This window comes from Elephas maximus, chromosome 12, assembly GCF_024166365.1.
Source record: "Elephas maximus indicus isolate mEleMax1 chromosome 12, mEleMax1 primary haplotype, whole genome shotgun sequence".
NCBI lineage: Eukaryota > Metazoa > Chordata > Mammalia > Proboscidea > Elephantidae > Elephas > Elephas maximus.
Window position 1 is genome coordinate 99,840,890 of NC_064830.1, and position 71,483 is coordinate 99,912,372.

General features: G+C 44.7%; 1 protein-coding gene across 3 annotated transcripts; it reads left to right on the plus strand.

Moving 5' to 3' along the window:
• Nucleotides 1-2,399: 2,399 nt before the first annotated feature.
• On the plus strand, nt 2,400-59,590 carry WIPI2 (WD repeat domain, phosphoinositide interacting 2). 3 transcript variants are annotated; one of them, XM_049903171.1, is made up of 12 exons: nt 2,400-2,663; nt 15,003-15,085; nt 37,501-37,670; nt 39,512-39,608; nt 40,450-40,547; nt 40,964-41,056; nt 49,286-49,356; nt 53,120-53,227; nt 55,272-55,436; nt 56,294-56,401; nt 57,257-57,414; nt 58,692-59,590. In XM_049903171.1, the coding sequence occupies exons 1-12, from the start codon at nt 2,590-2,592 to the stop codon at nt 58,802-58,804; spliced, it is 1,338 nt and encodes a 445-aa protein (XP_049759128.1). In that variant the 5' UTR covers nt 2,400-2,589; the 3' UTR covers nt 58,805-59,590. The 3 variants fall into 3 exon arrangements, with proteins under 3 accessions (XP_049759128.1, XP_049759129.1, XP_049759130.1); XM_049903172.1 differs by having other exon boundaries at nt 57,257-57,387; XM_049903173.1 differs by having other exon boundaries at nt 57,257-57,354.
• The last annotated feature ends 11,893 nt before the right edge of the window (nt 59,591-71,483 follow it).

Below are 71,483 nucleotides of genomic sequence, written 5' to 3' on the forward strand. Positions count from 1 at the left end.
AGTGGTAATAGCTTTCTATTGTTGCTAGTCCTGAGGTGCCTCAACATACCCTGTCTGTCCCTGTAACTCAAAGTGTGGTTCCCCAGGCCATCAGCGTCAGCATCACCTGGGAACTTGATAGAAATGCAATTCTCTGCTTTACCCCAGAACTACTCATTCAACCCTCCAGGTGATTCTGAGGCACAGCAATGTTTCGACACCACTGCTATAACCCTCCTCACACCTTTCCACCCCTCTGTAAATAGTCCCTTCACTAAGCTCCCTTTAACTATCCATTTGCCTGTGCCATCTGTTTTCTGCTGGGCCCTTGCTGATATAAGAAGTTATTGGAGAATGTTAACCTGATAGATTTGCATTTTATATCACTCATTCTGGCTGCAGTCACTTAAGGGGTTGAGTGCATTTGCAGAGACATGACAATCCTTGGCAAGTGGTGTTTTAGTCATCTAGTGCTGCTATAACAGAAATACTACAAGTGGATGCCTTTAACAAAGAGAAATTCATTGTCTCACAGTCTAGTAGGCTACAAGTCGAAATTCAGGGTATCAGCTCCAGGGGAAGGCTTTCTCTCTTTGTCGGCTCTGGAGGAAGGTCCTTGTCCTCAATCTTCCCCTGGTCGAGGAGTTTCTCGGGTGCAGGGACCCTGTGTCCAAAGGACATGCTCTGCTCCTGGTGCTGCTTTCTTGGTGGTAGGAGGTCCCCAACTCTCTGCTTGCTTCCCTTTGCTTTTTATCTTTTGAGAGATAAAAGGTGGTGCAGGCCACACCCCAGGGAAACTCCCTTTACCTTGGATCAGGGAGGTACTTGAGTAAGGGTGGTGTTACAATCCCATCGCAATCCTCTCAACAAAAAATTACAATCACAAAATAGAGGACAACCACACAATACCAGGAATCATGGCCTAACAAAGTTGATATACACATTTTTGGGGGGACATAATTCAATCCATGACAAGTGGGGAACTCCTTTTGGAAGCTGTCAGTCAGATGATAATTGAACATGCAAGAGGGTGAACCCAGGGACAAAGTGGAGAGTCAAAAGAGAAAAGTGCCCATCATATTCCTTTCTTGGGTGTGCAGACCAGTTCCTCTGGGTAAGTAAGAGAGTCCAGGCTTCCAGGTAGAAGTTCCATTAAGGAATAAATACAGCACACTTGACACATGTGTTTTCTGTTCTCTGGGATTCTCAGCACAGAAGCAAAGGGGACAGGGTGAGGGACTCCAAGAAGCACATCATGGGAGATGAAGAGATTGCACGTGGCACTAGGCAGGAGCACGGAAGCTGGGAGGAGACCTTAAGTGTAGACAGCCAGACTGACTGAAGCATTTTGAAGGAACTCGCCATGGCTATGCTACCTCTTTGTTAGGCCTGGTCTCAGGTCATGTCCTCAAAGAAGCCTTCTATGGCCACCACCACCATGACCCTTCGCTCCACTGGCTCTGAATCCCATCTGCCTCGAATTCCTCCTTCACAGCCTGCAACATGGTCTGCAATGATCCATCTACGTGTGGGATGGTTTGTTGAAAGCTCACCCTCCCATGGACTGAAGGCTTCCGAGTATCCACTTTGTCCACCGCTGATTCCTCAGTGCCTGACAGTTAAAAGGTAGTCAGTGAAGGCTTGCTGAAGGAACGCTGCTAGTTTCTTTCATGGTGTGCGGAATTTTCCCTCAGACACACAACTATGCCAAGTCTTCTCAAAGGCTCCCACTTCCAACTGCCCCGTCATTCTTCTGCTCATCCCAACCCTGGGGTCCATACATATTGCATGAATCCAAAACCCAAAACCAAACCCAGTGCTGTCGAGTCGATTCCGACTCATAGCGACCCTATAGGACAGAGTAGGACTGCCCTATAGAGTTTCCAAGGAGCACCTGGTGGATTCGAACTGCTGACCCTTTGGTTAGCAGCCATAGCACTTAACCACTACACCACCAGGGCTTCCTGCGTGAACCCATTTATATGAAATTCAAAACAGGCAGAATAGTGATTACCTTCAGCGGGGATATTGATGGCGAGGAGTAACACTTACTGGTTGACCTTGGGCAAACAGATCAATATTTCTAAGCCTCAGTTTTCGAATCTATAAGATGGGGTTACAGTATTCTCTACCTAGGACTGCTGTGGGGATCAAATAATACACGTAAGTATTTAGCAGAATGACTGGCACACGGCTAACTCCTCTGCAGGCCATTTAATTATTGATGAAATTATGGTGGTGCCCCGAGCACAGGCGCCCGCCTACTCCTTGCAATGCGCAAGCGCGGCGCTCCACTCCGCCCACTGGCTGCGCCCACACGCCCCCACGCCTGCGTGTTCTACCGGAACGCAGCCGCGCCAGAGGTGAAGGGGTGGGGCCTCCGCAGCACGCCTGCGCCGGGAGACGCCGTGCGCCGCGGAGGCGGTGCTGCGCAGGCGCGCTCAGTGCCCCGGCTCAGGAGCATAAACAAGAGCGGGGCCGCAATGAGGCGGCCGTTGATCCCCGAGCAGCGAGTGGCGGCGACCGTGGCGACGAGTGGGGCCCGGCGCCGACCCTGAGCGCATCTCGACCCGTCTTACCGCGCGTGAGCCCCGACCGGCCGCCGCAGCCATGAACCTGGCCAGTCAGAGCGGCGAGGCCGGCTCCGGCCAGCTGCTCTTCGCCAACTTCAACCAGGACAACACGTAAGGCCGGGCCGGGGTCGGAGGTCGGGGCCCGGGCGGGCGGGCGGCCCTGCGCCGTGCTGGGGGTCGGAGCCCGGCCTCCCCCGGCCGAGATGGGTGGAGGCGTCCCCGGGGCGTGGAGAGAGGGTCCCCCTGGGGACCCTCGGGCGCTGCCCTGCACCTGCTGATGGAGACAAGTGTCTCTCGCCCCCACACGAGGAGAGCTTCTGTTTTCAGACTTCTCGCAAAGTTGGGACAGAACTTTGTGTTTAACTTGTTGTTTTGGGTGCCTCTGGAGGGGCGGGGGTGGGTTCCTTCCTTCTGTCCCCCTCCATTTTCCTCTGCCCTCGTCCCACTCTTTCTCTCCTTTCAGGCCCTTTTTTGCTTTTTCTTAGGGCCCCTTCCCCCGTTTCTATTCCTTTTTCTTCCTTCCTTGCGGTTTTCTGTGACAGGTAACTTTGGTGTATTCTCCACGCAAGAAGCAAACGTAGTACTGATGCTGGCCCCAGGCCTAGGGAGACACACCCCAGACAAAGAAGGGCCTGAGGAGTCTTGATGCTTCAGGGGATGGGCCATCCATCCTCAGGGGAAGAGAGGATCTGGATGCCAGCTCGTGGATTTGGAATGCTGTCTGCCCTGACTGCTCTGGAGTTTGAATCGGAGTCTTCAGAGGCTGCCTCTGATGACCTGTGAGGATGGTTAATAGATGAGGTTTCTGGAGAGAGAAGGAAGAGCTGTGAGGCTGGAAGGGAGGAGAGCCATCTTGGGAAGTGAGTAACAGGAAGTGATGTAAGAGGAGGAGTGGGACATTCGGCTTCACACAAAGTTGGTGGTGGTTGGATTGACTTTGGCCTGGCTGAATGGCGTCGGCAGAGTAGAAAAAAAGCTTTCTGATTTTTTTTTTTTTTTTTTTTCATTAAAAGATAATTGTACACAGGCAAGCACTGAATAAGTGGTGCGTAGCAGGTACTGGTAACACCTTCCCAAAGTTGCAGAGCCGGCGGAAGGCAGTCCGTACAGTGTTTCTGTACTGAGAGTTGGAAGGGAGCTGATCAACCAGTCCAGTTACAGATGAAGAAACTGAAGTTTAGAAAGGTTCAGCGTGCTGCGTGGATCTTCCTGTTGGTTAACGGTGGGGGAAAGACTAGAATCTAGTCTCCTGAGTTCTCTCCCAGTGTTCTCTCCATGCCGTCTCGCTGTTCTTGCTTTGTTTTGTTTTGTTTTTCCTACCTGCAGAGTAGGATTCGGAGGACGGTGAATTTAGAAATGAGAATGATGACAGTAGTTTTTAAAGATCACACCTACCAAGTACTGTCATGTATATGACCAAAAGCTAGTACAACAAAAACAGTTCAGCAGTCTGTTGGTTTGTTCTAATTGGAATTGTTATGTCCCATCAAGTCGATTGCAACTCATAGCGACCCTGTAGCTCAGAGTAGAACTGCCCCGTAGGGTTTCCAAGGAGTGGCTGGTGGATTTGAACTGTCGACCTTTTGTTTAGCGGCCTGAGCTCTTAACCACTTCTAGGTAGAGAATCAAAAAAAAAAAAAAAAAACCCAGTGCCATCGAGTCGATTCCGACTCATAGTAACCCTATAGGATAGAGTAGAGCTGCCCCATAGAGTTTCCAAGGAGCACCTGGAAGATTCGAACTGCTGACCCTTTGGTTAGCAGTTGTAGCTCTTAACCACTATGCCACCAGGGTTTCCTAGGTAGAGGATAGGATATCTCAAACCAACTATACTTTCGTGGTTGTTAAGCCCTTAGTGAGGAATCCTGATGGTGCAACAGTTAAGCACCTGGCTGCTAACTGAAAGGTTGGTGGTTTGAACCCACCCATTTGCTCCACGGGAGAAAAGACTTAGAGATCTGGTCCCATAAAGATTACAACCTAGGAACTCAGTGGGGGCAGTTCTGCTCTGTCCTATAGGGTCGCTGTGACCCTATAGCATTTTGAGACCAGTAAGAAAATGGGAGCCCTGGTGGCACAGTGATTAAGCACTTGGCTGCTAACCAAAAGGTCAGCAGTTCAGACCCACCAACTGCTCCATGGAAGAAAGATGTGGAAGTCTGCTTCTATAAAGATTACAGCCTTGGAAACCGTATGGGGCCGTTCTCTGTTCTGTAGGATCACCGTGAGTCAGAATAGACTCAACGGCAATGGATTTTTAGTTAGTTTCAAGAAATTAGTAGTATTATGGTTTTTAAATGCCTTTTATAAATTAGAGGATTTCCTAAAACATTTTCTAGTACTCTTTGACTTTGTCACTACTTCTTACATTGTTATTTATGTTGGAAGGAAATCAGACAGTAGGCAAGCATTCTCTTTTGCTGTTATTTTAAGTAGGCTACCAAGGTGACTGTATTCAGGAGAATGCCACCAGGCTTGCCCTGGAAATCATGTGCCCCACACTCCCTGTGATTCTTGAAGTTATTAGTTCAAGGGAAGATTTCTGTGTCATAATATTGACTTGCCAAAGAGACTTTGATTTATTACGAACATATATCATAAGGAATAGTAAGTTAGGGCTATATTGTAAACTTATTGGAGTAAAATGACTGTGGAATTTGTTTGAAACTTACACTTCAAAGAAATAAAGACGTTCTTGTGGAAAGGCCTTACGGTGTATGTCACTCCCTCCCATCTCCAGAATTAATTTTAATAATAGGGACACAATTTTCAGCAAGACAAAGAATGTTGGCCTAAAATCCACCTTCACTAGACTCAGGGAGAGAATTTTGGAAGCCACTTCACTTAGAGTATATATTATACAGTAATTTCACTTTGCCTTTTAAATGCTTAACAATAGGATAATCATTGCATATTTTACTTTATCCTGCCTTTCTTCTGGTAGTGGTTATGTGATTTAAATATTACTTTGTTTTTTTCCTTCATGCTTCTTATCCTTAAAGTTTGAGGGAGTTTTATTTGCTTTTTACCATCTGTTTCATATATGTTTTTCAATTAGACCAGTGAAAGAGGCATCAAGAACAGCTGATCTGGGTCCTCTCACCGTTGACCGTTGACCGGGACATCTGGAGTTAGTTCCAATCCTAGCTTTGGAAGCCTTTATTTGAGGCATTTTTGGCTTTTTGAAATTTAAATAACAAAGAGTGTTAATTGAGTCTTCTAAATGGAAAGAGCAGGGAGTAAATTCTGGTGGTCACCGCTCAGCTTGTGGGAGGTCTTTGATTTGGCAACCCCTGTTTTAAAGTGCATTTCTAAAAGGGACTAAAGAAAGGGACTTGACTTTCAAGTCATCTGTTTGTTGAGTTGATGTTGTCCGGAAGACGTGGGTATAGAAACAGTAAAGAGAAACTTGTCTGAAATTATTGCTTTCTTCAGTCAGTTTCCTCTAGGTTATGGTCATCGTTCTGAGAGGGTCACCTCTCCTCTATTACCTCCTCTGCAGATTGAGGGCTTGGGGAGTAGATAGCTTCTACAGGTCCTTCAGCCTTAACGTTTTAGGTCATTGTGCCTGGAGGGTGGAGGATATGTTTGAGGAAGGCAGGGGGATCACTTAGGAGGATATTGTCCAACAGCAGTGACCAGTGGAAAGGAGGAGACTGGTGTGATGTCAGGACCTGGTGTGACCCATGAGATGTACGTGATAAATTCGGGGAGAAGTCATGGGGACTCCCAAGGTTCTGGGGTGGGTTCTGGGTGAGCAGTGATAACCTTTTGGGAGAAAGATTAGAGAAGGATACAGTTTAGGGAGAGGCGATTTCTGCTTTGGGTACTCTTGAGTTTGAAAGGCTTTAGGGTTATCCAGGTACAGGTCTGGGGTGGAGGTTCTGAGAGTAGGGGAGGGGGCTGTCAGGATGAGCTAGGAGCAGCTGAGAAACCAAGTGAGGTTGCAGGGGCCTCTCAGATCTTGGCAACAACAATTTAGGTTGCTTCTTTTTTGAGGAGTTGGACTGTTCCCACTTAACCCCAAAGTCAAGTCAAGTATGGCTCTTTCATGAAGAAGATAGACAAAAAGGGAAAGCTTTTATGGACTGGTAACACGGTAGAAAAAAGTGAAGGAGGTTGAGAAAAAGATCTGACTTATGTCTTTCTTTTTTACTGGAAATCAGAGTATTGAATTAAAAAAAAAAAAAGTTGCCGTCAAGTTGATTCTGACTCATGGAGACCCTGTGAGTGCATAGTAGAACTGCACGCCATAGGGTTTTCAAAGCTGTCACTTTTCTGAAGCAGATTGCCAGGCTTTCTTCCAAGGCTCCTCTGGATGGGTTCTAACTGCCAACCTTTTGGTTAGTAGTGGAGTGCTTAACCATTTGCGCCACTTATATTGAGTGTTCAGTTTAAATTCAATGCTAGAGACTTTCAGTTAAAGATGGTAGGTCAAACACAAGCGTTTATTTTGACTCCCTCCCAAAACCCCAATAAAATGTCAATAAAGTTATTATTATAAAGATAATTAAAAAGACTTAAACCAATAAGGACGGGGAGAATGAAGAAGGAGACACTAGCAACCCAGTTTTGGAAGCTAGCGAGTGGCAGGGGAAATCCTAAATCTGGTGGTGGAGATAGCAGAAAACCAACCTGGTTTACACCACAGTATCCTCAAAGGCTCAGGAATTGGCAGTCTGGGGAAGCTCACCAGTGGGTAAAGGAGTAACCAAAACCAAACCAAACCCAGTGCCAGCGGTAAAGGAGTACGTATGGTTAAAATAAAGAGGATTGGTTCAAAGTATGTTTCAGAAGTCATCACTCTCTCTCTTACTTGCAGAAAACTTAGGCCGAGTCCCTGGAAAGGGTAAACAGGGTCTCTGGATTTGGGGACCCCAGGCTCAGTTGAAGGTAGTGGCATAGTAGTGAAATGGCAGAGTAAGTAAATGTATCTTTATTTGTTATGGTTTGCTAGTTTTTTCCTTTGTCAATAACATCCTACCGCGTTGACTTAAATAAAAAAAAAAAAAAAAACGCATAAATATCTGTTAGAGAAAAGAGATTTATTAGCTTACCTGTTACCCTGCCTCTCCCATTAACATGCCTGCCATTTTATGACCAGGCTAATGATTAAAACTGGGACTGCGGGGACTGGATCATTGGGGTTTGAGATGAAAAAAAGCAAACCTATTTATATTTAATATCATCCATTTAAGATTTCTTCATTTGTTGGTATATACACATACTATTTTTTTTTTATACCATGTATACTGTGTACTCCTCTACCTGGAGGGCATGGCGGTTTAGTGGTAGAATGCAGGAGACTCGGGGTTTGATTCCCAGCCAGTGCACCTCACGCACAGCCCCCGCCCGTCTGTCAGTGGAGGCTTGTGTATTGTTAGGATGCTGAACAGATTTCACAGAGCTTCCACACTAAAACAGACTGCGAAGAAAGGCCTGGTGATCTGCTTCGTGAAATCAGCCAGTGAAAACCCCATGGATCACAACAGTCTGGTCCACAGCCAGTCATGAGGATGACACATGACCAGGCAGCAGTTCCTTCCGTTGTGCATTGGGTCACCATGAGTTAGGGAAGAGCTCAGCAACAGCTAACAGCAGTAGTCTCTATATATAACACATATCCCTGAAATGTGCCTACATTTCTTAAGATGAAACCAACCCAACCAGTTGCCATCGAGTTGATTGTGACTCATGGTGACCCCATGTGTTTCAGAGTACAGTTGCCGGCCATAGGGTTTTCGTGGCTGTGACTTTATTGGAAGCAGATCACCAGGCCTTTCTACTGAGTCACCTCTAGGTAGGTTTGAACCTTTAGTTTGTGCCACTGAGAGACTCCTTAATGACAGGGGCACACAGTCAGTTTTGGAGACTATGTAATGAAAATTCTAGTTGAGATGCTGAATATCCTAAATCAGTTTCAGAATGTCTGGAAGAACATTAAACTTGGTCAGCAAAATCCAGTTTTAACAGATCCTACCTGTTGGGAGCACAGCTGAGAACCTGAGTAATGGTAAGACTCAAGGACCAGGCACTAAAGCTCATTAATTGTGCCCACGGGAGAGGCCCTCTCTAAGCTTATTTTATACGTAATGCCACTAAGCTTGATGATGCGGTTTCCAAGTCGACAAGAAATTAGAAAGGAGAGGAGCTGTTAATGACATAATGGTTACAAGGAAAAGTGACAACCATCAGCCAAACAAAAGGTAAAAAATATATTTTTATAAACTCAGCACTACAGACTGGTCATTTGATGTTGGTACACAAATACCTTGTTAGGGTTTGTGTGTTATGACACTGTAATACCTTGTTCAGTGATGTGAGCCCAGGAATATGTTAAGAATTTGCTGTCCCCTTCTTTTAAGAAAGGAGCCCTGGTGGTGCAGTGGTTAAGTGCTCAGCTGCTAACCCAAAGGTCGGTGGTTGGAACCCACCAGCCACTCCACAGGACAAAGAGGTGGCAGTCTGCTTCTGTAAAGATTCACAGCCTCGGAAACCCTGTGGGCTGATCTACTCTGTCCTACAGGGTCTCTGTGAGTCCGAATTGACTTGACGGCAACGGCTTTTGTTTTGTTTTTGGTTTTAAGAATACAAGAGGGCATAAAATTAAAGAACAATTTTTCATCCAAAATGGTGGGGGGGCAGGGGGAAGAGTTTAGTGCTTAAATTGGTAACCCTTTCTGATCTGGAAAACAGGTCTTCCTGAACACCAGTTTCCTCAAAGTTCTAGATTGCTGAGATAGTTTATTTTTAGCCTTCCTGGATATTCTTATATTTTGGTTGGTTTTTTAAAATTATTTTTCAACATATTTCTGCATAATGATGCCTAATAACACTTCACTGTTATTAATTTAATGTAGGGAAGTATATTTGCAAAGAAAAACTGTGTGAGCTGATAGTTTTTTGTTTTTTTTTTTATACTTCTAAGATGAGCCAATGTAATTTCAAAAATTGTTGTTAGGTGCCATCGAGTCGGTTCCAACTCACAGTGACCCTATGAACAACAGAGTGAAACACCACCCGGCCCTGCGCCATCCTCCTAATTATTGTTATGCTTAAGTCCATTGTTGGAGCCACCGTGTCCATCCACCTCACTGAGGGTCTTCCTCTTTTTTGCTGACCCTCTTCTTTACCAAGCATTATGTCCTTCTCCAGGGACTGGTCCCTTCTGACAGCATGTCCAAAATACTTGAGACAAAGTCTCGCCATCCTCACTTCTAAGGCATATTCTGGCTGTACTTCTTCCAAGACAGATTCGTTCATTCTTCTGGCAGTCTGTGATATATTCAGTATTCTTCGCCAACGCCATAATTTTTTTTAATGTCTGGGAGAACATAAAAACAAGTGGAGGCAGAAGAGGAACCAGAAGACTGGGAATAACAAAGGCAAACATTTCATATGCTAAGCATTTGTACCCCAAGATAAAAATGAGGGCTATTTTAGTGGTCATTTATCTATTAAAAACTTGAGCTCTCCATCCTCTTTGTACACATATGTAGTAAAGATATACTTTAAGAAAGGAGCTGATATAAACACTACTGTTGTTGTTAGGTGCCGTCGAGTCAGTTCCTACTCAAAGCGACCCTGTGTATAACAGAACGAAACATTGCTTCGTCCTGTACTATCCTCATAATCATTGTTAAGCATGAGTCCACTGTTGAAGCCACTGTTGTCAATCCATCTCGTCGAGAGTCTTCCTCTTTTTCACTGACCCTCTACTTTACCAAGCATTATGTCCTTTTCCAGTGACTGGTCCCTCTTGACAACATGTCCAAAGTATGTGTGTGAGACAGAGTCTGACCATCCTTGCTTTTAAGGAGCATTCTGGCTGTACTTCTTCAAGAGATTTGTTCATTCTTATGGCAGTCCATGGCATATTCAGTATTCTTCGCCAGCGTCCTAATTCAGAGTGGTCAATTTTTCTTCAGTCTTCCTTATTCATTGTCTAGCTTTCACATGCTTATGAGGTGATTGGAAACAGCATGGTTTGGGTCAGGTGCACTTTAGTTCTTAAAATGACATCGTTGCTTTTTAACACTTTAAAGAGGCTTTTAGCAGCAGATTTGCCCAAAGCAATGTGTTTGATTTCTTGACTGCTGCTTCCATGGGCATTGATTGTGGATCCATGTAAAATTAAATCCTTGACAACTTCAGTCTTTTCTCCGTTTATCATGATGTTGCTTACTGGTCCAGTTGTGAGAATTTTTGTTTACTTTATGTTGAGATGTAATCTGTACTGAAGGCTGTAGTGTTTGATCTTTATCAGAAAGTAAGTTCTCTTCACTTTCAGCAAGCAAGGTTGTATCATCTGCATATCGAAGGCTGTTAATGAGCCTTCCTCCAATCCTGATGCCCTTTTCTTCTTCATATAGTCCAGCTTCTCAGTTTATTTGCTCAGCACACAGATTTAGTAAGTATGGTGAAAGGACACAGCCCCAATGCACACATTTCCTGACTTTAAACCATGCAGTGTCCCCTTGTTTTGTTTGAACGACTGTCTCTCGATCTATGTACAGGTTCCTCGTGAGCACAATTAAGTGCTCTGGAATTCCCATTCTTCGCAATGTTATCCATCACTTATTATGATCCGCACAATTGAATGCTTTTGCGTAGTCATTAAAACACAGGTAAAAATCTTTCTGGCAGTAACCTGTCGATGTACTGTTTCAACCGCTCCTGAATGATCTTCAGCAAAATTTTACTTGTGTGTAAAATTAATGATATTGTTCAATAATTCCTGCATTCTGTTGGATCATCTTTCTTTGGACTAGGCATAAATATGGATGTCTTCCAGTCGGTTGGCCAGATTTCTTGGTATAGACGAGTGAACACTTCCAGAGCTGCATCCATCTGTTGAAACATCTGAGCTGATACTGCGTCAATTCCTGGAGACTTGTTTTTCGCCATTCCCTTCAGTGCAGCTTGGACTTCTTCCATTGGTTCTTGAGCATATGCAACTTCCTGAAATGACTGAATGTTGACCAGTTCTTTTTGGTGCAGTGACTCTGTGTATTCCTTCCATCTTGTTTTGATGCTTCCTGTATCGTTCAGTATTTTGCCCATAGAATCCTTCAACATTGCAACCTGAGGCTTGAATTTTTTTTCAGTCCTTTCAGCTTGAGAAATGCTGAGCATGTTCTTCCCTTTTGGTTTTCTTACTCCAGGTCTTTGCACATGTCACTGTAATACTTTGTCTTCTCAAGCCAGCCTTTGAAATCTGTTCATCTCCTTTGTTTCATCATTTCTTCTATTTGCTTTAGCTACTGGGCATTCAAGAGCAGGTTTCAGAGTCTTATCTGACATGTATTTTTTTTTTTTTTTTTTCTTTTTTTTTAATGACATCTTGCCTTCTTCATGTATGATGTCCCTGATCATTCCACAGCTTGCCTGGTGTTCAGTCATTAGTGTTCAGTGTGTCAAATCTATTCTTTTGATGGTCTCTAGATTCAGGTGGGATATATTCAAGGTCAAACTTTGGCTCTTGAGGACTTATTCTAATTTTCTTTGCTTCAGCTTGAACTTGCATGTGAGCAATTGATGATCTGTTCTGCAGTCTGCCCCGGCCTTGTTCTGGCTGATGATATTGAGCTTTTCCATCATCTCTTTCCACAGTTGTAGTTGATTTGATTCCTGTGTATTCCATCCAGCGAGGTCCACATGCATAGTCGCCATTTATGTTGTTGAAAAAAGGTTTTTGCATTGAGGAGTCATTGGTCTTGCAGAATTCTATCATGCAATTTCTATCATCGTTTCTATCACCTAGGCCATGTTTCCAACTACCAGTCTTTCTCCGTTTCCAGCTTTCACACTTCAATCACCAGTAATTATCATTGCATCTTGATTGCACGTTTGATCAATTTTGGACTGCAAAAGTTGGTAAAAATCTTCAATTTCTTCATCTTTGGCCTTAGCAGATGTTGGGGTAATTTGAACTATAGTCATTAACTGGTCTTCCTTGTAAGCATGTGGATATTATCCCATCACTGACAGCGTTCTACTTCAGGATAGATCTTGAAATGCTTTTTTTGATGATGAATGCAACATCATTTCTCTTCAAATTTGTCATTCCAGCATGATAGACCATATGATTGTCCTTTTCAAAATGGCCAATACCAGTCCATTTCAGCTTATTAATGCCTAGAATATTGATGTTTATGCCTTCCATTTCATTTTTGATGATTTCCAATTTTCCTAGATTCATACTTCATATGTTTCACATTCTGATTATTAATAGATGTTTGCAGCTGTTTCTTATTTTGAGTCGTCCCAAATCAGCAGTGAAGGTCCTGAAAGCTTGACTCCATCTGCATCATTACGATCGTCTGCTTTGAGGAGGCAGCTCTGCCCCAGTTGTATTTTGAGTGCCTTCCAACCTGATGGGCTCATCTTTTGGCACTATATCAGAGAGTGTTCCACTGCTATTCATAAGGTTTTCACTCGCTAATTTTTTTCAGAAGTGGGCTGCCAGGTCCTTCTTCTTAGCCTGTCTTCGTCTGGAATTTCTGCTGAAACCTGTCCACCATGGGTGACCCCAGTGGTTTTTGAATACTGGTGACATAGCTTCCAGTATCACAGCAACACGCAAGCCGGCACAGTATGACAAACTGACATATGCAATAAATACTAGTAGTTAGTAGCTATTTAAATAGTCATTAAAATAGCCCTCATTTTTATCTTGGGGTACAAATACTCAGAGTATGAAATGTCAGCCTTTGGTTCTTCTGCTTCCACTTGTTTTCGTTTTCTCCCAGACATTAAAAACAAAAATGATGCTAGTGCCGGATTGTTTTCATCTCCCATTGCTTCCTGTTTCTTACTGTCGTCCTTTCTGGTTTTCTTTTTTAATTTTATTTTGTTGTTAAGAATATATACATCAAAACATACACCAATTCAACCATTTCTACATGTGCAATTCAGTGACGTATACATTCTTCGAGTTGTGCAACCATTCTTACCCTCCTTTTCTGAGATATTCTCCCCTATTAGCATAAACTCACTGCCCTCTAAGACTCCTGTCTGATCTTTTGAGTTGCTATTGTCACTTTGATCCCATATAGATAGTTCTTACAACAGCATAGCTTAAGGCAGACATTTTTTACTAGTAAAGCTAAACAATTGTTTTGGTTTTAAGAAGACGTCAGGGGATGTTTTTGGTTTAAGGTCTAAAGATTATCTCAGGACGATAGTTTCAGGAGTTCATCTACCCTCTGTGGCTCCAGAAAGTCTGGCGTCAGAGTCCATGAGAATTTGAAATTCTATCCTGTATTTTCCCCTTTTGATCAGGATTCTTCTATGGAATCTTCGATCAAAATGTTCAGTAATGGTAACCAGGCACCATCCAGTTCTTTTGGTCTTAGGTCAAGGAGGCAGTTGTTAATGGAGGCATTTAACTGCGCAGTCCATTTCCACCTCCTCTTCCTAATTCTTCTTCTTTCTCTGTTGCTCCAGACGAATAGATCTGATTTTTCTTTTTGTGCTGTGCTTTCTTGCGTTTGTTTTTCTTGATTGTTCTCATTCTGGAGAGTGATAGTCTCCTGATCAGGAAATACTTCATGCAGTGTCACAGAGCTCCTGTGTGGGGCGTCTAGAGAGCTCTCATGGGACCGCCAAGCCTCTTAGCAAAAGCAGAGGTGTTGGGTGATGAATATGTACTCTTTAACCATGAGGCTCTCAAATGGGTTCTTTGCTTTTTCTTGCCAAGGCAACTCATGGTCCTCTGATTCCAGGTTCCAAGTCAGCTTTTAGGACCATTTGGTTTCCATCTACTGCTGAGACATAGCACAGCATAGTGACTGAGCTATGGTCATTAAAGACCTCACTGAAATGCAGAAAGATAGCATCCCCACTAGGCTGTCAGTTTCTCTATTTAAATTTTAGCATATTAGCTCACTGCACTCTCCCTTCAGGCTCTCACATGGGCTAGGCATGTACAGAGCAGGAACTCACCAGGACTGCCTTGTTTTTTTTGTCTTTGACAGGGTGCAGCCTTACCACTTTTCTCTTGCTCTCTGTTAGTGGAAAATATTTGAGTTTTCCTTCTGTGACATGTTTCTGCCTTACACACGTTCCAGCTTTCGCAGGTTTTACTGTATATCCAGTCACCTCAGAAAGCCCCTTTTTTTTTTTTTTTTTTTTGAGGAAATCAGTCATTTAGGGCTGATTACTTTCATTTGTATCTCAAACTTATCTTTTATTTTTAATAGGTTAGATAAGAATTGTCTGTCTTTATTTTCTTCATGAACACACGTTCCTGGTTGTGAGTTACAGCATCTGCCTCGGCCCTTTCTTTCCTCCTTTCCACCCAGCTGCTGTGCACCTGGTACAAACCTGAAATTATCTGTGTTAATTTTTGGATAACGATGGTCACGATTTGATAACATGGGAGTGAGTTTGTACATGATGACTGTCTACGCGTATCAGCTCTTATTTCTGAATTTGGCTTTTTTGCAGGTCCCTAGCTGTTGGTAGTAAGTCCGGTTATAAATTTTTCTCCCTTTCTTCTGTGGATAAGCTGGAACAGATCTATGAATGCAGTAAGTGTTTGCTTTATTTTTTCCCTTATTTAAAAAAAAAAAAGTTATACTTGAATTAGAATACGATCTTGCATTCAGACACTGTGGTTAAAGCCCAGATACCCATGACCAACACTCTTCTTCCGTCTTAGTCTCACCAAAGGGTGACAGCTGTTAACAATTTGATTATAATCTTCCAGACCATTTTGCGTACATGTAGATGTACATATAGAAATGCTTCGTTTTATGGGTTGTCTTTTTAAGTACATACACTATATGTATTATTCCGTGATTTTCCCCCTTTTTCATGCCATTTAAACTATTTTGGTTTCTGTCATAAAGACCTTCTAGAAAATTGGAAATTTTACAGCCTTAGTGGAAATGATTTCTTTGGTTGGGTTGTCATTTTATGGCATTTAGTCGCCTACATGTCAGAGAAGAGTAAGCATAGCAGAGAGTCATGGACTTGGGCTTCTTGCTCAGTCACTTACTATATGCTTTTAGATAGGTCACGTCACCTTTGAGCCTCAGGAATAATATTATCCATAAGGTTTTGGTCAGGATTAGAGAGCTTATGTATATGTGCGCTTAACAGAATGTATGTAGTTCATTCAGCGTAGAACTTGATGAATAAAAAGTAGTAGGAATGGCCCCCTCCCTTTTCTCCAGTGAGAATATGATGGAAAGCTTTGTACTCTTTTTACATACATAACTTTAAAAAAAAAAATGAGATAATTGTGGATTTACATGCAGTTCTAAGAAATAACGTGGATCCCCGGTGCCCTTTGCCCAGTTTCCTTCAGTGGTATTTGCAAAACTATAGTATAATATTACAACCAGGCTGTTGACATTGATAGAGTCCACCATTCTTATTCAGATTTCCCCAGTTTTACTTTTTTGTGTGTGTGTCTGAAGTTCCATGCAGTTTTATCACCTGTGTCCTGTATTATCCTGTGTCCTCTACCACAGTCCCAATGCCGCAAGGATCCCTCGTATCACCCTTTTATAATTACACCCACCTCCCCCCTCCCACCAGCCAGTCCTAACCCCTGACAACTACCAATCTGTTTTCCGTTTCTAAAATTGTCATTTCAAAAATGCCACATAAATGGAGCTATATAACCTTTCAGAATTGGGTTTCTTTGTTCAGCATAGTTCCCTGGAGTTTCAGTCAGGCTGTTGCATGTGTCACTAGTTCCTTTTTATTGCTGAGGAGTATCCTGTGGTGTGGATGCACCATGGTTTGTCTGATAGTTTGTCACCTGCTGCAGTACATCTGGGTTGACTTCACTTTTGGGCTGTTAACCACTAAACCCACTACGAACATTCACGTACAGGTTTTTGTGTGAACGTATGTTTTCATTTCTCTGGAATAATCACCAAGAGTGCACTTCCTAGGTTGAATGGTAGTCGCATGTTTAGTTTTTTGAGATATTGTCAACATTGCTTTCCAGAGTGGCTGTACCATTTTACATTCCCACCAGCAATGTATGAGAAGTCCAGTTTCCCCACATCCTTGCTAGCATTTGCCGTTGTCCCTATTTTTTTTATTTTAGCCATTCTGATATGTAGTGATGTCTCATTGTGGTTTTAATTTGTGTCTTCCTAATGGGTTTAATGGCCATCGTTGTTGAATATCTTTTCGTGTACTTGCTAGCCGTCTATATGTCCCCTTCAGTGAGATGTCTGTTCATGTCTTTTGCCCATTTTCTAATTAGATTGATTTTTTTTTTTTTTACTATTGAGTTTTGTAGTGTCTAATATATATCCTAGGTAATAGTCTTTTGTTGGGTATGTGGATTGTAAATATTGCCCCCCCCCACACTCCCCCACATGCATAACATTTTCAGCAGACCTGAAGCCTACCCATGGCCCTGGCCTAAGTTAAGAACCTTTGTATCAGAGAACAGAGGAGCTCAGGATTCAGAATATAGTTATTGTATTAGCCACACTGGAATTTGGGTTCAGGGTGACATTTACTTTGCATTATTTTACATGAGCATGAAGTTTTGGGGAATTGGGGTTTCCTCCTTACTGAGAATGCCAGGAGTTGCCCCCTGAGCCATTCTGTATCATCAGCTTTGCTTCCACCATGTGTTGCTATTCCATTTTGGAATTCTGCTTTACCTAATAGCTGCTCTTAAGAATGGGAGGTTCAGCTGGTTCGTGTGCAGAGATGGTTCATATTTGTTCTTGTTTAAATTTCATCCAGTAAACATTTTTATTGAGGGCCTGCCATGGCCAGGCCTGTCCTGGCCGTTGGAGAGATGGCAGCGACAAGGTTCCTGCTCTCATGGCACTTAATGTTTAAATGGAGGAAGACAGATGAGAGACAAGTGATTCTGTTTGTGTGGGATGTTGGGCTGGGAACACAGTGGCGAGCAAGCACAGACGTAAATGTTGTTATTGTTAGCGGCTGTCACGTTGTCTCCGACTCATGGTGACCCTATGTGTTACAGAGTAGAACTGCTCTGTAGGGTTTTCTTGGCTATAATCTTTGTGGAAGCAGATCTCTAGGCCTCTCTTTTGTGGAGTGACTATGTGGGTTAATAGCCGATTGCCACTTGTTAACATAAGATGAAAGGTCCCTGGGTGGCATGACACTTTGTGCTTGACTATTAACCTAAAGGTTGGTCATTCAGACTCACTCAGCACTGCTGCAGAAGAAAGGCCTGGCAAGTCAGAATTGACTTGACAACAATGGGTGGACATAAGATGAAGACTCAGGAAAAAAGTAGTTTCTTGTGCCAGGGACTTGAGTTCTGGCGTTCTCTGGCCAACAGGGTTAGGGCCCTACAGGCTCCTTCCCAGGCCTTGACTCCTCTTTGCTCCTGTCTTCAGATGATCTTCAGAAGCTCCAGCTTGTACCTCCTCTTCCCTCACCTCCACCAGTGGAGAGAGCGTCCTGGCTGTCAGCAAGCCCCTTTGTGGATGCTGTCCCAAAGACGAGCACCTGGGCCCTTTAAACGGAGATGTTCTCCTGAGCACAGCAAGGAGCAGAATTCACAGAATCACTGTCCCTGACTCTTGGTTTCCCCTTGGCTTTCTTAGATACTACTCTTTCCGTCCTCAGACTTGCCTGCTGATGCTGAGTATGTCTTCTCAAGCAGCCTGTCTTCTCGTTTGGAGGCTGGAAGATGGGATCAGGTGATAAAATAGGTGTGAACCAGTGTGCTTGCATGTCTCAGGTGGACGAGGGTGTTTCTGAAGATCACCAATGGGCAGCCTCTTATGTGATCCCACAGGGCATTACGTCAAAGAAAGGTGGCTCTGCCTCTGGAAAGATTCCATTAGGCTTTTATCAATGCGTGAAACATTTATTGAATCTATCCAAATGAAGTGCCTGAATTGTGCTGTTAAGTTGTTGCTTTATTGACTGGCATCACCCATCCATCGGTTTGTCATACTGCAGTGACTTGTTGCTGTGTTGGTGTGATGCTTGAAGCTATACTACTGGTCTTTCAAATATCAGCAGGGTCACCATGGTGGACAGGTTTCAGTTGACCTTCCAGACTAAGACAGACTAGAAGAAAGGCCTGGCAATCTGCTTCCAGAAATCAACCAATGAAAACATTGATCACAAGAGAACATTGTCCGACTTGGTTGTTTTGGACACGTCGTTATGATCAATTACTAGATGAAGACATCATGTTTGGTGAAAATAGAGGGCCAGCGAGGGTAAGGGAAACCCTGGGTGAGATGCACTGGCACAGTAGCTACAACGATGAACTCAAACATGCCAACAGTTGTAAGGATGATGTAAGACCTGGCAGTGTTTCAGTCTATTGTAAATACAGTTGCCATGAGTCAGAGATGACTCAACGGTAATGGCAGATACCTGTTTATCTATTTATCTGTCTACCTACCTACCACTCCCTCTCTCTAGTGAAGTAGTTATCAGTTTTGAAGTCCTCAGAATTGTTCCTCCTGTTGGGAGGTCAAATGCTTAGAAATGTTTCGGAGTACCAAAATCTGGTCTTTACTTTTCTGCAGATTGAATCCGTTTAATCTGTTTCCTTAAAGTTTGTTTCTGGCTTTTCGCAGTCTCATTTTTCAAAGGTTTTTGATAGAATAAAACGTGATGTCCTTATGGTATCTTTTAAAGAGTGGGTATTTACTGATCAGCATGATAAGTTGATAACTAGATTTCTGGGTTCTTAGTGAACTTTAGTAGAACTTTGAAGACTCAGGTGTACCTGACGCAAGCCTTGGTATTTTCCTTTTTTTGATGTGAATATTGAGTTTTAGGTGAATGTCTACACAGCAAATTAGATTCCCGTTCAACAATTCCATGTGTCAGCACCCTTCCCATTTCCACCCTGCCTTCCCCGTTTCCATCCCTTCAGTTTCCCTGCCCTTCCTTGCCGTCTCATCTTTGCTTTTGGGCAAATGTCGCCCATTTGGTCTCATATAGTTGATTGTTCTAAGGAGCATGTTCCTCATGGGTGTTACAGTTTATTTTATAGGCCAGTCTATTATTTGGCTGAAAGATGACCTCAAGGAGTGGCTGCAGTTCTGGGTTAAGAGGGTGTCTTAGGGCGTTACTCTCGGGGGTTCCCCCAGTCCTTATTGGTCCAGTAAGTGGTTTTCTTTATGAGTTTAAGTTTTGTTCTACATTTTTCTCCCATTCTAACTAAGACCTTCCATTGTGTCTCTGGTCAGAACGGTAGGTAGTGGTAGACAGGCACCATCTAGTTCTTCTGGTCTCAGGCTAAGGGAAGCTGTGGTTCACGTGGGCCATTAGTCCTATGGACTGATTTCTTCTTTGAGTCTTTGGTTTCTTCCACTCTCCTTTGCTCCAGATGGAAAGAGACCAATAGTTGTGTCTTAGGTGGCCGCTCATAAGCTTTTAAGTCCCCAGACGCTACTCACCAAACTAGGAGGTAGAACGTTATCCTTATAAACTAAGTTATGCCAGTTGACCTAGCTGTCCTACAAGATTATGATCCTGAGCCTGAAACCCAGTAAATCAGTTCCATGAAGTGTTTGGATATGTCTAGGAAGTATCCATAACTGTACCCCTTGTGTACCATTTTGTACATATGGATATATATGGTCAGCACACATAAACGTGTATGTACATATTCCCTCAGATATACCTATATATGCATGTACATGTACTCCCATATGCCCTCCCACACCCATACAGCATACATATTTACCTGTGTAACTACCCGCATATTTTTTTAATGTTACTATTGTTGCAAAATTATATATGTTATAGCATTTACTGTGTTGTTGTTAGGTGCCATTAGGTCTTTTCTGACTCATAGCAACCCTGTGTACAACAGAATGAAACACTGCCCGGTCCTGCGCCATCCTCACAGTTGTTGTTCTGATTGAGCTCATTGTTGGAGCCACTGTGTCAGTCCATGTCATTGAGGTTCTTCCTCTTTTTTGTTGGCCCTCTACCAAGCATGATATCCTTCTCCAGGGACTGCTCCCTCTTGATAACATGTCCAAAGTATGTAAGACGAAGTCTCACCATCCTTGTTTCTAAGGAGCGTTTTGACTACTTCTTTCAGGACAGATTTGTTCCTTCTTTTGGCAGTCCATGGTATATTCCATAGCATTTACCATAGTTCATAGCATTTACCTTAGTTGTCCTTTATTCTTGCATATCTTCTTAGTGTTTTCATTTACCTTAGTTGGGTTGTGCTGACTTTCCCCATATTGTATATTGTCTTTCCTATCACCAGAATTTTTTTTTTTTTTTTTTTTTTATCACCAGAATTAACACGTGTCTTGGGGCCCTGGTGGTGCAGTGGTAAGCATTTGGCTGCTAACCAAAAGGTCGGCAGTTCACATCTACCAGGCGCCCCTTGGAAAGCCAGTGGGGCAGTTCTCTGTCCTGTAGGGTCGCTATGAGTTGGAATAAACTCGATGGCAACAGGTTTGTTTTTTTTTTACTATCTAGTAAGTGGAAACCCAGGTGGCATAGTGGTTAAGAGCTGTGGCTGCTAACCAAAAGGTTGGCAGTTCGAATCCACCAGGTACTCCTTGGAAACTCTATGGGGCAGTTCTACTCTGACCTGTAGGGTCGCTGTGAGTCGGAATTGACTCAGTGGCAGTGGGTTTGGTTTTGGGTTTTATCTAGTTTTCCCAATCCCTCTCCCTCTCATCCCTGTAACCATCAAAGAATGTTGCTTTCTGTGTATATACCTGTTCTTGACTTTTCATAAAAGTGGTTCATGCAATATCTATCTTTTTGTGATTGACTTGTTTCACTCAGCATAATGCCTTCCAGATTCATCCATGTTATAAGACATTTCACAGACTCATTATTATTTTTTATCATTGCATAATGTTCCATCATATGTATGTACCACAATTTGTTTATCTCTTCATCTGTTGATAGGCACTTGTGTTGTTCCCATCTTTTTGCTATTGTGAATAATGATGCAGTGAATATGGGTGTGCGTATGTCTATTCGTGTCATTGCTCTTATCACTCTAGGATATATACCTAGGAATGGTATCGCTGAATCATAAAGTGTTTCTATTTCTAGCATTTTGAGGAGGCGCTATACCATTTCCCCGAGCGGTTGTACCATTTTACACTCCTTCCAGTGGAGTGTAAGAGTTCCAATCTCCCCACAATCTCACCAGCATTTATTGTTTTCTGATCACTGCCATTTTCGGAGGGTGAAATGGTATCTGGTGGTAGTTTTCATTTGCATCTCTAATAGCTGATGATTCGCGAGCATCTCGTGTGTGTGTGTGTGTGTGTGTGTGTGTGTGTGTGTGTGTGTGTGTGTTAGCTGCTTGAATGTCTTCTTTGGCGAAGTGTCTGTTCATGTCCTTTGTCCATTTTTTGATTGGATTTTTTGTTTTTTGTTGTTGAAGTTTTCCATGTGTTTTAGAAATTAGACCCTTGTCAGATACGTCATTGCCAAAAATTTTTTCCCAGTCTGTAGGTTCTCTTTTTTCTCTTTTGGTAAAGTCTTTTGATGAACATAAGTATTTAATCTTTAGGAGGTCCCAGTTAACTACTTTATCTCCTGTTGTTTGTGCATTTTTAGTTGTGTGTATTTATGGAAAAAATTAGGACCCCTAGCTTTGTCCCTGTGTTGTCTTCCGGGAATGTCACAGTTTTAGCCTTAACATTTAGGTCTTTGATCTGTTTTGAGTTAGTTTTTGTGTACAGTATGAAGTATGGATCCTGGTATCCAGTTTTGCCAGCACTATCTGTTAAAGAAACTGTCTCTTCCCCATTGAATGTACTTTGACCCCTTGTCAGAGATCAGCTGTCCATAGCTGTATGGATTAACTTCTGGGTTCTCAGTTCTGTTCCATTGTCCCCAAGCCTTGGTATTTTCTTTTGCCTTATAAGCATGTGAAAGCTGAACGATGAATAAGGAAGACCAAGAAGAATTGATGCATTTGAATTAATGGTGTTGGCAAAGAACATTGAATATACCATGGACTTCCAGAAGAACAAACAAATTTGTCTTGGAGGAAGTACAGCCAGAATGCTCCTTAGAAGTGAGGATGACGCGACTTTGTCTCACATACTTTGGATGTGTTATCAGGAAGGACCCATCCCTGGAGAAGGACATCATGCTTGGTAAAGCAAAGGCTCAGTGAAAAAGAGGAAGACTCTCAACAAAGTGGATTGACACGATGGCTATAACAACAGACTCAAACATCACAACAATTGTGAGGGTGGCGCAGGACTCGGCAATGTTTCATTCTGTTGTACATAGGGTCGTTGTAAGTCAGAACTGACTCAACGGCATTTAATGACAGTAAACTTTGGTCCTTAAAAATAGGTGGTGAAACGGACAAAGGACATGTTTTGAGGGTTCATACTTTAAACTGAAGCTGTTCTTTTGTTCCTAGAACGTTAGCCATCTTTCTCACATTCTTTATTGAGTAGGTGTCTCTCAGAAAACAAATCAGCTACTGAGTGAATATCATGATTGTTTTCTTTCATTTTTTCACAAACAGACTTAGAGCAAAGAATACAACTTCTCTCAGTATTCAGTTCAGGTTCAGTATCGGCTGTACCCCCATACCTCTTCCCAGCCCCTCATAAAATCAGATCTTTGCTCTCAGTCGTGGTGATTGCATCAGAAAGAATTAGCCAGAACTGGTCTTGGTCTTAGGGAAAACGAGATTGACAACGTATTCTTTCATTTAGGAAAACAAACAAGCAATAACCCTAAAACCTTTGTCCAGCAGCATTTAAAGATTTTTTTATTCTGATAGAATTTTCATTCAAACTCAAAGGAAAGTTGCAAGAAGCCTCGATAGACGTTTTGCCCATCGTTTACATATGCCTGTTTGTTTTATCATTTCTCTGTCTCTTTTTTTTTTTTTGGTTTGGTTTGAAGATGTCGTTACTGTTGTTGTTAGGTGTCATCGAATAGGTTCTGTCTCATAGCGACCCTAGTACAATAGAACAAAACACTGCCCGGTCCTGTGCCATCCCCACAATCGTTGCCATGTTTGAGCAGAGCCCATCGTTGCAGCCACTGTGTCAGTCCATTTCGTAGAAGGTCTTCCTCTTTTTCACTGACTCTCTACTTTACCAAGCATTATGTCCTTTTCCAGGGATTGCTCCCTCCTGATAACGCATCCAAAGTACGTGAAATGAAAGTCTTGCTATCCTTGCTTTTAAGGCACGTGGTCGCTCTTTCCTGAACTGTTACCGTTAGGCAAAATAAATAAAGGATGTAGATTTATTATTTTTAAAATATCACAGAAGTTTAGAAGGGAAATTTAGCTTTTCTGGATTCTCTGTTGTGTATTTTCTTTGCATTTTGTGTTTCTGAGCTAGAACAGACGTCACAAAGCGTTCAGTTCTGAAACGAAGCAGAAGCACACTATCTGCTAGCTCAGCGAGTGACCAGAGCCCACTTTGGTGACAGAAGTGCATCCGCAGACATTGAACAGCTTGATCAGCCAGGACGCTGAGTGTCATTTACTTCACGGGCCGTCGCTTGCAATTCGAGTTTGAGAAATGGGGCTTTCTGACGTCGTACCTCTGGGGCAGACCTTGCACTGGTTGGAATATTAATTTAAGTGAGATTTATAGTAAGGGGTTTCACATAGGTGAGACTCCAGTAGCCTCTCTGCTTAAATCTGTAGTAATGGAATAGCTGGCTCTGAACTTACATCTTTGGCACTCTAGAACTTCTGTAGAAGTTTTATCCTTGCCAACTGTAAGCGGTGCCAACAGAAGCAGAACAGCATCATTTCTTAAATAATTATTGTTTAAATAAAATTTTCAACAGACAGTCTCTAGGAAGCTGGGCAGCAACTGGCAGGGGCCACCTAGAATGAGTCCCTAAAAGCAAGGCCCTAGACACTTGAGGTCACTACCATTTTTATTCAGACTTTCTTGGTGGTTAGCTGGGGCTTGTCGGCGCTGGTGTTCTGGTAACATGCCATCCTGAATAGCACAAATGTGTTGTTTGGTGTCTTTCTTTTGTTTTTCATTTGATGCCAGCGGCCTTACTTTATCAGCCTGGTCCATCGTTGACCCTTATTTCAGGGAGGCTGAGCTGTCTGCACTGCACTTGAACTTAGCGGGAAGTGGTGGCTCTTGGTATATGGGTTCTGTGTGTAGTTTTTATTGAAAAGTTCTGTTGGGCATGAACTGCAGTGTAAACGTATTGCTGTCAAGTCGATTTGGACTCACTGCGACCCTATAGGACAGAGTAGAACTGCCCCCAAGGGTTTCCAAGGCTGTAATCTTTATGAAAGCAGATCACCAGCTCTTTCTTCTCTGGAGCCACCAGTGGGTTTGAACAGCCAACCTTTTGGCTAGCAGCCGAGCAATTAACCACTGCGCCATCAGGGCTCGTTGAAGTGCAATACAAGTCAAAGAGCTTCTGGAAACAGTACAGTAGGAAAAATAACAAATCTGAGCCACTAAGGATATATAAAAATAGGTTACTCTCTGAAAGATGTATTCCTAAAAAGATCTAGGTAAATCGGTGTGCAGGGTTTAAAGGAACTCTGGAGTGAGTCTTTTGTGTTGCGATTATTCTGTCTTCAAGAGCTAACAAAAGTTTGTATCTTGCCCCAGGGAACCCAGTGTCTCATCTGCCCTTTGCAGAGGTCCCCCGCCCTCTTTCTTGTGACTGCCTGCTTTGGAGATCTCTTGAAAATTAACTAGATACTTTCCCCAGAACACTGGATATTTTTAGCATAGACTTTGAGTTTCACAGGGGCCTTGGTGGCGCAGTGGTTAAAGCACTTGGCTGCTAACCGAAAGGTTGACAGTTCCAGCCCACCAGCAGCTCCACAGGAGAAGGATGTGGCAGTCTCCTTCTCTGAGGATTTACAGCTTTGGAAACCTTGTGAGGCAGTTGTACTCAGTCCTTACAGGGTCGCTATGAGTCAGAACCACTCAATGGCAGTGGGGTTTTTGTTTGTTTGTTTGTTTTTTAAAGCAGTTTCAGGGATCCCTTGAAGCCCATCTGTACATCTCCTAGGGGAAGAAAGTCCCATCCACTTTATGCCTATGATCTTAACGTGTCAGCCAGAGTTCACATTTCTGCATAGTCTGTCTGAGCTTGTCGCTGGAACCCCATCATAAATTGGGGACTATGAAGTTACTTGTTTAGAGTGTACAATTCAGTGGTTTTTAGTGTATTTACAATGTTGTGCAACCTACCGTAAGCTACTTCTAGAACTTCTTATTCCAAAAAGAAATCTTGAACCTATTAGCAGTCAGTTGCTCCCCATTTCCTCCCAACCCCTCAGCCCCAGGCAACCACTAATCTACTCTCTGTCTCTTTAGACTTGCTGTTCTGGACATTTCACATCACTGGAATCATATGACATGTAGTTGTTTGTGACTGACTTTTTTCACTTAACATAATGGTTCATTCACAGAAGAGCATGCATGAGAACTTCACTTCTTTTTATGGCCAAACAATATGCCATTGTAAGTGTATACCACGCTTTGTGTCTCCACACGTCATTCGTTGATGGACATCTGAGTTGTTTGCACTTTTTGGCCACTGTTAATGTTGCTACGAACATTCGTGTACAAGCTTTTGTGCGGGTACATGTTTTTATTTTTTATTTTTTTAGATATCTAGGGGTGGAATTGCTGGGCGAACATCTTTGTTTTGCTTACTTGTTTGGGGCCAGCTGTAAGATAAGTTCTTAGAAATAATAGGGTTAGCAGATGAATACATCTTAAAATTGAGAGACATTGCCAAGTTGTGCTTAAAAAATCATCACTAGTTTATATTCCTGTCAACAGGGTATTGTTATTGTGTGCTGCGGAGTAGATTCCAACTTGTAGCGACTCTATAGGCCAGAGTAGAACTGCCCCCATAGAGTTTCTTAGACTATAATCTTTACGGGATCAAATTGCCAGGTCTTTTCTCCCCTAGAGCAGCTGGAGAGTTCACCACTGAGCTTTTGGTTAGCAGCTGAGCACTTAACCATTGCACCAACAGGGCTCCTTTCGGCAGGGTATAAGAGTGCCGGTTTTCCCGCACCCCCACCAACACTAAGCATTATCCAACATTTTAATATTTACAAGTCTCCGAGATTATTAAAAAGGTCCGTTTGCCTTATTACATTATTGTATTTCTTAACTCATAATTAAATTGAAGTCTTTATTTTTTTCAGGTAGTCATTTGCCTTATTTATTTAAGTTGCCTGGTTATTTCCTTTGCCTGTTTTTCTGTTGGGTTATTTGTCACTCTCTTACTGATTTAAAGGAAATTAGCACTTGGTTGTGTATTGTAGTTTCTTTTTCTGAGTTGTCGTTTACTTTTTTACCTTGTTTATGATTCTTTTTGCCATTCTGAAATCTTGAATTTTCGTATATTCAAATATGGCAGTCTTTTCTCTTAAGGCTTCTGGGTCCAGAAAAGCTTTTCCTGTTCCAGGGGTACATAAAACATTCTTTGATATTTTCCTCTAGTACCTTGCCGTCATGTTTTACATTAAATAAATCCTTGGTTTACCTGGGATTTATTTTGATGTTAGGAATCCTCCACTTTTATCCATAGGCTGGAAAAGATATTTTTCCTGTGTCCTTATTTATTTTAATGGGCATACTGAAGATGTCAGATGATGAGCTTCTCTTTCAGCTTCTCAGCAAAGAAGATATAAATAAAAAAAAAAAAATAGTTAAAGCTAAATGGCAAGAAATTAATTTAACGTTTGCTAAATCTAGGTGATGGATATATGGAGTCCAGTTATACTGTTCTCTATTCTTATGAATATTTGAATTTAATGTTAGCTTTCCTGCCTCTACCCTCCCTCATTTTAAAAATTTTAATAAGAGTCTCCTGGGTTGTTTTTTTTTTTTTTCATTAAAATTTCAATAAGATCATTTCAAACTTACAGTTGGTTGGGAAAGATAAACACCCTAACCCATTAGTTAGTTCTTTACTTTCTCTGTGCCTGCATTTAAGCAACTGAACACATCCCAACTGATTTTCCCCCCATTCCTTTGTCAACACTTTACTGTAGAAATTTTCAAACACACAGAAAAGTTGAAAGAATTTTACAGTCAATACCCATCTACCCACCACCCAGATTCTGACAAGATTTTACTATATTTGTCTGTCACAGATCCATCCGTAATCCATTTTATTTTTTGTTCATTTTAAAGTACATTATAGATATCAGTACATATTCCTGTTATGTAAAGGCTTCAGCTTGACTGTTACTTACTAGAGTTCAGTGTTTTCATTTTTTTTGGTTTTGATATAAAATTTACATATGATGAAATGCACAAATCTTAAGTTAACTTTCTGTGAATTTTGACAAATGCGTACATCTGTATAAGCTGAACCCCTATCAAGGCTAGTATGTACTCTTTTGGTAAGATTGCATTCATTCAGCTTATGTTTTTGAGATTTATCCATATCGTTATATGTCTCAGTTGCCCAATATGAATATGTAACGGTTTGTTTATCCACTCGTCTGTTGATGGACATCTGAGCTCTTTCCAGTTTTTAGCTGTTATAAATAAAGCTGCTATGAACATTCTTGTACAGGTCTCTTTGTGTACATATATTTTAGTTTATTAGGTAAGTACCTAGGAATGGAGTTGTGGGAACGTAGGGTAGGTATGTGTTTAGTTTTATAGGAAGTTACCAGACTTTTCTCCTAAGTGGCTGTACCGTTTTGTATTCCCACCAAGGATGTTTGAGGGGTCCCGTTGCTCTACATCCTCACTAACATTTAGTGTTGTCAGTCCTTTTAATTTTAGCCGTTCTGGTGGCCGTGCAATATCTCATTGTGGTTTTGCTTTGAATTTCTATGATGACTAACGGTGTTGAGTACTTTGATGTGCTTGTTTGCCATCTGTAAATCTTCTTTAATGAAATGTCAGCCCAAATCTTTTGCCCCTTTTTATATTTGATCATCTTATTATTTTTGAGGTCTTTAGATATTCTAGATTCCAGACTTCGTGAGATATGTCTTATGAATATTTTCTCCCAGTCTGTGGCTTACCTGTCTACTTTCTTAATGGTGTCTTTTGAGCAAATGTTTTTAATTTTGATGAAGTCTGATATATCAGTTCTTTTCATTTGTGGTGATTGCTTTTTGTGTCCTATATCTAAGAAACCTTAGCCTACCCCAAAGTCGTGAGGATATTTCCTGTGTTTTCTTTGAAAACTTTGTGGTTTTAGCTTTTATATTTAGGTTAATATTCTGTCATTAATTTTGGTGTATGCTGTGAGTCAAGGTTAATTCTTTTTCCTTATGAATTTCAGTTGTTCTGTCACAATTTGTTGAAAGCATTTTTCTTCCCTCTATTTTCTGGGCTCTTTATTCTCTTCCATTGATCTATTTGTCAACCGTTATGGCAATTTTGGAGTCCTGATGGAACAGCAGTTAAGAGCTCAGCTGCTAACCAAAAGGTCAGCAGTTCAAATCCACCAGCAGCTCCTTGGAAAACCCTATAGGGCAGTTCTACTCTGTCATATAGGGTCACTATGTGTCAGAATCGACTCAATGGCAGCACGTTTGGTTTTGGTTTAGGGTGATATTACACTGTCTGGTTTACTATAGCTTTATATCGTAAGTCTTGAAGTCATATTGTGTAAGTTCTTTAACTCTGATCTTTTTCAAGATACCTTTAGCCATTCTAGTTCCTTTTCCCTTCTATATAAATTTTAAAATAATCTTGTCATTGTCTATAAAAACGCCTGCTGGGATTATGATTGGGATTGCATCAGATCTAGGAATCAATTTGAGGAGGATTCATAACAACGTTGAGTATGCTAATCCATGAGCATGGTATATCTCTTCGTTTATTTAGGTCTTCTTTAATTTCTCTTAGTAATAGTCTGTGGTTTTGATATGGCAGTCTTACATGTCTCTGTCGAAAGTGTTTCTGATATTTTATAGTTTTGATAGTATTGTAAATGGAAATTTTTTCATTTCACTTTCCAGTTGTTTGCTGCTAGTTTACAAAAAGGCAAATGATTTTTGTATGTTAACCTTGTATCCTGTGACTTTGCTAAATTCACTTACTCTCATGGTTCCTTTCCAACATTCACATTCCAATCCTGGTAATTATTAATGCATCTTGAACGCATATTTTATCAATTTGAGACCGCAGAAGTCGGTAAAAATCTTCAATTTCTTCATTTTTGGCATTAGTGGTTGGTATCAAGTGTTCTTCTTTGTATGCGTATGGATATTATCCTATCACTAACAGTGTTCTACTTCAGGATAGATCTTGAAATATCCTTTTTGATGATGAATGTGACACTGTTCCTCTTTAATTTGTCATTCCTGACATAGTAAACCATATGATTGTCCAATTTAAAATGGCCAATACCAGCCACTTCAGATTACTAGTGCCTAGGATATTGACCTTCAAGCATTTTTGACATCTTCGAATTTTTCTTGATTCGTACTTTGTACGTTCCACATTCCGATTACTAATGGATGTTTGCAGCTGTTTCGTCACATTTTGAGTCATGCCGCATCAGCAAATGAAGGTCCCAAAACTTTACTCCATTCACATCATTAAGGTTGACTCTCCTTTGAGGAGGAAGCTCTTCTTTAGTCATATTTTGAGTGCCTTCGAATCTGAGGGGCTCACCTTCCGGCACTATATCAGATAATACTCTGCTGCTATCCATAAAGGTTCTTATTGGTTAATTTTTTTCAGAAGTAGACTGCCAGGTCCTTTCTCCTAGTCTGTCTTAGTCAGGAAGCTCTGCTGAAACCTGTCCACCATGGGTGACCCTACTGGTATTTGTAATACTGATGCCATAGCTTCCAGGATCACAGCAACACACAAGCCACCACAGTACAACAAACCAACAGATAAACTGGAAACGAAGAAAGATCAGTAGTTGGAAGATACGGCCTTGGTGAAAGAAACAATGCTGGAGATAGCATGATAGAATTTTGCAAGATCAACAACTTATTATGTTAGAAGTACTGTTTTTCAACAACATAAACAATGACTATACATGTGGACCTCTCCAGATGGAATACACAGGAATCAAATTGATTACACTTGTGGAAAGAGCTAATAGAAAAGCTCAATATCATCGGAACAAAACCAGTGGCTCACTTCAGAACAGACCATCAACTGGTCATTTGCAAATTCAAGTTGAAGCTGAAGAAAATTAAAACAAGTTCACAAGAGTCAAAGTATGACCTTGAGTATATCCCACCTGAATTTAGAGACCATCTCTAGAATAGGTTTGACGCATTGAACACTAATGACCACAGACCAGATGACTTGGATGACATCGATGACCTCATACATGAAGAAAGCAAAAGGTCATTAAAAAGATGGAAAAGAAAGAAAAAAAATGGGTGTCAGAAGAGACTCTGAAACTTGCTCTTGAACATAGAGTAATCGATGCAAATGGAAAAAATGTAAAAAAGCTGAACAGAAGATTTCAAAGGGCAGCTCAGAAGACAAAGTATTCTAACAAAATATATAAAGATCTGGAGTAAGAAAACCAGAAGGGAAGAACATACTTAGCATTTCTCAAGCTGAAAGAACTGAAGAAAAAAATTCAAGCCTTGAGTTGCAATATTGAAGAATTCTATGGGCAATAAATTAAACGACGCAAAAAGCATCAAAAGAAGACGGAAGGAATACACAGTCACTATTCAAAAAGACTTGGTCAACTTTCAGCCATTTCAGGAGGTAGCATATGATCAAGAACCCATGATACTAAAGGAACAGGTCCAAAGTGCACTGAAGGCATTGTTGAAAAACAAGTCTCCAGGAATTGGTGGTATACCAATTGAGATGTTTTCAACAAACATGCAGTGCTGGAAGCACTCACTTGTCTATGCCAAGAAATTTGGAAGACAGCTACCTGGCCAACTGACTGGAAGAGATGCATGTATGTACCCATTCCAGAGAAAGGTGATCCAGTGGAATGCTGAAATTATCAAGCAATGTCCTTAATATCACATGCAAGTAAGATTTTGCTGAAGATAATTTAAAAATGGTTGCATCAGTACATCTACAAGGAACTAACAGAAATTCAAGCTGGATTCAGAAGAGGACACAGTGAGAGATATCATTGTTGAGATCAAATGGATCTTGGCTGAAAGCAGAGAATACCAGAAAGATGTTTACCTGTGTTTTATTAACTATGCAGAGGCGTTTTACTGTGTGGATCCTAACACATTATGGATAACATTAAGAATGGGAATTCCAGAACATTTAATTGTCCTCATGAGGAACCTGTACATAAACCAAGAGGCAATCGTTTGAACAGAACAAGGGGTTACTATATGGCTTAAAATTAGAAAAGGCGTGTCAGTGTTGTATCCTTTCACTATACTTATTCAGTCTGTATGCTGAGCAGATAATTCGAGTAGCTGGACTATATGAAGAAGAATGTGACATCAGGATTGGAGGAAGACTATCAACCTGCGTTATGCAGATAACACAATCTTGCTTGCTGAAAGTGTAGAGGACTTGAAGGACTTACTGATGAAGATCAGAGCCTACAGCCTTCAGTATAGATTATACCTCAACATAAAGAAAATAAAAATCCTCACAACTGGACCAATAAGCAACATCATCATAAACAGAGAAAATACTGAAGCTGTCGAGGATTTCATTTTACTTGGATCCACAGTCAACACCCATGGAAGCAGCAGTCAAGAAATCAAATGACGTATTGAATTGGGTAGATCTCCTGCAAAAGACCTCTTTAAAATGCTAAAAAGCAAAGATATCACTTTGAGGACTAAGGTGTGCCTGACCCAAGCTATGGTATTTTCAATTGCCTCATATGCCTGTGAAAGCTGGGCAATGAATAAGGAAGACTGAAGAATCAATACCTTTGAATTACGGTGTTGGCAAAGAATATTGAATATACTGTGGACTGCCAAAAGAATGAACAAATCTGTCTTGGCAGAAGTATGACCACGATGCTCCTTGGAAGCAAGGATGGTGAGACTTTGTCTTGCTTTCTTTGGACATGTTATCAGAAGGGACCAGTGCCTACATGAGGACATGCTTGGTAAAATAGAACATCAGTGAAAAAGAGGAAAACCCTCAACGAGATGAATTAACACAAATAGCCACGAATGTGAGGATAGCGCAGGACCAGGCAGCATTTTGTTCTGCTGTACATAAGGCCGCTCTGAGTTGGAACTGACTGGTGGCACCTAACAACAATAGTTGCTTTTAGATTACTTAGGAAATTCTACATAAACAGTTGTGTTAGCAAGTAGTGAGAGTTTGATTTCTTCCTTTCCAATCTGTCTTTTGGTTCTTTTTCTTGCCTTATTGCAGTGTGTAAAACATACACCGTGTTGAACAGAAATGAGGAGTGGATATCCCAGCCTTGTCGCCAGTCTTAGTGGAAAGTATTCAATACTTTCACCACTTAGTATGGTGTTAGGTGTAGCTTTTTCATATATCCTCTTTATTAGCTGAAGAAGTTTCTTCCTATTTCTAGGTTTCTAAGAGTTGTCATGAGAAACCAACCCAATACCATAAAGTCGATTCTGACTCCTAGTGCTCCAATAGGACAAAGTAGAACTGCCCCATAGGGTTTCCAGGGAACAGCTGGTGGATTCAAACTGCTGACCTTTTGGTTGAGAGCCAAGCTCTTAACCACGGTGCCACCAGGGCTTCAAAAGTTATCATGAATGAATATTGAATTTTGTCATGTTTTTTTCTGTATCTGTGGAATTCATACAATTTTTCTCCAGCTGAGTTTCAATTTATTACCTCACACCTCAAATGGGCACTCCCCAGTGCCTGCTGATGACCCTACATTTTTCTCATACCTGTATTTGCTTGTTCTCTGAGTGTTGATGATGCTGTCTTGCCTGCTGAAACCTCCCAGCTTTGTTTCCCTCAAAGCTGATAACCACTTCTCCTGTGTAAGAGAGAAACTAATGCCGTGAGCATACAATTCCTGCATAGCTCCTTCAGGTGATCCACTCCCTGCGCCTATGCCTGTCTTCTCCGCTCTTCCTAGAAACCACTCTTCCTCCTGGAGCTCATTGCCATCTGGTTTATTAAGTAGTCCATCCCTTCAGCTGTCCTGTCTCTGTTGCAGTCCGTCTTTCCAGCAATATCTCTAGTAGCTCCTGTATTTCAAACAGAACCTTCACTTGACCATACAGATCCCTCCAGCCTCTGCCCACATGTCTGCTTCTCTCCACAACAAAACTTCTTCAACAAGTTCCTGCATTCTTTCTCCATTTCCCCACCTCCCTTTCACATTTCTGCCCAAACCAGTCTGCATTCTGCCTCCCATGCTGTCAAGATTTGTCATGGTCTCCGATAGCCTTGATGGATGTCTCTCGCTTCCTTATAACCACCCACAGGCGTGGGCACAGTTGACCATTTGCTTGTTATTCTTCAAATACTTCATCTGTTGGCTTCTCTGTCATATGTGTCTCCCTTCTGGTTCTTCCTTCACCTGACCTTGAACTGTCGCAGGGCACTCAGCAACTGTGTCAGCTCCACCACATTCATCCCCAGTGTCTGCTGGAGCAGTGGCTTCTGTTGGGTCCTCTCGTTTCATGTATTACGTGAGTGCAGTGAATGAGTAGAGTTGTATCAAGCAAAGGAGTAAGAATCTATTCTTTGACGAAACTATTTGGAAATATGTACTTCGTACTACTAATTAATTTATGGGGCCGTTGGATTTAAATAAAGTTGACTTATTTAATAAAAAATCAGCTTCTCTCATACCACATTCTCCTATAATATGGCCCAGTCCTCGAATTAAGAAAGCTTAAACTCTAACTCTTATTTCACCATTGAGGAAATTGATACTCGATCTTGTAACTCGTAAGCAGCAGAGCTGAGCTTAGAATCTGATTTTTAAACTCTCGTTTTCATGGAGGGCCCCCTTCTCGGTCACCATATTCCCAGGAGTTAGCAAGGTGTCTGGCACCGTGGCAGTTTCCCAGTGCATATATAGCGAAACCTGTGAGAGCTGGAACTCACCAGGACCGACTTATTTTTCCGGGTCTCACAAGTTTTCTGCCCTTGGCAGGGCACAGCCTTACACTTTTCTGTTACTCCCCATTGGTAGAAAATATGAGTTTTTTCTGCTAAGCTTCCACCTTACACAGGTTCCAGCTTTCACAGGTTTGGGGGTTTTAGGGTGAATGTAGTCGAACTTTACCAAGAGCAGTTTTACTACTTAGGTGTAACACTCGGGGGTAAAAGCTCTTCACCACTGAAACCAGATGCAGTGACTGAGATTAGCCTGTTTTTAGATATGACACAATTCAAGAGATTTGTGGGGCTTTTTTTTCAGTGTTTTGAGGAGTTTGAGGGACTACCCAAAATCTAGTCATATGTTTCATTTTCAGTCATTCAACAAATAATGTATTCAGCTCCAACTTTGTGTGAGGCGTGTTAGACCCAGGGACACGATGGTGAATGATCCTGACACAGTCCCTCCGCTTGTGAGACTCCGCCTGGCTGGGGGCACTGCCGCCAAAGGCTTGCACAGATTGTGAGTGGTAACTGACCACTGTGCCTCGTGAGATGTACAGGAGGCACGTGCAGCCCCAGCCAGTTATGAAATCTGGAGGAAAGAATGAGGTAGCAGAATGGGGGTCACTGAACAGTGTGGAGAAGGCCTGAGCTGCCAGCGCCTTGCTGTGTAGGAGACTAGCGTGGTGGTCTGGAGGACACCCAGCGTGAGGCCATCTGACCAACTCCCCTCTGACCCACCACTCACCACGTGAGCGTCAAGCCATCACTTGGTATCCATGCCGATTTCCTAAGGGAATGAGGGGACCAGTCCTTGTGGAAGTTATTTCTGCTGCCAATAAATTGACCTTCTGGGTGAGGCACTGGTCTCTGCTGAGTTTGGCTAGATGTAGAGTCTTTGAGCTCCATACTGAGTGTTTGAGCACTGCAGTATGCCAGGTTCTGTTCCAGGCACTAGAGAGGGCAGTCGTTCGAGAACAGCAGGTGAGACCCCTGCCTCTGGGGCTAGCAGGATCTCTCTGAGTGTGCCCTTAACATGAGAGAGGCCAGGTCCTGGGGGCTTGGCAACCACACCTAGATGCCAAGCTGCAAGAAGCTTCAAACCAGACCCCTGACTCCTGGAGTCCCTCACTTCTGGAAGCCCCCCAGTTGTGGTGTGGCAGTCACTGCATTCTTTTTGAATGAAGGGTTGCAGGAAAGAGAAATGAATATGTTTGGTGTCAACCGGCTAGGTAAAAATGACTACGAGTAAACCGGTACAAAAAGCTGAAAACCAAGTCCTTGGTTTTACTGCCCAGTCCACTCCAAGTGATGGCAGAGCTTGTGTCCTTTCTCATCATTTCCACCCAACACACATGTCACGCCACTTTGGAGACGACGTTGGCTGGTGCCCAGTGTATTAGTACCTAGTCCAGTGCTGAGCACATGGAGCCGTCTGGTCTTTATTGATATGGTTAACAGCATGTATCTTGCTAGAAATAGCACATGTCTTAATCAGATGACCCCTGAGCCGTACCTGTTTCGCTTTATCTGGTATTTTGGTTCCTAAAGTGGGGTTTTAAGTTGTTGTTGGGTGTCATTGAGTGAGTTTTGATTCACCAATCCCACGTGACAAAGTAGAACCGCCCAATAGGGTTTTCATGGCTATAATCTTTACTGGAGCAGATTGCCAGGTCTTTTCTCCCTTGTAGCTGCTGGGTGGCTTCAAACTGCTGACCTTTCAGTTAGCAGCCAAGCGCGTAATCATTGCACCACCAGGGCTCCCTTTAAACCATTTAGATCCAGCAACAGAGCTTATTTAAAGTAGTTCTTTTCCGTCATTCTGGAATCTATGTGAGTTTTCATCTAGGGTCATCCTTACTTAAAGTGGAAACATCCCTGAGGCTCCAGAACTACCACGCCCCTGGGCTGGACCCTGTCTGGTTGTCTGTCCTCGAGTCTCTCTGGGTCCTAGTATGTGCAGGTGGCCACACAGCGTGGGGCCTTCACACGGCTGTCCTTCCTGCAGCAGGGGTCACAGCTGGGCTGCGCAAAGAAGGGGTGTTCTGGGATCTTCCCTACCTTCCTGGATTCTCTTTGCACCTACATCTGAACTCCCCCAAGGTAATTATTAATAAACCAGAGAGGGTAGGAGGGATGGAAATGGGGGCTGTCAGAGGAGGCAGGGAGCTGCGAACTGACATCCCCGGAGGGTCTCCTGCAGAGGTGGCACCACTTCAAGCGGGAGGCGGGAGCAACCGTGTATGGAGGATCGGGTTTGGGTCTGTCACTTTCCTCTAATGACATTGTAGAGTGTGATAATCTCCATTTCATGTATAAGGAAAGAAAGACTTGGAAAGATGGATTCATTGAAGGAATATTTGGGGCCTGTCATCTGTCCAGGGAGCCCTGGTGGCATAGTGGTTATAAGCGCTCAGCTGCTAACCGAAAGATCAGCGGTTTGAAACCACCAGCTGCTGCATGGGAAAAAGACGTAGTAGTCTGCTTCAGTAAAGATTATGGGGCAGTTCTGCTCTGTCCTGCAGGGTTGCTATGAGTCATAATCGACTGACAGCGGTGGATTTGTTCTTGGTTTGGTCATCTGTCAGGTACTGTTTGAAGTGCCAGGGACACAGCTGTGAGTGGGACAGGTGAGGTTTCTGTCCCCTTGGCACATAATTTGAGAGTGAAGGGAGCAAGGACACAGGCATGACACGTGGGGGTGAGTACCAGGGGGGACAGGGACGAGATGACAGGAGAACACCCAGGAGACTTCCCCTTGGTGGGGTCAGGGCAAGGCCTCTCAAGGTGGTGCCTGAGCCAGCCCCACAGCGTGTGAGAGACCCTGAGGGGCCCCTGCTTACCCGCTGGTAAGCAGGGCCCAGTCCGTCTGCCTAGAGCTCATCTCTGCACTCGGGGGCCCCTCTACAGTGCCGCCGTGACGCCCCATAGCGCTCTCCTCTGGTGTCACCCAGCACAAGTTTGTTGTGGTAAGCAGATTTCATTGGCTGATATGGAGGTGTAAATGTATATTATATATACATGTATTTTTTTCCTCCTTTCAGATGATACGGAGGACGTGTGCATCGTAGAGAGACTCTTCTCGAGCAGCTTAGTGGCCATTGTGAGCCTCAAAGCCCCTAGAAAGCTCAAAGTCTGCCACTTTAAGAAGGGCACGGAGATATGCAACTACAGCTATTCCAACACCATCTTGGCTGTGAAGTTGAACCGGCAGGTGAGCGATAATACTTGCTCAAATCTGGCTGCCGTGTGGGCTCTGTCACATCACTCAGTGTCTTCAGTGTGGTGGCTTTGACAGTCACCACCATTCCAGAGGGGCCTCCAGTGCCTCTAGGAGACAGCTGATGCCCTCAGCTGCCATTTCATGTCCCTCGGCCACTGGCCCCACCCCACACTGCTGTGTGCAGTCCCCACTCAGTCTGTGGGTTGACTCTGTGCTGTCTGACCTCCATAGTTTGGTCAAACCATCCCACTCATGCCAGAGTCCTCAAGTCTTTGTGTATCTCCTCTACTCATCCATAGAGTTGATACCACAGTCCGTTCGTATGTACAAAGACCCCTGGGGTGCAGTGATTAAAGCCCTGGGTGCTAACCAAAAGGTTGAAAGTTCAAACCCACCAGCTGCTCCGCGGGAGAAAGATGTGGCAGTCTGCTTCCATAAAGATTGGAGCCTTGGAAGCCATGTGGGGGAGTTCTGCTCTGTCGGATAGGGTTGTTACGAGTCAGAATCAACTCGCCAGCATACACCAACAATGTTTTTACCCCCTACCTTCTTTCGCTTTTATAGTTGTTGCTCTAAAAAAATCTGTTAGAAATTTTTTTTAACCGTTCATTTAACTTTGAATTTAAGATGAGACACTTATTATTTTTTTGTATCTTCCCGAAAACTACCAAGAACATCTGGCATACCATGTCCTGTGCAGGGGAAGCCGATGAAATAGGCAGGTGTGGAATGTCCATTACTGCAGCCAGGGGGCTGGGAAAGGCGTGGTGCCTGGAGAAAGCAGGGACAGCAGAAACTTTTATCTTCTGTGCTGAAACTGGGCATCAGCCTATTACGGGAAAAGTTGGCTAAAATAGGAAACCCTAATAATACCGTCAACCTGTTTTTAATTTTCAACACATGAGTGCACATTCACGTTCCAGCTGACGCAGAACCCCATGCGTTCCAGAACGTCTGCCTTGCAGAAGCCTTCCCCTTCCCCCACCGTCTGCATTCCTTTCCTTTAAGATGGAGCAGGAGCGTAAAGACACGTGCAAAGGAACTTGAGTGCAGAACCCTTCAAGATTTTATAATTTAAAAAAATCGCTAGGCTTTTTCTTTCGTCTGACCGTGCCTCATTCAACAGCAGGGTTGTTTTTTTTTTTTAATTTTTTTGTCGTTGAGAACATACACCAATTCATCAGTTTCCGCATGTGTAATTCAGTGACATGGATTACATTCTTCAAGCTGCTAAACCATTCCCACTCTCCTTTTCCGGAGTGTTCCTCCCCCTTAACATAAACTCACTGCCCCCTAAGTTTCCTGTGTAATCTTTCCAGTTGATGTTGTCATTTGGATCCCGTACAGATAGTTCTTAAAAGAATACAGTGCTCATGGCAGACATTCCTCACCCATTAAGCTAAATTATTTCAACTTCAGTTTTTTAAAGCAACTTACCTAACCAGATCTATTCATGGCATTCTACCTGATTTTCATGGTGCAGAGGGAAACAAAAACAAGCCCCCCACAAAAGAAGCCTAATTTCCATAGCTACAGTTGATCAGTTTATATAATGCTTAATTAAATGCATAATTAGAACTGCTGGTACAGTGGCATAAACAGTTTGAGGACTGGCACAACTCGCTCTTGGTACCACTTAATTGGTCGACAGAGGACACGGTCCTACAGAAAAGCTGCTCACTAAGGGCAAGCTGCTTCTGTGCCCCGAGTCTGAATGGTGTTGTAGAAGGAATGGAGCATGCCTTAACCCAGGAGTTGACTAAGCGAAGACTGTTTGAGAGCGTCCATTGTACTGACTGTTTATGTTTGGCCTTTCCATCTGTCTTTTCTAGAGGTTAATAGTGTGTCTGGAAGAGTCTCTGTATATACACAACATTCGGGACATGAAGGTACTGCACACCATCAGGGAGACGCCCCCAAACCCTGCAGGTAAACTCACTTATGAGAAGAGAATCCTGTTTTTCTGATTCTACCTTTTAATGATAGTTATAGATGAGGTCCCCCCACCCCCCGCCCCGGTCTCTTTTCAGCATCCACAAATCTAGACAGATTTAAAAAATACTGATGTTAAGCCAAGCTACCTTCCATTAGATGCTGGTCTTGTGACCATATAGTCATTGGCTTGGTCACCTTCCAATTTTGAGGTAACTAATCAGTTTAAGGAGTCCTGGTTATGCAGTGGTTAAGAGCTATGGCTGTTAACCTAAAGGTTGGCAGTTTGAATCCACCAGCCATTCCTTGCAAACTCTATGGGGCAGTTCTACTCTGTCCTGTAGGGTCGTTATGAGTCAGAATCGACTTGACAGCAATGGGAATGGGAATCAGTTCAAACCAAAGGCCTTTAATCTGTTTATAATACTGCTGTCACCTAAGGGAGTCTCTGGGTGGTGCAAACTGTTAACATGTTTGACTGCTAACCAAAAGATTAGTGGTTCAAGTCCACCCAGAGGTACCTTGGAGGAAAGGCCTGGTGATTTCCTTCCAAAGAATCAGCCACTGAAAACCCTATAGGGCACAGTTCTACTCTGACACTCCTGGGCTTGCCGTGAGTTGGAATTAACTTGATGGCAACTAGGTGTTTTTTTTGTTATTTTTTGGTTTTATCACCTAAAGTAGTACTTTGGAAATGTTGAGCTTTAAAAAAGAAAAATAATGTAGTGAAAAGATTGATCGCTGCATTCTTTTTCAATCAATGCTAAATTATGTCCAGCAATTAAAAAGGAAGCCCTCACAGACTTAATTCTGTGTTTGTTCTTCATGTTCTTTGCAGGCTTATGTGCTCTGTCCATAAACAATGACAATTGTTACTTGGCATACCCTGGGAGTGCAACCATCGGAGAGGTACAAGTCTTTGACACCATCAATCTGGTGAGATTCCTTTTGTACTTGACTAGATTTTAAATACGGGCCTTTTGTCTAAAATGAGTGTTATGGAGTCTGACTTCTCATTTCCTGAGCTCAACAGCAGTTGCACTGCTTCCGTTTTTCAGTGGCAAAGCAGGTCTGGTTACCTCTGCCTCCAGGCATATTACTGTGTCCCCACGAGTCTGAGATCAGCAGTGTTGAGTGTAGGGAGGAACGGAGAGAACTGTCTGGATAAAGCACTGAGCTTTTCTTAAGGTTTTAAGCAGCATTTCCTTGCCCCTCAGCCTTAAATCGAGTGGATTTGGTATCTGTATTGACTGTGACAGTGTTTCAATAACAGCCAACTGGCATTGTCGGCCTCCCATTTACATGGAGTTCCTGCCACGTGCACTTATGTCTTGCTGTTCCCCCCTTTGCAGAGAGCTGCGAATATGATCCCAGCTCATGACAGTCCTCTGGCAGCACTGGCTTTCGATGCAAGCGGCACCAAACTTGCCACTGCTTCAGAGAAGGTGAGTCCTGCTTGGTGGTGGCCAGACTGGAGGCTGGTTTGATGCCCACAAACTTTGCCCTTCCATTCACACAGCTGATTTATCAGAGCAGGTCTTCTGTCAGCCGCATCTCAGAGACACGCAGCTAAAGACCCACCTGCAAGGCTTTCGGACAGGTCAACTGGAAATGAGTGGAACACACTCTTCATGCTTTTTCTGATAATAAAGGTCACACGTCTATTCTAGAAAGTACAGAAACTCACAAAGGAGAAGAAAATGCGTGATCACACCACTCACCCCGGGTTTTCTTTTTTAATTATGAAATCAACATCTGCTTATGATGGAGAACTTAGAAAAGGATGAGTAGTACATGAAAGGAAACCCAGAATTCCACTCTCCAGAGCTGCTGTATTCATTTAACAAAGTTGGTATACTATATGTATAATTTATCATCTTTTTTTCTTTGCTTAATACTGTATTTCTCTAATACAGTGTTCAATTGTGGTTTACTTAAACATGACTGTTTTGGAGCATTTAAATTGTTTTGTTTTTTTATAATTTTATTTTTTGTTGCCGAGGATATACACAGCAAAACATCCACCAATTCAATAAGTTTTACATGTGCAATTCAGTGACGTTGATTACATTCTTTGAGTTATTTTCATTGTTTTTAATATTTTGTTATAAATTATAGTGTATGTAAATCTTGTATATAAGTCTTGGTGTGATCTTTGATTCTTAAGAGATTCCAGTAAGATGAATATTTGGGTTAAAAGGATCTGGCCTTTTTAAAACCTTTCTGTGTATAGAATGAGGGGGCAATGGTGGTTTGGTGGTAGAATTCTTGCCCTCTGTGTGGGAGACGTGGGTTCAGTTCCCAGCCAGTGCACCTCAATGTGCAGCAACGACCTATCAGTGGAGGCTCGCGTGTTGCTACGATGCTAAACAGATTTCAGTGGAGCTTCCAGACTAAGACAGGCTAGGAAGAAAGGCCTGGCAACTTACTTTCAAAAATCATCTAGTGAAAACCCTATGTATCACAGTGGTCTGATCTGCAACTAATCATGGGGATGGTACAGGGCCAGGCAGCATTTTGTTCCATTGTGCCTTCAGTTGGGGCCGACTTAATGGCAGCTGTGATAGTTAAGGTGGTGTGTCAGCTTGGCTGGGCCATGATTTTCAGTGGTTTGGCAGTTATGTAATGATGTAGTTTGGCAGTTATGATGTAATTTGGCATATAGTTATCCTTCATGATGTGATCTGATATGATCAGCTTTGGCAGTTTGGCCTGCATCCAGTACACATAAGGACATTCAGTCAAAGCTTGCTTGCTTGCTGTGGATCCTGCATCTGGCTCATCGTCATCTGACCTCCAGTTCTTGGAACTTGAGCCACCCGCCTGCTGTACTGCCTGCGACCTTGGATTCATCAACCTCCACAGCACTTGAGCAAGCAGCCTACCTTCTGACCTGCTGATCTTGGATTCATCAGCTGCCTTGTCCCCCCTCCACATGAGTCAGGAGAAGCCTCCAGCCTGATGCCTAACCCACAGACTTGGGACTTGCCAGCCTCTACGAACCCAGAAGCCATTTCCTTGAGATAAATCTCTCTTTCTTTCTTTCTCTCTCTATATATGTGGGAACTTCACCGGTTTTGCTTCTCTGGAGAACCGAGCCTAAGACAGCAGCTAAGAACAGCATACACAAGCCAGAATTGCCTTGGCAATTCCTCCAGCTGGAACCTCTTCCCCCTTACCTGCCTGACACTGAAGTGCCCTCATTCTCTTCCAGACTTGAACTACTGCATCTTTCTTTTCCTTAATGATTCAGTTCTCTGGTCTTCTTTCTCTTGGAGATGTGATTTGTTCTCCTGGCTTTATTCATCTCTTCCGAGCTCAAAATTCATTACAAATCCACCTTACTTCTTTAACTTTCTTACATGGGTCTTTGTGACTTTAATCACAGACTCAGGTTCCATAGTAAAGATTCTACTGTTTATGGATCACGTCTTGTGTCTGGAACTGTACTGTAGATGATTTATTTATACTCATCTTATTTGATACCCCTGGTGATTCTGAAAGGTAAACAGTTTTTCATTTTACATTGAGGGCTCAGGTAAGTGATTTGCCTGGGCCACCCAGCTGGGCAATGAGGGGCATTGGCATCTGAGCCTGACTAGAGCCCGTGCTTTCAACCCTGTTCTAGACTGCCTTGTTATCACCCTGACCTTTTCTTTTCCCTTGGGCATATCAGCATGGCCAGAAATCCTGTTACCCCTTACCACCATAGTTTTAATTAGCTCTTGGAAAGGCCCTGAAGCACTTCATGGAATTTTAGGCCAATAAAAATAGAATAAATTTTCTGAACTATAAAGAGTAAACAGTTGGTTCTTTTTTATACAGAATCCTCATGTTTGTGGGACTAGCCTACCAGTGGCCTCCTTGGCTCTCCTGAGTGCTGGGTGGCACTGAGGGGCACAGTGTCGTCCTTGCCCTCAGAGCTTGCCATCAAGCTGTGATGACATGGCTGCTAAGTAATTAGGATGACACAATAAGTTGTCGTTTAAAAAGGTGATGTGTAGATCTAAAGGTTTAGGCTGTGGGGACAAAACTTGTGCCTTGGTTATTTTTTTGTATAGGCATGTCTAAAAGTCTTTAGCCCGCTCTTAAGTCTTACAGACTCACTATGGACACACTTCGTTGGTGTTCTTTCCACACAGAGAGATCCACTGTCCTTAAATACAGGGCTTTGAACTGGTTTGAAATAGTTCAGTCATGGCTGTTGTAAACAAGGGCAGCATATGCATTGCATAGCAACCAAATCTGTTGCCCGTGGAATTTTGACCCGAGTAGGAAACAAACAGCAGTGCCTTACTTAAATATGGCGGCCAACCGTGCTGCTTTGAATGTTTCAGCAGCCTGATACAGGAAACTGGATTATCGGCAGAACTGTGGAAAGCAACACACATTCAAACTGACGTGGTCAGCCACCATCTTTTTTTTTATTATTATTTTACTTTAGATGAAGGTTTACAGAGCAAACTAGCTTCCCAATAAACAATTAGTACACATATTGTTTTGTGACATTGGTTACCAACCCCACAACATGTCAACACTCTCCCTTCTCAACTTTGGGTTCCCTATTACCAGCTTTCCTGTCCCTCCTGCCTTCTAGTCCTTGCCCCTGGGCTGGTGTGCCCATTTATTTTCTTTCTGTTTTATGGGCCCATCTAACCTTTGGCTGAAGGGTGAGCTTCAGAAGTGACTCAATTACTGAGCCAAAAGGGTGTCCAGGGACCATACTCTCAGGGTTTCTCCAGTCTCTGTCAGACCAGTAAGTCTGGTCTTTTTTTTTTTTTTGAGTTAGAATTTTGTTCTACATTTTTCTCCAGCTGTGTCTGGGAACCTCATTGTGATTCCTGTCAGAGCAGTTGGTGGTGGTAACAGGGCACCATTTAGTTGTGCTGGACTCGGTCTAGTGGAGGCTGTGGTAGCTGTGGGCCATTAGTCCTTTGGACTAATCTTTTCCTTGTGTCTTTGGTTTTCTTCATTCTCCCTTCCTCCAGACTGGGTGAGACCAGTGGAGTATCTCAAATGGCTGCTCACAAGCTTTTAAGACCCCAGATACCACTCACCAAAGTAGAATGTAGAACATTTTCTTTGTAAACTATGTAATGCCATTTGAATTAGATGTTCCCTGAGACCATGGTCCCTATAGTCCTTAGCCCAGCAATTCCATCCCTCAGGGAGTTTGGATGTGTCCCTGGTGGCATAGTGGTTAAGAGCTACATCTGCTAACCAAAAAGGTCGGCAGTTCTAATCCACTAGGTGCTCCCTGGAAACTGTGTGGGGCAGTTCTACTCTCCTATCGAGTCGCTGTGAGTCAGAATTGACTCCGTGGCAGTGTTTTTTGTTTTTTGTTTTTTAATGGAGCCTCCATGACCTTACCTTAGACAAGTTGTGCTGGCTTCCCCAGTATTGTGTACTGTCTTACCTTTCACCAGAGTTACCATTTATTATTGTCTCTTTAGTGTTTTTCCATCCCCACCCATCCCCTCCCTCATAACCATCAAAGATTGTTTCTCTTTGTGTGTAAACCTTTTCATGAGTTTTTATAGTAGTGGTCTCATACAATATTTGTTCTTTTGTGATTGACTTATTTCACTCAGCATAATGCCCTCCAGATGCATGTTGTGAGATGCTTCACAGATTCATCATTGTTCTTTGTCGTTGTGTAGTGTTCCATTGTGTGTATGTACCACAGTTGGTTTATCCACTTATCTGTTGATGGGCATCTAGGGTGTTTCCATCCTTTTGCTATTGTGAACAATGCTGCAGTGAACATGGGTGTGGATATGTCCACTGGTGTGACAGCTTTTATTTCTGTAGAATATATTCCTAGGAGTGGAATTGCTAGATCATGAGAAATTTCTATTTCTAGCTTTCTAAGGAAGCACCATATCGTTTTCCAAAATGGTTGTACCATTTTACATCCCACCAGCAGGGCGTAAGAACCCAGTCTCCCCACAGCCTCTCCAGCATTTGTTATTTTCTGTGTTTTTGATTCGTGCCAGTAATGCCAGGTTGAGATGGTTTTGATTTGCGTTTATCTAATAGCTGGTGATTGTGAGCATTTGCTCATGTGTCTGTTAGCCACTTGAGTGTCTTCTCTGGTAAAGCGTCTGTTAATTTCCTTTGCCCATTTTTTAATTGGATTATTTGTCTTTTTGTTGTTAGGGGTGTTGGATTTTCCTATAGATTTTAGAGATTAAACGTTCATCAGATTTGTTGTAGCCAAATGTTTTTTCCCTGTGTATAGGTTCTCTTTTTACTCTTTTGGTGAAGTCTTTTGATGAGCATAAGTGTTTAATTTTTAGAAGATCCTAGTTATCTAGCTTACCTCCTGGGGTTTGTGTGTTGTTAGTTATGGTTTGTATCCTGTTAAGGCAGTGTATTAGGGCTTCTAGCATTAGTCCTATTTTTTCTTCTATGATCGTTATAGGTTTTGGTTTTATATTTAGGTCTTTGACCCATTTTGAATTAGTTTTTGTGTGTGGTGTGAGGTATGGGTCCTATTTCATTTTTTTGTAGATGGACATCTAGTTTTTCCAGCATCATTTATTTAAAAGAATGTCTTTTCCCCATTCAATTGACTTTTCAGCTGCCATATTTGAGCAGGGCACCCATGTTTGTTTCCTAAACCAAAATACAGCCCGTTGCTGTGAAGTCAATTCTGACTCATAGCGACCCTAGAAAACAGAGTAGAACTACACCATAGAGTTCCCAAGGAGGGCCTGGTGGATTTGAACTGCCAACCTCTTGGTTAGTAGCTGCAGCACTTAACCACTATGCCACCAGGATTTCCGCTTATTTCCTAACACAGTTAAAATCCCACAGGCAACAGATTTGGTTGCTATGCAACACGTATGTTGCCCTTGTTTAACATGACCATGACTGACCCATTTCTAACCGATTCGTATTTCCTCAGATGAACACCGTTCATCTCCAGCCTGACTTCAGTGGCTGTGTGGCACCCCATCGTATGAGTTCACCAGAAAGTACTTAACACAGTTCCTGGGTATTTATGTTTAGATTGTTTAGAGTTTGTCACTATTTGTAAATATGTCAGACATCCTTAAAGATAAGTATTTGTGTCAGCCTTTTATACATTTCTAGAAATTGAATTCTGTTTCCTGCCTTTTAATGGTCAGGAGTTTGCAGCCTTTATGTCATTAGTGTTTCCGATCTGTTCTTTTTTATGGTTTCTCTTTTGTTGCTATGCTAAAAATTGCTCCAGTCCCTGAAGAAAAAAAAAAAATTTTTTTTTTGTTCATTTCTTTGTATTTATTTATATGCTTTAAGGTTGAAGTTGAGTAAGTCCTCCTCACCCATAAACGTGAAATGCTGTTGTTGGAGGGTTTTCCATTCTGTTACTTTAATACTGTAGCTTGATATAGCATTCTTTAATGTTCAGAAGTTGAAAGCCCTGTTCGCTTTTGTTTCCTCTCTTACGTATTCTTTCTTGTTACACCCTGTCTCCCCTCTCCACAGATCCCCTATTAGTTTGGGGGTGGGAGGCAGGGGAACAGTAGGAAAACTGGCATCTTCAAAATAACGGGTTTTGATGCAGGCGGAATGCTGTCTCATCATTTATTCACATTTCCTTTTGTCTTAGACGGTCAAAAATGTTTTAATAGAAGTCTGTCATGGATTGAGTTGTGTCCCCCAAAATACCTATCAGCCTGGCTAGGTCATGATTCCCAGTACTGTATGATTGATTGTCTACCATTTTGTAATCTGATTTTCCTATGTGCTGTAAATCCTATTGTTATGATGTAGTGAGATGGATTAGTGGCAGTTACATTGATGAGATCTACAAGATTAGATAGTGTCTTAAGCTAAACTCTTTTGAGATATAAAAGAGAGAAGTAAGCAGAGAGACATGGGACCTCATACCACCAAGAAAGCAGTGCCGGGAGCAGAGCACATCCTTTAGGCCTGAGGTTCCTATGCTGAGATGCTCCCAGACCAAGGGAAGACTGATGACAAGGGCCTTTCCCCGAGAGCTGACAGAGGGAGAGAGCCTTCCCCTGGAGCTGGCACCTTGAATTTAGACTTGTAGCCTATTGGACTGTGAGAGAATAAACTTCTCTTTGTTAAAGCCATCCACATGTGGTGTTTCTCTTACAGCGGCACTACATGACTACGACAAGGTCTTACATTTTGTAAGTTTGGATTGGTTCCTTTAGGCAGTGAAGTCACACTTTCCAGCTACTCAGCTCTCTTGATCAGTAAACTCAATGTAAAGTGGCTGCAGAGAGCCTCAGTGGGGCAGTTGAACTCCATCAGACAGTAGAGTTAGGAAGGGTCCCTGGGTGGCACTAGTGATTTGCAGTCAGTTGACTGCTAACCTAAAGGTTGGTATTTCAAACCCACCTAGCAATACCACAGAAGAAAAGGTGATCTGCTTCCATTGAGACTGCAACCAAATATGTGATCACATGAACAACAGCAGCTCGAAAGAATGGATGAGAAGCTTAGGGGGGCCAGTGAGCTTGTGTTAATGATAGTGAAATAGTTTGTGGAGAAAGGTTATGTGTCACTTTGGCTGGGCCATGATTCTCAGTTGTTTGGCAGTTGTATGATAAAAAAAAAAATGATGACTTCCATGAGAGATTTGATATGTGATCACTTCGTGATGGGATCTGCTGTGAGTAGCCCATCAGTTGAAATGGAGTTTCCCTGGGCATGTGGTCTGCACTGAATATAAGCAAACATTCCAGCAAGGCTTGTGGGCTTTTGCTCACTCTGGATCCTGCAGCTGGCTCCTGTTCATCTGAACTCTGGCTCTTGGGACTTGAGCTAGCGGCTTACCTGCCGTCTTGCCTGCCAGTCCTGGGACTGATCAGACTTCACAGCCTGTGAACAAGAGCCCCGCTATCTGACGTGCCGTCTTGGGTTTGCCAACCCCTGCAGCTGTGTGAATCAGGAGAGGCCTCTGTTCTGACCCACAGACTTGGGACGTTCCAGCCTTGACAACCACGTGAGCCATTTCCCTGGTATAAATCTCTCTCTCTATTTACTTACATGCTTTACTGGTTTTGCTTCTCTAGAGAACTCAGCCTAAGACAGCAACCAACGTCACTGAATTGTACATACAGAAATTGTTGAAGTGGTACATGTTTTGTTGTGTATATTTTCACTAAAGAAAAAAAAAATCCATTAAGAGTCCTATAGTTTAATGGTTCTTTAAAAAAAAGATTATAGCCAGGAAAATCCTATGGAACAGTTCTACTTTGTAATACATGGGATTGTCCTCAGTCAGAGTTGACTCAATGGCAACTAACAACAACAGTGCTCCTAACAGGCAGCACATAGTTAAATGTTTTTTTCATCTTTAATAGCGTAAATGTTAAATGACTTAGAGAAATAGAAATACTGTATCCTCTCGTTGAATCCATGGCTGTTAGTGTTTAGAATTGGTAGTAGGTGGATTTAAGGAAAAAACTTAAGTGAACAGTAGAGCAGGAGGAATGTTCTGGTGTGCAAGGGGCAGGCAGTGTGGCGACGTGTGCAGGAGGCACACCGCGAGGCGGAGCGGAGGAGAGGGCCTCGGGAACTCCCTCACCCACCAGTGTGGACCTCGCGTTGAAAAACCTACTATGTGTTTCATTTTATTGTCCCATATGAGAGAAATGAAAAAGTCTGCTTTCACTTAGCTAAAATTCCTTTTTTTTTTCTCTCTGTCACAGGGGACCGTGATTAGGGTGTTTTCCATTCCAGAAGGACAGAAACTCTTTGAGTTCCGGAGGGGAGTTAAGAGGTAGAGTATATAAATCTTCAAGATTGATGCTGTAAGTTATGTTTGGATTTCAGTTATGTATTATCTGTAACCAAGCAAGGGCAAACTTCAGAGAACAGTGAGGAAATTCCAGGTAAATGTACAAGCACTTCAGCCCCTCTCAATGGTCAGTGGAGATTAAGGAGTCTGTCACAGGAGGTAAAGGAACATATTTTATAAGCGCAAACTGGACGTTCATCTGTCTTTAGTCCTACCTGGATGTAGAGTGATGACCAGTAGCCTAGAGGGTGGACAGACCCGCAGAACCAGGCCCCTGGTACCATTGCCAAGGCCCCAGCTGGCTCTGGCGTTGCATGGTAATGACCCCACGTTGGCCCGGTAAGCGTGCACATTTCCTCATTCTCCACTCCTTAGAACCAGCTCCTCCATCTCACCTTTCACCTCCAGCACATGGCCTTGGCTCTGTGTTTAAAAAAAAAAAGTCACAGTTGGAGTTCCCTCGACTTCCCACTATCCATACTAAAATGTGTCCGTACTTGGTGCTTTCTTCCTTGGCTCCTCCTGTTTATTCCTGGCCCCTCTGCTGTGTTGGGTAGCAGAGTAAGGGAGGGGTTGCTCCAGTGCCCTGGCTCAAATCCCAGGCAGCCTTTTAGAGCGTCACTTGACCTTGCTGAGTCTTAGGTCCCCTCTGAAATGAGGAGGTGATGCTGCTGCTTGGTAAATGGTAGGTATTAGATTACCCCAGCAAACATGGAGCTTCTCTGGGGACCTCACACTCTCTCTTGTCTCCTCCCTCTCCCTCTCTTTGGGACCAGTCCCACAAGTACAGCAAACGTGTCTCCGGTCTTCAATACCAAAGGCAAACACTCCACAGCGCCTTCCAGTGCCTGCCTGCCTTTGTTTTTTCCCTGGATTTTCCTTACCTGATATGTTTCTGGGCTTTTCCCTTCTTTTGCTGTTCCTGCTCAGTTTCCTCCCCTTGTGTCTGGTCTCTGTCCTGGAGTCTCTGCTTGTGCACCCTGTAAACCTCCACACCCTTCCTGCACGGGGCCGCCTATATCTGAGCCAGTGATGCCCACGTCCGTGTGTTCAGCCCTGGCTTCTCTCCCGCCATTTCCCTGTGTGTCTCTTGCTCACTGGATGTCGGACATTTCAGCACCTCCCAGGCCATAGTGCACCCCCCTGCTCCTTGTGCTCCGTATTCCTTATCTTAGTCAGTGTTGCCCCTGCCCACCTCCCCAGTGCCTGGCCTGAGAGACCACTTAGGGACCGGGATGAGTCCCCCATCCAAGTCCTCCTAAATCACTGCTCAGCTGCTGTGGTATCCTGGGCTGCCCACACTCTGCTTTTGGCCCCTTCCGTCCATTCTCATACTCTAGCCTGAGCTCTTCTTGGAAGATGTAAAGATAATCAGGTCACATCCAATTTACACTGTTCTCAGCCCTCTCGTGTTGTGTGAAGACCAGCCCCAGTGCCGGGCCCATCCATGTCCAGCCCGATGCTGCTCCGCTGCCTCTGCTGTCCAGTCTAGCCACACTGTGTCTCCCTCTGTGCCTGTCTCTTCGTGGGCTGGGATGTCCCCTCTGGCGATCTGGCCAACTTCTGTAAGCCTCTGATCTGAGTGTCCCCTTCGGGGCGGGGTTTACCTGACCCTCACACAGCTGAGTCCCCGTGCTGTGCTCTGTCACACCCCCCACATTCCCCTTTAGTGCCCTACAGCGTGTGGATAGCGTCCATACCTCCTCCTCACACACACATCTGATGGCGCTGCCTTGAGGCACAACCTAACCCTCTGGCTTTATTCCCAGAGCTCTGGTGCAGCCCCAGGTGCTTTGGCAGTGTTCAGCGAGTGCTCGTAGAATTGAATAGAACCTCTTACCGTGGGCAGGGCTAAACGTGCCTTGTGATTCTAGGCAGAAATTTCCAGTTTACTTGATGGCTCTGGGATTTTTACAGAGTTTTTTGTTTTTTATTTTTTATTGTGCATTAAGTGAAAGTTTACAAATCAAGTTAGTCTCTCATAATAAAAATTTGTATACACCTTACTATATCCTCCTAGTTGTTCTCCCCCTAATGAGACAGCACACTCCTTCCCTCCACTCTCTATTTTCGTGTCCATTCGGCCAGCCTCTGACCCCCTCTGCCCTCTCATCTCACCTCCAGACAGGAGCTGCCCACGTAGTCTCATGTGTCTACTTGATCCAAGAAGCTCACTCCTCACCAGTATCATTTTCTATCCCATAGTCCAGTCCAATCTCTGTCTGAAGAGTTGGCTTTGGAAATGGTTCTGTCTTGGGCTAACAGAAGTTCCGGGAACCATGACCTCTGGGGTCTTTCTAGTCTCAGTCAGACCATTAAGTCTGGTCTTTGTACAAGAATTTGAGGTCTGCTCTCTTAGGGGTTCTCTGTTGTGTTCTCTGTCAGGGCAGTCATCGGTTGTAGCCAGGCACCATCTAGTTCTTCTCGTCTCAGGCTGTTGTAGTCTCTGGTTTATGTGGCCCTTTCTGTTTCTTGGGCTCATAATTACCTTGTGTCTTTGGTGTTCTTCATTCTCCTTTGGTCCAGGTGGGTTGAGACCAATTGATGCATCTCAGATGGCCACTTGCTAGCATTTAAGACCCCAGGTGCCACTCTCTAAAGTCGGATGCAGAATGTTTTCTCAGTAGATTTTATTATGCCAGTTGACCTAGATGTCCCCCGAAACCATGATCCCCAAACCCCCGCCCCTGCTACGCTTGCCTTCAAAGCGTTCAGTTTATTCAGGAAATGTCTTTGGTTTATTTAGTCCAGTTGTGCTGACCTCTCGTGTATTGTGTGTTGTCTTTCCATTCACCTAAAATAGTTCTTGTCTACTAATTAGTGAATACCCCTTTCCCTCCCTCCCTCCCCACTCTTGTAACCGTCAAAGAATATTTTCTTTTCCTTTACAGAGATTTTTAAATATACCATAGAGACTTAGCATGTTCGAAGTTTTGCTTTATTCATAGACATTATCAAGGTCACTGACTTATCCTCTTGCGTGTTAACAATTGCAGTAACCATAAAGAGAAATGAAGTTCTGAAATATGCTACAACGTGGGTGAACCTGGAGAACATAATGCTGAGTGAAATACGGCAGACACAAAAGGGCAAATGTTGTATGATCCCACTTATATGAGATATTTAGAAGAGGCAAATGCATAGAGGCCAAGAATTATTAGTGTTTACCAGAAGTGGTGGGGAGGGGTAATAGAGAGCAGTTGCTTAAGGGGTGCAGAGTTTTTGTTTGGGGTGATGGAGAAATTTAGAAACGGATAGCAGTGATGGTTGTGTAATATGAGTGTAATCGATGTCAGTGAAGTTGTGCATATAAAAATGGTTGAAATGGCAAATGTTTTGTTATACATATTCTACCACAATAAAATAAAAAAATAGCTATAATTTAAATCACTGAATTTTCCTTTGCTAACTTTAAGACTATAAATCTACCCTAACTCAGCTAAAAATGGTTTAATGAAGTCCTGATTCTGTTATTTGGAATTACACAGAAATATAGGCTGTTGAAGGAGATACAAAAGAATTGTTCCTACTTAGTATTGACTTGCAGACATTTTCGTCTCTCAGTATTTTTTCTGAGAAGCTGGCTGGACAGTAGTGAGAAGGATGTCAGTAGACCTAAGTCAGCCTGCCATGGGACTTGTCCTCTCTGTCACTTTAGTTAAAAACCCTGGCGAAGTGCCGCTTGTCCCCTAACCAGTGTTCCTGGTCCAGTATAATGAGACTGTACCTTGCATCCTGTCCCCAGGTGTGTCAGCATCTGCTCACTGGCCTTCAGCATGGATGGCATGTTCCTCTCCGCGTCCAGCAACACAGAAACTGTGCACATCTTCAAACTCGAGACTGTGAAGGAAAAGTGAGTGGCAAAGAGGTGTCCACTGAAAACCAAAACCACTTCTCCAGCGTTTACTGCCTGGATGAGAATATAACTGCAGACCTGGTCCTATTGTTGTTGTTTTTTTGTTTTTTGTTTTAATTGTACTTTAAATGAAGGTTTACAAAACAAACTAGCTTCTCATTAAACAATTAGTACACATATTGTTTTGTGACATTGGTTGCCAGCCCCTTGACATCTCAACACTCTCCCCTTTTCAATCTTGGGTTCCCTATTACCAGCTTTCCTGTCCCCTCCTGCCTTCTAGTCCTTGCCCCTGGGCTGCTGTGCCCATTTAGTTTCATTTTGTTTTACGGGGCTGTCTAATCTTTGGCTTAAGGGTGTACCTCAGGAGTGACTTCATTACTGAGCTAAAAGGATGTCCAGGGGCCATACTCTCGGGGTTTTTCCAGTCTCTGTCAGACCAGTAAGCCTGGTATTTTTTCTGTGTGTGTATGTTAGTTAGAATTTTGTTCTACATTTTTCTCCAGCTTTGTCTGGGACCCTCTATTGTGATCTGTCAGAGCAGTTGGTGGTGGTAGCCAGACACCATCTGGTTGTGCTGGGGTTAGCCAGCTGGCAGCTGTGGTAGTTGTGGTCTCTTAGTCCTTTGGACTAATCTTTCCCTTGTGTCTTTGGTTTTCTTCATTCTTCCTTGCTCCAGACTGGGTGAGACCAGCAGAGTATCGTAGATGGCTGCTCAATGGTCCTGTTTTTTGACACCGTTTGCCAGTAATGAATGTTGTTATTAGGTGCCATCCAGTCTATTCTCTGTCACAGCGACCCCATGTGACAGAGTAGAGCTGCTCCATAGGGCTGTCTAGGCTGTAATCTTCACAGGAGCAGATCACCAGGTCTTTCTCCTACAGAGCCACTAGTGGGTTCGAACCAACGACCTTTGGATTAGCAACTGAGTGCTTAGCGTTTGTGCCGCCAGGGCTCCTATCAATAAAGAGGAAGTGCCATCAAATCTAGGCTCAGCAGTAAAATGGATTTCTGCCCTTTAAATTGATGCTTGAATGTGGGAAGGCTGCCCAAGAGAAGGGTGGGGAGAAACTTGAACCACGTAAGGGTGGAGAGAGAGCTCTTCTGGTCCATACAGATGCCTGCCTCTTGACACTTACAAACAGAAGCATCTTCAGCGAGCTGGCCACTGGCGTCAATACCGCGTCTCCTTGAACCTGCCTGTGTGTAAGCCAGGAGATGAGCTTGGTTTCATTTTTAAAGCAGCTGATTTAAATTATGCACTACAGTAATGAATATGGGTGGTGAAGGGGTTTCTTATCTTTTCTTAAATTTTAAAATGACCATCCCACTGGGATCAGTATTATTTATTTATACTCTCTCTTATTCCAAGAAGTATTTAAAATAACTTAGAAAATATACACGCGGTGAATAACAACTACAAAATGGGCTACAGGAAAATAACAGCTTGACTTAAGATTGGTACTCATAAGATACCACAGATTTTGGAGACTTACTGTTAGAAAGATCTAGAGGGGCTTATAAATTTAGCCCTAACGTCCTCACCTTTGCTGTAAAAGGGGAGCCTAATGACCTACCAAGGAGCCCTAGTAGCGTAACGGTTAAGTGCTCAGCTGCTAACCTAAAGGTTAGTGGTTTGAACCCACCAACTGTTCCATGGGATACAAGACCTGGTGATCTGTTCCCGTAGCCTAGGAAACCCTATGGGCAGTTCTACTCTGTCACGTGGGGTTGCAGTGAGTTGGAATTCACTTGGTGGCACCCAACAACAGTCATTTACCATGAACATGACCTCTAGGAAGCATGGTCCTGCATCGTTCTGAGATTCGAGAGGGCTTCTCCCTCACCTCCCAGGAGGGTGTGCTCAGGAGCATGGCCCCAGGGGCTCTCTGTGTCTGTTCTTCGGCCCTTCTTTTCGTGGCATGTAGGTGATTTCTCCTTCAGGTCTCAGGGCTGACCCTTATCTCTGTGGGAGGGGCCGTGGGTCCTTCTCATCGTGAGGTGTGTAGCTTTGTTGTCTGAGCGGATGTCCTTCTTGCAGACCCCAGGAGGAGCCCACGACCTGGACTGGCTATTTCGGCAAAGTACTCATGGCTTCCACCAGCTACTTGCCCTCACAAGTCACAGAGATGTTCAACCAGGGTAGAGCCTTCGCCACCGTCCGCCTGCCCTTCTGTGGCCACAAGAACATCTGCTCACTAGCCACGTGAGTAGAGCACAGCACTGACCTTCCTGGCCCATTGCGCTGTGACTGACTCGTCAGAGAGGTCGTGTCAGGGTGGCTGCTACAGGACACCAGAGAGGAGTGTGGGACCGCTGGCATGTCTCCCGACCCAGGAGAACTTGGGTGGAACTCGGGGCTTTGTGGAGGAAGAGAACCAGCAAACACACCTGTGCAGTGATCACATGTGAAGGCCTCCTCTGTGGTGGTCTGCTCAGTTCCACAACATCTTCCTCTCAGTTTCTGTGGAAAGTATTTTGTATTAATGAAAAACAGCCATTAAGTCAAACTGTGAAGTTGCCCATATTGAACCATTTTTGGCCAACAGAAGCAGCCATCTCACACGCTCCAACGCCCTGTTCTAGCGCCAGGGTGCAGGCTTAGGATGCACATGGGTGGGATCTAATGAATTCACTGGGATTGGCCAAGGAAAAGACCACCTTTCCAATTCAGCAGTTTCGTGATTCCATGAGCCTTGTAAACATTATTTCTGTCCTTTCTATCAGATCAGACTAGCATAGCTAAAAAGTTCTAAAATATCTATCTACCTGTAGCAATCAGAGAAGCCACGAAGCTGGCCTCGCCCCAGCCTCCGCCCACAGGATCGGTGTTTATTCACAGCAAGCGCGTCCTCAGCCTTGCCAGTCCGAGTCTTACATAGCATGGAGCGTGTGATCGTTGCCCTCTTATCTGTAGATCGTAAACATGGAACTCAGGAAACTAGAGCCGAGGCTCACTGAGGTGGGGCTTCTTCCCTAGCCATGCCAAAGCGAGGCTGCTGGTTTAATCAGATGCTTTTTGTGGATGCTGTGGTCCTGGAATTTGCTTTCTATTCTCACTAGAATTCAGAAGATTCCCCGACTGCTGGTGGGCGCGTCTGACGGGTACTTGTACATGTACAACCTGGACCCCCAGGAAGGGGGCGAATGCACCCTGATGAAGCAGCATAAGTGAGTCTGCATGGCCTCAGCCTCACCTCTGTGTGCCGCCTGTCGCGTCCTCAGCCCGGGAACCTCTGTGCCTGTTCATTTCCTTGGGACCCAGTGACTCCAAAGGGGACTGCCAGGGTGGCTGGTCTAGGCGGCTCCTGAGCTTCACTTTCGCAGAGAGAGTTGATTCTGCCTGCTGGTGCTCCGGAAGATGCCGACTGCTGTTCTCCCCACCCTCACAGCCCGGGGCCCCGTCTAGTGGCTGGGGCAGGGATGAGAGCAGAAGGGCAGTGCACCACACCCATTCTTAGTTGTGGAAAGGGGGAGCCCCAGGCCCTCTTCCTAGAACCCAGCCTGAGCATCCCGAAGCAAGGACACAGTGGTGTCACCACAGCGCATGCTCTCGAGGGTTGGCTCTCTGAGAGGCATGCATTCTCATTGGAAAGAGGGAGGCTGCTGGTTTCATCAGTGCTGGGTAGCTGGGAGGGAGCGCTGCTGGAGGTTCTGTTTTACAGCCTCTTTTTTTATTCAGAAGTCCTAACAACAATGCAGCAATTGTTTCATAATTGGGGTAGAACTGGGAGAGATTTCTTTTTATAGAGAAATGTTCTCTTTAGTTAAAAAATGAAGTAAAAAGAGAATAATTTTTTAAAAATAAAGATGAAGTGAGGTGGTCTTGTTAGATATACCTTGGCTTAGACCTTCCATGTAGAACTCTGAGTGAGCAGGCACACGGGATGATGTTGAAGCCTTCCTAGGGTGGTGGGCACCCTGAGTGCCCTGCGTGGAGTGACCTCTGTCCTGTGGCTGCTGAGAATCGTGTCCCTGGGCCCGTCCTGACTGAGTCTGGTGTTTATCTCCCTCTGCCTTTTCTAGGTTGGATGGCAGCATGGAGACGACCAATGAGATCTTAGACTCTGCATCCCACGACTGCCCCTTAGTCACCCAGCCGTATAGCACAGCCATAGCGAAAGGTACTTATGTGCCTCCGTCCCCGACGAGACCTGGTAAGGGGTGTGACACTCACCTGGAAGGTAAATCACGCTGGCAGCCTACCTCTTTTACTTTTTGAACTTGGTGCTTTTAACCAAATCTTCTTACCAGAGTGGCTGGGGAAGGGACGTGGGAGTTCTCAGAACCTAGGCAGGCTTTATAATTCATTTTCTTCGTTTCTGAATTAAAAATAATCGCAGGTCAGTCTCATTTGTGTGCTAATTATCCCAAGACTTGCCACTTCTCTGCTAAAATACTATACAAAGTTCTGTGTCTGTGAGGTGGTTTTGTCTTTGGTCTTTCCCCTCCCACCTGCCTCACCTAGCAGGTGTATGTCTAACACCAAGGTCCCCTCTGGGTGGGGGGCTGTGGCGGTAACCAGGGCAGGCACAGTGCCCACCTTCAGAGCTGACGTCCTTCTGTGGAAGCTCTCCAGCACCCACGTGAACAGACATGGGTGATTTAGGCTGTGACATTTCTACTCCAAAATGAGATGTCTTTCTCCAAGCAATCAGGTCAAACTTAAGTTGGAGACCCTGTAGTTATGCTCGCACCTGAGCCAGCACTTGTTCACCACCACTGTGAAGCAGCCCTTTCATGTAAACAAGCGGCTGTATGTCTCATAGCATCAATATTGAGCAGCCATCACCAGTGTGAGAGTTATGTCCATTCTCCCTGTTCACTGAAGAAAGCTTGTAGCCTGCCTGTTTACCACCCGTTGCCATGGTGTTGACTCTGACTCACAGTGGCCCCATGTGTGTAGAACTGTGCTCCATGGGATATACAGTGGCTTATTTTTCAGAAGTAGATTGCCAGATCTTTCTTTCGAGGCACCTCTGGGTTGGGACTCGAACTTCCAACCTTTCGGTTAGCAGCTAAGCATGGTAACCAGCCCCTATTTACTGTGCAGGCATCTTTTTGACATAAATATCATCTTGAGCTGCCTAAGCTGCAAAAACCTTAAAATAACAACAACCAAAAAAACCCAAACCTATTGCCATCTAATCAATTCTGACTCATAGCGACCCCATGTAACAGGGTGGAATTGCCCCATAGGGTTTCCTAGGCTATAATTTTTATGGGAGAACGTGTCCCGGTCTTTTCTCTCAAGGAGCGGCATTTAGTTAGCAGCTGAGCACTTAACTGTTGTGCCACCAGGGCCCCTTGTCAGTCGGAAGAGAGATTAAAATTAGAATGCCTCAACATGGGCTGTAACCAGGGACACTCAGGGATATTCCAAAGTCAGCTCCAGGCGTGTTGCTGAATGTGTGTCCTGCATCCCCAGGCCTTTGCATGTGACCTCATGGTCTCTTTACAGCCTACACAGACGACCTGGGTGCAGTGGGCGGCGCCTGTCTGGAGGAAGAGGCTGGTGCCCTGCGACTGGACGAGGACAGCGAACATCCTCCCATGATCCTTCGGACAGACTGAGCCTGACCTGTGAACTCTGACCCCAGAAGCAGAGAACACCAGGTCGAGAGAGGACTTGGTGTTGTGCTGCTGTGAACTTTGACCTGAGTAGGGGGAGAGGATGGCAGAGACTTAAAAACAGATCGTAGCTGTAGTCTAATTCCATACTGTTGAGAAAATACATTGTTTTCACTTCAGTGGCTTTTAATTCTGCTTATGAATTTTAGCTTTTTGGGATATTTGCTTTTTTTTTTCTCTCTCTCTCTCTCTTTTTGCCAAAAATGACTGTTTGGTGAAGCCCTTGAACCCTCCTTGCTTTGCATGCATTCATGTGCCAAGCCAGCGTAGGAGAGCGAAAAGCCACGTCGTAGCAAACGGAAGTTGTCTGGGTTTCATAGATGTATATACTGGTAAGTGGACAGACAGAGTGGTGTCACACAGCACGGTCTGGTCAGTGAGGCAGGTTCTGCCATGACAGGTCCAAGACCCCTGCAAGGGGCTGGCAAGTGTGCAAGGCAGCCGGAGGCCAGAGGAGAGCCTCCCTCCATGCACCCCCACCTGGACCATTCTTCCCTATTCTGTTTTGTTAAATTCTTTCCAAGTTGGATGATCCTGGGATTTCTTCCGCGATGAACTTCAATTTTGTGTCTGATCTTGCTTTCTGTGTGGGTACTGTGAGAGAGGGGATCTATGATATGAAAAGCCTTCCCTCTGGCAGCAAGCAAACCGGAAAGGATGTCTGGGAAGACCCGGAGGGAAGGAAGTGGTCTCGTTTGTATAATTAAATGATCTGTTCTTTTTCTTTTATCTTCCTGTTCAATAATTGTGTGATTTTTTTTTTTTTTTAAAGGAACATTTGTAGCTACTCTTAACCAAGAAAACAGAGTTAAAATTTGATGGGTAGCTGAACTGTCTCCTTACCTGAGCTCACCGGCCTGTCATGGGCGCCTCCGATAGGTCAGCGTGGTGGAGAGAGCTAGAAACCCGAGAGAGAAGTGGGCTGGGAACACCTACTTCCCCAGGTGTTTATGTGCCTTTTCTATTTTAATCTTACAAAATCTGTTCGGCAAAGTGGTGAGAGAGAGATTGTGGTTACAAGTTTTAGTATTTGCCTAGCTTCCCTTTTCATTTTCACAGGATCAAAACAACCTCAGATACCTCAAGCTCTGCATTCCAAACCAAGACACAGGTTAAATCCATGCGGGAATTATAGTGGAGTTGATGGCATGAAGGCTGTCAGCTTTTTGGAATAGTGGAAGCTAAGGATATAGGTAAAAAAAAAAAGGCAAAACGCTCTGCTCACCCCTGCCTTTTCACTTCCCCAGGCCTTTGAACAGAAGCGAGGATCAGAGGTGCTAGTTTTCAGGTCATCCTTTGAGTCCTGGTGACGCAGTGGTTAAGAGCTCGGCTGCTGACCAAAAGGTCTTGGTTCACGTCTACCAGCTGCTCCTTAGAAACCCTACTGAGCAGTTCTACTTTGTCCTATAGGGCTGCTGTGAGTTGGAATCGACTCAGCGACAATGGGCTTTTGTGTGTGTGTCTTGGTAGTCCTCACTGCGTAGCTTGTGAAAGAGAAAGGGGAACTGCAGCGTTCCTGACAGCCTGACGTGTTCCTGACAGCCTGACATTAAGTTCCTGACAACCTGACGTTAAGTGGTCCTGACCTTTAAGTTCAATCCACGTTCCTGGGGCCAGCTTATAAAGTAGCTGGCTTTCCAGTGAAACCCTAAATGCAAGTGTGCGCCCGGCCCAGGAAGTCTCCAGAAGAGCTGCTTATGGTAGCAACAGGAAGCATTTTGTTGGGCAGAGGTGAAAGGAGACTTTTCTTTAAATTAGGATCTCTAGCGTGTCTGCCCTAGGTCTGACAGAATGAGATCCACAGCAGTGTCCCCTGCTACTGAAAGGATCTGCTGAGCCTTTTTAGGGTATTTCTGTTCCAGAAGAATCAGAAGGGCCTTAGCAGAACACAGTCCCAATCAGGCCAGAGTCTCATGGCGTAGGACCTGAAGAAGTTCTCTCTCTCGATGTCTCTCTAGAGCAAGGTGTTGGATGCCAGCTCTTAGGTGGCACATTTGGCCAGAGTGAATGTTAACAGGGGGGGAAAATGTCAAAAGAATTCACGATAGAGATGTGGAGCCCGACGCCAGGGTTTCCTGACAACCAAAGAGAGAAGCGCATTTCATGTTTTGTGTTAAAATATTATTAATTTTGGTGCCTGCCTGTTAACTTTACAATTGTAACTTGGGGAATCAAATCTATTTTGCCAGGTTTCTTATGGTCAAAAGGTATGTACTTTCATCTTTGGAATTGGTAGTCTTAGAAGATATTTGGAATTCACTCTTCTCTTTTGGCCTCCGTTTCCTCAACCTTATAATGAGGCGGCTAGAAAAGCTGGTCTCTAATGGCCTGTGGTCCCAGCCTCTTCTGTAGGTGGCCCCCGGCAGAGCTGGGCAGGTAGGTAAGCACAGAGCCACGCCAGCAGCTTGTCCTCTTGGGAGCTTTGCCTGTCTCAGTCCGATTCAACCTGTCCACTCAGCAAGAGAGAGCTCAGGATTCTCGTTGAGGACAAGGAAGGGGATTTGTGTGTGTTTGCTGACTGACCACAGTGAGGATGGCCGCTGGCACCCCTCCCCTGTGGGTTAGTACCTGCATCAGCTGCAGGCCCAAGACCTTGTGGCAAGATGGGAAGGAGGAGGGGGAGTGGGAGCCACTGACGCGGTCCGTGGTGGAAGTCCTACCACCTGCCAGAAACATAGATGAAAGGGGACGCCAGCTGAACCACACAGAATTTGCTGGACTCCAAACTGTATACCAATATTGATTTTTTTTTTTTTTTTATATCCTATTTTTCCAAACTTCAATGAGGATTATGGGGTCGCGGGGGTGGGGAGGGAGGTGGGATAAAAGCCCAGCAACTTACTTCATGGACAAGTATGAGTTGGGACCAAACATTTTGTATTTTCTAAAACACTTGAACCTGGGGTCAGAGAGGACTGAATTCCGATCAGTCCTACGACCGTCCGACGAGCTGTGAGACCTAGTGACTCCAGGTTCTGAATGTGACCAGGGGACACCAGGGTCCCGGGTTCTGGGTGAACAAAATAGGAACGATCCTACCTCACAGGGCTGTTGTGAGGTCGACTGTGATCATGTGTACCGAGGGCGCCCTGCTCAGGGCCTGGCCTGCAGGGGGCGCCCAATAAACTTTCAAACAGAAACTCGTGGAAGTAAATGGATGGTTTTTATTCAGCACTGGTGTGTGAGCGCAAAGCTGGGTGGGAACGAGGTCACAACTACCAAGTCACATTCATACCTGTGGTTGTGTGTGGCTCCGTTTTGTCCCTGCCCTTCCGAGTCCTTCGTACTAAAAACAGTGACTAGAGACTGCTTGAGTCTGTCTTAGATTTAGCTCGTGGGCCTGGGACAGGTGCCATTCCCAGACTAAGCAATGTTTCCATTGCCATTAGGAGTCACAGTAGTCAAACGGCCACACTATGGCCACTCCCTTCACCACCAAGTCTGAGGCAACAGGGACCCCGGGGTCTCCCCCCAAGGCCCACAGGAAGCCCCATTCCCAGGCCCACAGGAAGTTCCATACCCAGGGGAACGTGGCCGGGATGAGGACATGAACCCCACCTTCTCACTCCCCCTACTCCCACCCCAGCAGGCCCCCGGGAGCCCCGCCACCACAGGCCCTGCCAGGGAGCAAGTGCTCCTTCCTAGTCACAGCTGTTTAGGGAGGAGAGAATATGTGGGAATGCTGATGGGGCCACAGCTAGGCAAAGGAAACCGGGCAGGCAGGGCTGGGAAAATGTCGGCTGTGTATGCCTGGTCGTGGTAACAGCTGGTCGGCATGAGGAGGTTCTGTGAGCCCTGATTGGTGTGTTCGTTTGTCCCCTGGCTCAGAGCTGTGTGGATCTGACTGCTTGCAGGGGGATGACAGCACCACTGGTCTAAAATGTCTTTGTGGCACTTGTGACTAGCACAGCTCAAAATCCAAATACATTATTTTATAAGCAAGCGTAACAACAACAACAAAACCCTTGTGGAGTCTGTTGCGACTCATGGTGACCCCCGTGGGTCAGTAGAACTGTGCTCCATAGGGTTTCCAATGGCTGTGACCTTTCGGAAGGAAATCATCAGGACTTTGTTCTAAGGCACCTCTGGGTAGATTCAAACTGCCAACTTTTTGGTTAGTAACCAACCTTTAACCGTTTGTGCTACCCAGGGACTGCTCTTTAAGTATACCTCAAACTTCAAAATTCAAGATGGACTATAAGGCTGGAAACTTTCGCTTTTATTTTGGTGTCAGTGGTATGAAAATAAAGTGCACTCAAGCCATTGGTCTGCCATTTGGGAAGAGTGTTTTATGTGGGATTCTGGGTGTGTATGAGAGTAACTTGGAGCCCTGGTGGCGTGGCTAAGAGCTAAGGCTGCTCACCAAGTAGTTGGCAGTTAGAATCCACCAGCCGCCCCTTGGAAACTCTGTGGGGCGATTTTATTCTGTCCTGTAGGATCGATATGGTTCGGAATCAACTCAATGGCAATGAGTTTTTTGGTGAGAGAAACTTCTTGCCGAAAACACAGGATGACAGTTGTGTGCCCAGCAGACAGATTTTTCTTCTGTCTAGTTCTTTTCCAGGTCATCATACCCTTGGACCCAGAGTGGACCTTTTCACCCAGTGGATTTGTGCAGAACAAAAAAATCAGTGGGTTTTGAGGTGTGGCCAGCTCTTCCAGCCCTTTCCCAGCATCTGACTAGGCAAGTCTTTAATTTGGAGAAACGAAATCATCTTAAAGCTCAGCACTGAAAGGGACTGTTCTGATTTGGTCACCCCTACACTCTGTTACATCCCTTATTGAGTTGGCTTTTTAGGGGAAACTGTTGTGTGTGTGGCTAGAGTGAGAGAGTGTGTATCTGGGGGGGGGGGTGTCTGAGTGAGAGAGAGTGTGTGTATCTGGGGGGGTTTCTGAGAGTTTGTGTGTTCTGAGGATGTGTGTCTGAGAGTGTGTATGTGTATGTATCTGAGAAGGTATGTGTGAGTGGGTGTATGTCTCACAGTGTATATGCGTGTGTCTGAGAGGGTGTTTGGGTCAGTATCTGTGTGTCAGAGAGCGTGTGGCAGTGTGTGTGTCTAAGCCCGGGTAAGTGTGCTTACCTTCTTCCCAAATCTGATTGAAAGCCCACTGCTGTTAGCGTTTTATAACTGCATTAAGAAATTAAATCTGTGCTGTTATTCTGATTTTTCCATTGATTTATTGCCAAGTCGCAGGCCATGCATTTAATTTGTACCATATTTAAATACATCGTAGTTCTACTCAGAATATTATAGCAGAACATGAGACTTCTGAAGGCAGACTGAAATCTTGTGTGCGGGTGTTCATTCAGAACTGAGTTTCCTCCTCCCTGTGGTGCCATCTGCTAGAACCCTCTGCCCTGTCTGAGAGATTAAGAACCTGAACTTCACGGGGTGGATAGAAGGAAGCCCGTCAGGCCTCTTGGACCTCCTGAAGCTGTGGGATTTGGTTGGTCAAAATGGGTGACCTTGTAATGGGGTGGAGATAGACAAACTTACTCTTATTTGTGTTCTTGCCATACCATTTTTTGGTTGAAGTATTACTTAAAATGCGGTGCTAGGTTGGCAGCTGTTTCTCCAGGTGTCTCCTCTGTGCCGACTTCTCCCTCTTACAGGTTGGAGAGTTTGTCCCTTTCATGTCAGAAGGCCAAGAAACGTCTCTGTATGTCCTGCCCTACTGAACAGGCCTGACTCATGGCTCCCCAGGTTCTTTAAGGCAGATGGAGGCAGGCTGGCCGTCCCCTGCGACCAGCTGCCTCTCTTCACCACCACCCCGTTTGTCCAAGGACACCACGACACAGCAATGGATCCTCCTGGGAGATGGGCACCGGGCCCGTGCCTCTCCCCTGTGCTGACTGGGCTGCTGTTTTCTAACGCGAGAGCATCTGTGTTTCTTCCCGCTGTCTGAAATTATTTCCTTAATGGATTAACGTACAGTTGTAACTGAGGTCCTTTGTCCCAGCCCTGCTTTTTTTCTCAAAGGGACATAAAGCAGGGAGATTTGGAGAGGAGCAGCTTGGTGGGAGAGTTTCTGCTGCCTCTTGTCTCCCTCAAGGGGGCCCCCTTGGCGTAGCTTACTGCCGACTGTCCCTGACATATTTAGTGCCTGGTTGTTGCCTGGGGTGGGGCTATGGAGAGTTCAGACAAAGATTCAGCAAGGGCAGCCTGGGAATCGGTTGATTTGCACACACCCGCTGCGCAGTGAGAGAGCCATTCTTCAAGGGATTAAGGAACTCGTTCTAACAAGGCTAAGTGCATATGAAGTAGACACCCTCACCACCATCTTGTGGAATGATGCTTTGGGACGCCCTTTTGAGACAAGCTTTGCAGAGAGCAAGCCCTCAAGTAAGCCCTTTAGTTAAACAAAGGCGGCTCTGAGAAATGCATGCTGGGAAGCTCCGTCCGGCTGCCTCACCGTCCCCTGCAGCAATGCTGGGTCTCGGTGTAGATGGTGGGGGTAAGGTTCCTCTTCAAATAGAGCATAGTAGCTCCATTCACATTCGTTCCCACTTGCTGCCTGTCTGAGCAACGAGGCCCAGTTGCACAGTGGTTAAGCACTTGGCTGCTAACCAAAAGGTCGATGGTTCAAACTCACCCAGCTGCTCAGTGGGAGAAAGGTGTGCTGATCGCTCCCGTAAAGATTACAGCCTAGAAAATCTGTGGGGCAGTTCTACTGTGTAACACGGGGCCCCTATGAGTCAGAATTGACTCAAGGGCACCCGTTAGCAACAGCCTGCCAAGTGGTAGAGCACACCTGTCCTCCTTGGGCTTGGTCCTTGTTCACCATGAGGCTCACCCATTCAGTGGGAATCCCGGGGTGCGCTAGCGTCGCTAACGGTGCCCTCCTGCTGGGGAGCGAGTGCTTCGGGGTGCTTGGGCTCTGGGAGGTCAGCCTGCGCCGTGTGCAGCGGTAGGAGGAAGGCTGAGTGCCAGAGAAAAGATGCAGCCGGGGCTGCAGGTGCCGCCTGTGCTTGGGGAAGGTCAGACCAGGTTGGTGTTCACTCTCCTGCTGGGAGATGATCACAGGAGGCAGAAACACTTTATGATTAACTTGCTGCTTTCAACCTCAAGTATATTTCTACTGCTACACTTTGGGTTTTAAGGAGCCCTGGTGGCACAACAGTTCAGAGCTCAGCTGCTAACTGAAAGGTTGACAGTTCGAACCCACCAGCTGCTTTGCAGGAGAAAGACCTGGCAATCTGCTTCTGCAAAGATTACAGCCTGGGAAACCCTATGGGGCAGCACTCCTCTGTCACATGGGGTCACTGTGAGTCGAAATCAATGACACACAACTTTGAGTTTACCTGACCTTCCGATGCGCTCTTACACTCACTCCACTTGTCTGTAATTAAATGTTAAAAAATTCTTTTGTTTTACAATGGCTGTACTCTTTTCTAAATAAAAAATGGTAATATATTTGTGAAACTATGAACATCCTACAATTTACAATGACGCTACAGGCCCAGACTTTTCCTTGGGATTCTCCCAGGTGCCATTGTCCTCCCAAGTGAGTGACTGACTGTCAGACATTGCAGGTGGCACCACCTACTTCTGTCACCCGAGAGCCAGACAGACCTTACACTCTGGGGTCCCAGGATCCTTGTCTGTTAAATGAGGCGGTTGGGCCATATAAAGCTCTGGTGGCATTGGCTTTCCAGCCCTTCAAGTCCCTGTGACCCGCCTACCGGCTGTTAACACTGCAAGAAAGTCGTCATGGACAGCAGGAGGCTTAGCAGGTAGCGAGTTTGTTAACGGGGAAGAACAACTCAGAAAAGGAGGACGAGAATAGTTGCCCAACCTGAAGAATGCAATCAGTATCACTGAATTGTACATGTAGAAACTGTTAAATAGGTAGGTGTATGCTTTGCTGTGTATATTTCAACAACAATTGAAAAAAGAGGAAAGAAAGCAGTCATGGACCCGGGAAAGCAGCTGAGCTCTTACGACTGTGGTGTCCACTGGAGGCAGAGGTGCTTGGCTCAGGTGTCTGTCTCCTCCTCCTTCTCTCAGCCACCAGGGGAAGCTGTGTGGAGTGTGGAGACCATCTCTGGGTTTGGCCAAGTGCCCAGGCTGGGCCCAGTCATTTTGCTTTTTGTGTTATTGTACCCTCATATGGGAATCGACTTGACGGCACAGGGTCAGGGGATGGGAGGGAAGTGGTAGTTCAGTAATAGAATTCTTCCCTTCCACGCAGGAGACGCCGGTTTGATCCCCAGTCAGTGCACCTCATGTGTAGCCACCATGGGTCTGTCAGTGGAGGCTTGCGTGTTGCTGTGATACTGAACAAGTTTCAGCAGAGCTTCCAGAGTAAGACAGACTAGAAAGAAAGGCCTGGTGATTGACTTCTGAAAATTAGACAGTTGCCATCGAGTTGACCCCAACTCATGGCAACTCCGTGTGTGTCAGAGTAGAACTGTGCACCATAGGGTTCTCAATGGCTGTGATTTTTTGGAAGTAGATTGCCAGGCCTGTCTTCCAAGGCACCTCTGGGTGGACCCAAACTGCCAGCCTGCTGGTGAGCAGTGGAACAGTTTACCATTTGTACCACCCAGGGCTCCATTTACAGGTATAGGGTTCAGGATTTCAATATGTATTTTGGGGGGGACACACTTCAATCATAACAGGTAAGTACTTCCAAGGTGAAGGCAAGCAGCAAGGAGACCCCCTCAGTGGATCAGTCAGCATCCCCTGTAATGAGGGTCCGACCTGCAGACCTGCCATCTTACGCCAGGCTGCCCACCCCAGTGCCCTCAGTCAACCCCAACATGGGCTGCATGCAGCCCCGCAGTCCAACGTCTAGAGTTAGTGCCAATGTGTCTCCCCAAGAACACTCTCCCAAGGCCCCCCTGCCCACCCAGAGCCCACCTGCAGCATCCTCCCCGGCTTCCCCAGAGCTCGGTCTGCAGGGAAGAGTCACTTGGGGACACTTAAATAGCAGAGGGCTTATTCGGCCAGAGGGAAGCTCTGGTCAGGGGATGGGGTGCTGTCTGTGTCTGGGATTGTGCTAGAACCACAGCACCCGCCACCGGGTGAGCCATTGGTGCCTCCTTCCTTGATCGACCGGCTGATAGCTACCCCGAGGTTTACGGTTTTTAAATAGTGGTAAGTCCATCTCCCTGATGGAATCCACGCTGATAGAGAGAGATGGCTGCACTGTGCTGGGCAGCCCCAGAGACGGCAAGCTCTCACCAGGCAGCCACCACCTAATGAAGGTCCCGTTCCTTCGTCACCCTCTCTCCTCAGTCCTCGCAGGAGGAGAGGCCCTCAGAGACAAACCCCTGTGAGTCACATTCTGCCTTCCAGTCAGTAGGACTCAAGTTGACCCCGGTCCATAGGGTTTTCATGGAGGCCCTGGGCAGTGCAAACGGTTAACAAACACAACTGCTCACGTAAAGGTTGGTGGTCTGAGTCCTCACAGAGGCGCCTCGGAAGAAAGACCTGGTGATCTACTTCCAAAAAATCAGCCATTGGAAACCCTGTGGAGCACAGTTCCACTCTGACACACGTAGGGTCACTGTGAGTTAGAATCGACTCAACAGCACCGGGTTTTCATTCCGTAGACTAAGGACAGCATGGCTGAAGGGGGCAAGAAAGCTGGAGGAAGAGGCCTCTTTCTGGGCGCCCCTGAGTGAGCCCAGACCAGGGCTCCCTAAAAGGTTGATGTTGCCTCTCCGCCTCCCCACCACACACACACCTACCTGTGGGAGAGAGGGTGTTGGCTGCAGGCCTGGGAAGGGCCGGGCACCCTGCGCAGGGTCAACGAGAGCCAGCCATGGCTTGGAAACCAAGAGCCTGACACCCACAGTTTTTGCGGTCTATATTGCTACATCCTCCCATCCCCATTCACCCCCATCCCACCCCACAACTTCCTGAGATGCAGAGGGCTGGGGCACACCCCCCTCCACCACACTCCAGACCACCTTGGTGTCCTGGACCACCAGCTGGGGCACCTGCTGCACCTTCCCTGGGCCAGGCCTCAGGGAGCAACTGAGCTCTGTGCCACCTCCTTGCTGCTAATGAATGGCTCCCAAAGGAGAACTTGGCCGGCACCCCAGAGACCCACACTGCCTTGGGGACACTCAATGCCTCCTAAAACTATAGAAAATGCAAAGTCTTACTGTGACTTGCACCGTTTTGTTTGCCTAGAGTAAGCACAGCAGGCGGGCAGGGCAGGAGATGGGGTGGTGGCTGCGGTTTTGCCTGTTAAAGATACGCCAGTGGTTAAAACAAGCCCCTTGGCTTTCAGGGCCAGGAGAGCATCATTTCTGGTTGTTTTTAGTTACCTGCTCCATTTGCCTCTGGATGAAGTTTTAGAGGTCAGCCTCCTCTCTCGGTCCCTTCTTTGCTTCTCCAGGGGCTGGACAGGGCTTTTTTTTTTTTTTCTTCCCCAGTAGAGGGTTCTGGGGGGTCCAGCAGACAAAAGGAGGGCCATGATCTGGTGATTAGGGATGAAATCCGTAAAAGTCACTGGGCTCCTGGGAGAGACAAAGATACACAGGTTTTTATATAAGAGCGCCACCACCAATCTGCCAGTTTGTCATACTGTGGTGGCTTGCATGTTGCTGTGATGCTGGAAGCTATGCCATCAGCATTTCAAATATTAGCAGGATCACCCATGGTAGACAGGTTTCAACAGAGCCTTCAGACTAAGACGAGGAAAAAAGGCCTGGCCATATACTTCTAAAAATCAGCCAGTGAAAACCTTATGGACCACAACAGAACATTATCCAGTTCTCCTCCTTTGGACACATCATCAGAAGGGATCAATAGCTGGAGGCAGACATATTTGGTGAGGTAGAGGGCCAGCGAGGGTGTGGGAGAAACTCGGCGAAATGGATTGGCTCAGTAACCACAATGATGGACAAAACTGCATAAGACCAGCGGAACGTCAAGGAAAAAACCCTGGAAAACAACTTTATTGAAGGACAAGTGGGAAAACCTGAGCCAGCGAGAAGACTGAGAAGGAGTACTGACAGGGAAAATATAGAAGAGTCAGAGAAGGTGGAGTCACCAAGGACAAGAGGTTCTCAAGGGATGGGTCATCGGTGTCAAATGCTGCGGAGAGGTGCCCTGGTTTAATGAACTATGACTCCAGAGACCTGTGTCTGATTGTGGCTCTGCCACCAACTTGCAACGGCTTGTTGTGGTTGGGTACCATTGAGTTGATTCCGACTCCGCGACCCCATGTGACAGAGTAGAAACTACCCTATAGGGTTTTCTAGGCTGTAGTCTTCACGGAAGCAGATCTGCAAGTCTTTGTCCCAAGGAGCCGCTGGGTGGGTTTGAACTGCCAACCTTTCAGTTACCAGCCCAGCACTTAACCTTTGAGCCACTAGGGCTCCTTCCATCCTGCAGATAAGAGTGTAAATGGTTCAACCATTCTCAGGAGCTCTGGGCTCTGACGCCTCCCAGGCTGGGAAACTCCAAGACTCAACACTGGAAAAGCCATGAGTAAAAACAAAACAAAACAAAAACAGTTACCATCACGTCAACTCCGACTCACAGCAACCGCATACATGCGTGTCAGAGGAGAACTGCCCCATAGGGCTACCAAGGCCGTAATCTTCACGGGTCCGGATTGCCATGTCTTTTCTCCCGTGGATTCTAGCCACCAGACCTTCGGTTAGCAGCCCAGCGCTTAACTGTTGTGCTACCAGGGCTCCTTTGCCATGGCTTAGGCAAGGCACAGTTGCCTATGACTTTTGTTGTTGTTGGGTCCCGTCCTAAGTCTATGTATTAGGTAGAGCCATGTGAAGTTGCAGAATAAAATAAGTAGTTAGACATCTAAGTTCCTTTAAAGATCTCACCTTCTGTTCTATGGAGGCTGCATAGAATTCGGATTTAGGAGAGACAGGTAGGTTTGGAAATTAGATAGAACTTTTGATAAAGCAGGTTCAATGAAAAAATAAAAAATAAAACAGCCATGTGAAGGTGCATCTGTAAGCTACCAGAAGGTGGAGAGATGAGAAAGGTCCTCCCCTAGAGCCTTCGGAAGGGGCTCAGCCCTTCAGACCAGTAGCCTGTGGAACTGTGAGACAACACATTTCTGGTGTTTCCAGCCACCCACGCCAGTAATTTGTTAACGGCAGTCCCAGGACACAAATACATGGGTCACGTCGTGCCCCACAGCAGACATTAAGCTGTCCCTTTCCGGCTAGAGGGCAGAGTCTGTGAGAGGTCTCCTGCCTGTGAGCTCCGTGAGTCAGCTGTGAGTCAGCAGAGGAGACGGGTGTCAGCCTGATCCTGTACTCCGACCGACCGGGCCACACTCACATTGGGTGGGGCGGAGGACCTGGGAATGGAGTGAAGAAGAGAAGCAGCAATTGAGAGGGTGGTTGCGACGTTCCGCTCAGATCAGAGATGCAAAGAGCTGCCTGGGAGACTTGGTAAGAAGTCACTTTTCTGGTCAATTCAGAAATTCTAATAATTTGAGCTGTTGAAAAATAATGAGCAACCACTTCACACCCATGAAGGTGGCTATAATGTTTTTTTTCAATGTTAGGGAAATTTTATTTATTTAATAATATTTGATTGAGTTTTTGGTCAAAGTTTACACAGAAACTTCATTTCCCATTTGACCATTTCTACACAAATTATTCGGTGACAGTTGCATTTATCATCAT

Coding starts and splice junctions, on each gene's coding strand:
- WIPI2 (XM_049903171.1), top strand. CDS start 2,590: ATGAACCTGGCCAGTCAGAGCGGCGAGGCCGGCTCCGGCCAGCTGCTC. Junction 40,548..40,963: donor TCTTTGACACCATCAATCTG/GTGAGATTCCTT, acceptor CCCCCTTTGCAG/AGAGCTGCGAATATGATCCC. Junction 57,415..58,691: donor GTGTGACACTCACCTGGAAG/GTAAATCACGCT, acceptor GTCTCTTTACAG/CCTACACAGACGACCTGGGT.